Source organism: Mixophyes fleayi, chromosome 2 (assembly GCF_038048845.1).
Source record: "Mixophyes fleayi isolate aMixFle1 chromosome 2, aMixFle1.hap1, whole genome shotgun sequence".
Classification (NCBI taxonomy): Eukaryota; Metazoa; Chordata; class Amphibia; order Anura; family Limnodynastidae; genus Mixophyes; species Mixophyes fleayi.
In genome coordinates this window covers 124,572,490-124,644,578 of record NC_134403.1, presented here as the reverse complement: position 1 = coordinate 124,644,578, position 72,089 = coordinate 124,572,490, and positions in this window count along the sequence as shown.

Sequence of the window (72,089 nt, the reverse complement as noted above, 5' to 3'; positions counted from 1 at the left end):
ATTTAATCAATGAAGGAGCCAGCTATCCATAACATATCAGGATACATTTTCTTGTAAGATAAACAAGTGTTACAAGCTATCACAAACAAATCTGATAAATCATGAAGGAGCTGGTGAAAGCTTGAAGGGCCAAATGCGACCCTGTGGCAGTCTGTTGCCCATCACTGCACTAGATTGATTAGTGCTAATTTGCCATTTGTTGCTACGGGTTACTGTACATTTGTACTTTTGATCCTTGTAAAAAAATAAATAGTGATTTCATAAAGCCTACACCAGTAACAGGCAATGTGAAATAGCTGGAGGGCCGTATAGAGGAAGGAAGGAAGGAGTGCACTCCCTCCTCCAGGTATGCAGCAGAAGCTCCCTGCACAGTGCAGATGAGGTCACGTGATGTGGAAGTCGGCTGCCCACATTCTGATTAATTCAAAAGCAGCTGAGTGGGTGGTCGCAGGTGAAGATTTTTTCTGCCACCTATTGGCCACCACTGATCTACACACAAAAGTGTACATGTGAGTGCTGAACTCTGTAATTGCACATCACACTCCCACCACCACCAGCTTGCCTTTATCCAGCATGCAACCAGGTATTTTATATAAAAATTAGAATCATGCATACTATAAATCACCAAATAAAGACTCCTTGCTTCAGGCTTCTTAAGCAGTAGATGTTTTATTTGCAGCACAAAACAACACATCACAAACATAAAGAATCCACGGCTTCCTGACACACTAGCGTAGCCCAACATCCCTCACTATTGTCCGGCTGCTAATCAGCATCGAAAGCCCCGCCCACCAGAGCCCACAACACACACACACACACACAATCACACCCATCATGTTGTGCACCTGTGTGTGAACTCCTTTTTCCAGGTAACAGTAGGAACATTAACCCTCTCTGTACTTCTCCCTGCTGGACAGGTCCTATACTAATTACCTTTTTCACAATACATTTTTAGGAGGTATGGCTATATGTTTTTTCTGTATGGTAATATCAATGCAAACATTCATACAAATGCTGGACAGGATAACATACCATAATGACCCCCATACTATGCCCAGCAATAACCAGCATACCATGCTTAACTGTATACACCATTATATTTCTATCAATCATTCTCATACCAGGACCTACATATAATTCTCAGCAATAACTATTATTATTATAATTTATTTAGAAGGTACCACAAAGGATCCATAGCTCTGTCCAATTACAGCATACATAGTACATGACAGGTACAAAGTAGGGCCAATGAGCTGAAAGTGAAACGAGTTGCATAGTATGGGAGGAAGGATTGAGGAGGTAGGGCCAGACATACTGAAGGTGGTGAATAAGAGATCAGGTGGAAGCTGTTGGGCATTGGTGCGCAGGTGGATAAGAAGTATACCTAGTATACCCAAGCAGTTTATGGCTGCCAAGGCTTCCTACCAGTAGTGCTTCATACAAAAATGCTTTTATTTAATTTTAACACTTTATTTACCCAGCACCCACTCACCATTGGTGTTGGGAAGAGCCTCAGTTCTATAAGCAGTGCTATCAGCATGGGACTGTTTTTTTTTTCTAAAGGAGGGCACATTTTTGTTGTGGGCCCAATTCCTCTAGGGAATTTAGCCCTGTGTTGAACAGGCTTGGGCTGGGTCACATTATGACAAGAGGACCCACGCTGCGAGTTTCCTTGTTGCAGTGTGAACAGCCTAACCTGTCATAGCCTGGTGCTGATTCCAGCTTTACACTGTTCAACTCTCTGCACTATCAGCAACCTGTCCTGTTTATGAGCGCTGGTACTTAGATCACTTTGGGGAGGGGAAACTCACATTATTTATTTTGCTTTTTTTAACTCTACATTAAAACACTAAGCATCATCATCAACTTGATGGTGATGTCTGGTGTCTGTAGTATGCAGCCGCATCTTGATATGCTTCTTGATGTGGATGCAATTGACACATTATGCTGAGTTACAAGTATCATAAAATCCATGTAACACAGAATTGACATATATGGAGCTGCAGACCACTTGAGCCGCCTTATATATAAAAAAAAAAGATAATTTTTTTGCAACACCATAACTTGTATCAAGCTCAACAACAGGCCAATAATTAGAAGTTGCAGAGAATATTTTGGGTTGTGATTGTCTAGTTTCAGGAAGTACAGACACGGAGGGAAAATAGTTTTACAAATGTTTTTCTCAATATTGATACAAGTGTTAGAGGTCTAATTAGCAAGCATTTATTTTCCTTAAATTATTGCAGAAATGGCTCTTTCCACATGTTTAAGGCAAATATTAGTATTGAGGCTATTTAACAATAGGCTATAGATATAGCCTGATTTAGCTAAACTACAACCTCGGAGAATGGGCTCATGCTCAATGTGGCGATAGAGGAGCAGGAGGCACGTATGCCTGGGCACAAAGAAAAGGTATTCCAATGACCCAGTTAATGGCAAGAGCTATTGTGGAAAAGTGTGGAACATGTCAACTCTTGAATTTTAAAATTAAATTGGGGATGTTGGCTCTATATACAGAGGAGAAACAGCTGGACAAGTGTGAAAAATAGACTTCCTAGGACCACTACCAACAGGCAGAGGGGGAGTGAAATTCTGCTGTACTGCAGTAGACACTTAGGAGTTTTAGTTGACAAGCCCTCTACCAGTGCAGTTCAAGAAGCTGCAATCAAAATGCTGGAAGATCTGACAGTCCATGAAGTGCCCAAATAACCCAATCAATGGAACTCTTTTCACTGGTTGTACCACATTCCCTATTATCCTCATGCAGCAGGTTTAATTGAATGAATGGGCTCCTGAAGGACCAGATTAGAAAAAGAACATCCAGGGACAAACGCAGGATTTGTAGAGGGGGGTTTCCACACCATGCAGCCAGTGGGTGTGACAAACATACATGGGGACGTGGCTATAATATTAGACAGTGCTTAGCTGCTCTTCAACTCTTCCTATCCCCATAATATACATGGGCAATGCTGCATCCACTACTGTTAGGTGCACGCAGCTCTCCCTTTTAAAGCAGAGCCGTGTGAAGCGGGGGCAGGGTCCAGCTACCTCAATTATAAAGTGCCCCAGGCTTGGAGGGGGTTTCCAGGCACTAGGAACCATCCCCCCCCCCCCCCGACCCCCTCGGTTTGCCTATGACGCCCATGTACACTTTGAAGGGGTGGGGATAAGGTCCTTCAGGATGCAGAGTGTCTGTTAAATAAAAGGTCAGTTGAAGGAGACATATCACTGTTTGAAAGACTACTGACTCCTCAAAATCCTAGGCTTCCATACACTGTGATCATACGTGTCAAAGAAACATTTAGATGTCAGTTGTCAACATGCAATTTCACTGTATTCACCTTTCACACAAACGTATGGGGAAGATATACCTATAGGAGCGTGCAGAGATGCTGGGGTAGTTGTTTTGTTTTTTGCTACAGATATATTGCAGGTAGAGGACAGTGAGGTGCTGTATTTAATCCCCATGCCAAAAATAAAGAAAACACATGAATGGGAAGATGCTGCTAATAGTGGACACTTCTGCTGAAGTAGAAAAACTGGTAGTTTGCTTATGTGGGACAGAGGAAATATTGAATACCGTTGAGAATTGGAACTGATGAATTTTTTGGTGCCTCTCCAAATCATGTGACACAATGTCTACACCCACAGTGTTACTTGTGAAAATTTATGATGCCAAACACCCATAAAAGTAATGGTGGATTGTGTCAGGCCAAGCAAAATGGCCACTGAACTCCATTTTATTGTTCTTGCACTTTTATGTGTGTATTGTGAAATACTGAAGTAATTAAGGCAAGACCGGGGCATATCAGATAGGTGTTGTCCCAGTGCTTACAGTTCATATACAGAAAGTACTGGATAGTTCTGTGATGCAAGAGAATCTGTGGTTTAACCAAAGCTCTTGTTTTTGCTTCACTGCTAATGCACATGCGTGGAATAAGTGTTTGAAATTGTTTAATGCTCATAGCTGTACCAACAAAAGTTTTAAAATGTTTATATCTTATAGTCTATATGGACAAAAGTATTTGGCCACACCTGTTAATTATTGAATTGAGGTGTGTCAATCAGACCCGTTGCCAGAGGTGTATAAAACCAAGCACCTAGCCATGCAGTCTCCATTTGCAAACATTTGTGACACAAAATGGGTCGCCCTAAAGAGCTAAGAGACTACAAGCGTGGTACGGTGATAGGATGCCACCTTTGTAATAAGATGGTTCGTGTAATTTCATCCCTGCTGGATAATTCACGGTCAACTGTAAGTGATATTATTAGTGGAAGTGTTTAGAAACAACAGCAACTCAGTCACAAAACTGGAAGACCACATAAAATCACAGAGCGGGGTCAACGACTGCTAAGGCGCATGGTGCATAAAAGTCACCAATGCTCTGCTGATTCCATAGCTGTAGAGTTCCCAATTTCCACTGGCATTAATGTAAGCACAAAAACTGTGCATCGGGAGCTTAATGGAATGGGTTTCCATGGCCAAGCAGCTTCATGCATGTTTATCATCACCAAGACCAATGACAAGCATTAGATGGAGAGGTGTAAAGCACACTAACACTGGACTGTGGAGCAGTGGAAATGTGTTCTGTGGAGTGATGAATCACGCTTTTCTGTGTAGCAGTCAGATGAGCGAGTCTGGGTTTGGCGGATGCAGGGAGAATGTTACCTTCCTGACTGCATTATGCCAACAATGAAGTTTGGTGGAGGAGGGATAAAATTATGGGGCTGTTTTTCAGGGTTTGGGCTAGGCCTCTTATTTCCAGTGAAGGGCAAACTTAATGCTTCAGCATACCAAGTCATTTTGGACAATGCTTCCAAGTTTGTGGCAACAGTTTGGGGAAGGCCCTTTTTTTTTTTTTTTTTTTAAAAGTTTTATTTTTGAGAAAGTCAATAATGAGCATCAGTCCAAGACAAAATCTGTTACAATCAGGTTATACACATTCAGGGACTAATACAAACATTGTGTATCATAATGAGAATATTGAGATTGACCAAATTTTAGCTATAGGGATAGAAGAAGAAAGAAACAGAAAGGAGGCCAGTCTGAGAAAAGTGGGCAAGATAGATTAGGAGGCGGTGTGGCAGACCGCCAATAGAAGAGAAGAGAAAGAAAGCAGAGCAAGAAATAGAGAAGTGGGAGGAGGGGGGGAAAGGTAGCGGGTTGAGGAGGGATATCAAGTGGAGTGTTTTAAAGGAGTCATAGGGCAAAAGGAATTTGGATTTGAAAAAATGACATCCAAGGTTCCCAGACTTTATTAAATGATTTAGAGGTGTTGCGCAATATGCATGTCATAAACTCCATTTTGTATGAGTGCCAAACTCTATTAATAATTGTCTGCATAGTAGGCGCGGAGGGTTGTTTTCAATTAGTGGCAATTTGACATAGTGCTGCAGAAACTATGTGGCGGAACATTTTTGTTTGGTGTTTAGTTGCGGATGGAATTCCAAGTGGGAGAAGGAAAAATCTGGGAGAGACCGGGATGTCAATCTGCAGAATCTGAGATGCGAAGTTCCGTAGTTCCGACCAGAATGGGGCAATCTTGGGGCACTGCCACCAAATATGGAGGAAGGACCCTTCTGACGAGCATCCTCTCCAACATGAGCTGGATGAGTCCGGAAAGATTTTTTGTAATCTGGTCGGGACCAAATACCATCGATAAAGAAGCTTATAGGCATTTTCTTTCAGCTTCACACAGATTGAACTAGAGGCCGTGTTGGCTTTTATTTCATCCCAATCTTCCCCATCCAAGGGACCCCCCAGATCCTCCTCCCAGGCTCGTTCATGGGAATCCTGGGTGTCTGAGTCAGGGACTCTCAGCCCTCCATATAGCCGAGATATAAGGCCATTGGTAGAAGATCGCCGGAGGAAAAGTGACTCGGATGAGGTCAACGGCCTGATTCTTAAAGATGATTTAGTGGTGGAATGAAAGTTTCTTAGTTGTAGGTATTGAAAAAAAAAAGTGTTGGGAATATTGAATTTGGTTTTTATGTCTTCGAATGAAGGAAAAGAAGCGTCTGTAGTGATATTATTAAGATAGTAAACATCGTTCCTTTTCCAAAATTCAAAGGACGAGACTATTCGACCTGGTAGAAAATCTGGGTTATCAAAAAGAGGAACAATTGGACTAGGAGCCAGGGCAAGATTAAACTTAGTGTTTGCTTGGTCCCAGAGAGAGAGCGAATGCGATACAATTGGGTGATTAAGAGCGGACCGAGGACGTTTAGTGCGAGGGAGCCACAGGAGAGAGGAGGCGGAGGAAATACCCAGGCTCTCAGCTTCAATCGAGACCCAAACTCTGGAGGAGCCCGGGGAGTTCCATAAAATACACTGGGCAAGTTGTGCTGCCAAGAAATAGTTTTTAAAATTGGGGACTCCCAGACCGCCCTCCTGCGTCGACCTTTGAAGGACTAGGAGCCGAACTCTTGGACGTTTTCTACCCCATATGAATTGTGAAGTGTAGTGTTGCAAAAATTTGAATACATAAGGGGGGATGCGTATGGGAAGGGCTTGGAAGAGATATAGCAACCTGGGCAAAATGTTCATTTTAACTGAATTAATTCGTCCTATCCAGGAAATTACGTTTTTACTCCAGGATTCTAAATCAGAATTAATTTGGGATAGTAGTTTAGGATAGTTAGCTTGGAAAAGCTGACTATATTATTTAGTTATGTAGATACCTAAATATTTTATCTTTTTATGGTGCCATTTGAAGGGGAATTGTTGAGCGAGAGAAGATTTCATACTTTCTGTAAGATAGAAATCAAGAGATTCTGTTTTTTGTGGATTGATTTTGTATCCCGAGATGTAACTGTAGGTTTTGATGTCTGCGAGAAGGGGAGGAAGAAAAACAGCGGGATCCGAGAGAGTCAAAAGAACATTGTCAGCATATAATGATATTTTATGTTCGGATTTCCCTGTTTTAACTCCGCGTATCGCCCAGTTAGATCGGATTTTTGCCGCTAATGGTTCTATTAACAGGGCAAAGATTAAAGGGGATAGTGGGCATCCCTGCCGCGTCCCATTGGAAATTGAGAAGGGGGAAGAGGCGACTTCGTTGGCCACCACCGTTGCTCTAGGAGATTGATATAAAGCGAACAGGCCATCTAGAAACTTACCAGAGAAACCCATTGACCCCAAAACTCTAGACATAAAGGTCCAAGAGATGCGATCAAACGCTTTTTCGGCATCAAGTGCCATGATCAATGACGGTAATTTACCAGAGTGAATAGAATGTATGAGGTCAATAGCCCGTCTGGTGTTGTCTATAGCTTGGCGGCCTGGTATAAATCCAACCTGATCTGGGTGGATCAGAGAGGGGAGAAGAGTGTTCAAGCGGTTAGCTAAAATTTTGGCATAGATTTTGAGATCCACGTTTAGTAAGGATATAGGCCTATAACTGGGACAGGAGGTAGGATCTTTATCTGGTTTTGGTATAACAATGATAGTGGCCAAGGTCGTCGCCTCGTTAAAAGGTGAACCCATTAAGATATTGTTAAATAAATCTGTCATATGTGGGGCAAGGTCCCTGGCAAATTTCTTATAATATTGTGCCGTGAATCCATCTGGGCCTGGAGCCGATGATGATTTCATCATTGTTATAGCCGAGATTGTTTCTGTCTGGGTGATATCCGCGTTCAAGAAAGTGATATCAGTGTCTGAGAGATGTGGTAGTGAGAGAGATGACAGAAAAGATGTAATTTCTGTATCAAGAGATTCGACAGAGGATGAGGTCTCAGGGAGATTGTATAAAGTTTTGTAATAATCGTGGAATTCTTGAGCGATTTGCACCGGGTCATTTATAGAAGATTTTTTGAGTTTTGTAATCTGTCCTCGAGATTTTTTCTGTCGCAGTTTGTTAGCGAGCATAGAGTCGGCTTTGTCAGCCTTTTCGTAATATTGCTGATTTAATTTTTTGAGAGTATTCGCTGCTCTGCGAGAAAGAATTGCATTTAGCTGGCCTCTTACTGCAGAAATTTGTGCGAGTAATGTCGTGGATGGGTGGAGTTTATGTTGATCAAGAAGGGAGGTTAGTTCGGTCTCAAGGGAATTAATTTCTTGAGATGCTATGGGCTTCCCATAAAATGCCTGGGGCAATTTCCTCTGAAGTATTTAACTCAAAATATTCTTTGATTGCGTCCTTAATTTCTTAACGAGTCGATTGGGCCAACAAAAGGGAGTCGTCAAGACGCCAATGACGAGAACGTGGAGCTAATTTTATTAAATCAAAGGTGATGTGCACTCCGGCATGGTCTGTCCAGGTAAGCGGGGAGATTCCTGCGTCTAATATTGTTTGAGTGAGGGGATGAGAGACAAATATCATATCTATGCGGGAGTAACTACCGTGTGCGGCAGAGTAATGTGTAAAGTATTTTGCATCAGCGTTTTTCAGACGCCAGGTGTCATGTAGCGATAAATTGCGTATGCATTTTAATAAGGACTGGGAGTCTTTTACGGAAGAAGTAGATTTTTGGCTCCAAGAACCAGAGGACCTATCTAATGTAGGGTGTAAGATGGTGTTAAAATCTCCAGCAAGAATTATATGACCCTGTGCAAGGCGCCCAATACGACTAAACACATCTGAGAAAAAGGCGCTTTGACCCTGGTTTGGTGCATATAGAGAGATAAGAGTGACCTGTTCAGAGCGGAGTGTGCCTATCAAAATCAGGTAACGTCCCTCTGGGTCAGAATGTGATTTAGTTAGGAGGAAGGGAACTCTGTTGTGTATTAAAATAGCTACTCCACGCTTCTTGCAATCCGCAGAGGCAAAAAACGTTTGAGTATAAAGCTTACTTTGGAGACGAGTATGCTGTCCTGTGAGATAGGTCTCCTGGAGGAAAACTATATCGGCTCCCTCTCTCCTGCAAGCTCCCAAGACCACCGCACGTTTAGTAGGGGAGTTCAGGCCGTTGACATTAATCGAGAGCACCTTGAGCGCCATGGGTGTTGGAGATAGAGTACTTCCTATATAATATCAGCAAGAAATTTTTTAGAACATAAACAAATTGGGAACAAAAATAAGCATCAGTCCACTTGGTGATTTGAGAGAGGGAAGGGGAGCAAGGAAGGAAGCCACAGGTAAGAGAAAGAAGAGAGGAGAGATGAGAAGGAGGCCTAAATAGGCCATAACCCTCAGAGAGGAGAGCCCCTGATAGGGCTATCATAGAAATAACACAATGAAAAAAATACATTGCATTACTAGTAAGGGTGCTTGTGGGGGGTGGTGAATTTAGTGAGGTATTGGTTGGCCATACAAGGGGCCGTGAAAGATTGTCCAGCTCAGTTGGCTGGTGTAACTAGAACATTATTGTAGTGAGTAATTGACCAGAGGGAGGGGGGGGCGGTAAAAAAAAATAAAAAAAAAATAGAGAACGAAAATTTAGGAGAATAAAGGAGGGATGAAAAAGAGGAGAAACAAACAAAAACAACACAACAATACAATCTATGATGTACCGTCAAATCTGTAACAATGACAACAACATTACTAACTGGTGATGCCAAACCAGGGCACCAACAATACTGTTATGCCCTTGAATTCTAAATCCCATAAGGGGGTATAATCTGTAAACTGTAAATAACCTGGTGCATGTAACAAAAGGCAAATCAGTTATTAGGTGCCCTTGGTGGTTGCCCAGTAGCTGAACGAAAAAAGACAACAGTGTTCTTGTAACCTGAAAAGATACTAGGTAATCAGTGTGTGAGAACCTGAGTCCAGAATGAAGGAGGATGGATCCTATTAAAGGCCTTCAGAAGTTCGGTCAGTCTGGAGCCGCAGGAGATCGTGCAGGCCATCGTTCCACCGTTGTCCAGTCAGGAGGAGGTGCTGAATCAGATCTTGAGGGATTACTACGTGTTGTAGATGAGGTGGGGTCTGGAAGAATCTTGAGTTTAGCAAGGATTTCTTGCCCTTGAGGTAAGGATTTGGCATATAGGATAGAGTTCCCTGCAAACACTTGTAGCTGGAATGGAAATCCCCATCTATATCTGAAGTTGTGTTGACGGAGTATTCGCGTCACTGGCTGTAAATCTCTGCGTTTTTGGATAGTGGAAGGAGCCAGATCTTGAAATATCTGAAGTTGCATATCTTGGAAGTCGATCGTGTCTTTGGACCTAACTGCATTAAGAATTTTTCTTTCGTTTGGTAATAATGAAGACGTACGATGATGTCTCGCGGTCTATGATCAGCAGTTGGTTTAGCTCTGAGAGCTCGATGTGCACGATCCAGCAGAATTTCGCTGTCTAGAAGATCTGGAAGCAAATGTTTGAAAAGGCTAGAGAGGAAGTCAGGTATGGAAGAGGTGACAACCGACTCTGGAACATGACGGATCCTCAAATTGTTTCTCCGAGATCTATTCTCTTGGTCTTCTTGTTTCTCTTTCACCGAGTCCACCTCAGAGCGAAGCAGCGCTAGTTCTCGCTCAAAGGACGTTTGAGCTCGACACATATTATCCGTCTTTGATTCAAGACTGTCCGTTCTAGTGCCGAGAGCGGCAATTTCTGATTTGAATTCAACAATTGCTTTCTTAAGTTCCTGCTGGAAAGTAAGTTTAATGTCATGCGCTAGGTTAGTTATAGCTGCCTGAACTGTGGGATCTATGCCCTTGTCCAGCTGAGAGGTGGGACTCGGAGAGCGAGATTGATTAGATGGCGGTGAGGAAGTTGACACCTTCTTAGAAGCGGATGTGAATATAGGAGCTGTATTTCCTCCAGCGTGCTTCCTGTTTTTAGATGTCATTATGAATGCAAGTTCTTTTCAAAATTTTAGAATCTGCTGTTTTTCTTTTTTATGTATATTTTGTTCTTCTCAGGTCTCAGAGGAGGAGAAAAATAAAATTGGAGGGGGTAGAAAAGGGAGAAAGGACTCTGGTCATGTATGTAGAGATGGTTGAAGCATTCCGGTTAAATCATCTTGACCCCTCAGGCTCACGGGCTCATTGAAAATTTACATCAAATTTCTCGCTACTGTACAACAGTACATCAGTAAGTCATGGGTGCTGATAATATAGCAGGAAATATAATATGCAGATGTAATTTTTTCTAAGTAGCCACTGGGTGGCAGCAGAATCCCACAGTGTGAGTATGTGAACAATCTGATCTGTTCAATCGGATTGCTGACCCGAGCAGAGGTGGAGGTGAGCCACTTGGGAAAAGAAAATAAAGTACTCACTGTTCAATGAAGGGTTCAGGAGAACATGGGTGATCCAGTCATGCAGGACCTATTACTTTCTGCCCTGGAGGAGATCTCAGCACAGCAGATGCAGGGAGTCAAAGGGAGGAGACAGAAGGACAGCGCCGGGCCGTTCCGCTGAACACAGACCTCACTGCAGGTAACTTTCTGCAAGGGACCTCATCCAGGGTCACGAGAGCAGGCTCTTCAGGGCCAAGTCATGGGAGCAGACACCCTAGCAGCGGCTGGTAGTGATGGGCTGCCGTTCAAGCAGTGACTCTGCTGGCAGCGTCGGGTCTGATCAAGTGGAGCTGGGTAATTGTGTCCTGTCCTGTCACTGCAGGCTCCGCTCCGGTGGGTCAGCTTTTTTTTTTTATTTTATTATTTTTTTGGGGGAATGTTATATAGGGTATTTGAGAGCCCAGAGTGTCTCAGGGCAAACAGCCAGGGGTGCACGCTCCGTCCCCGCTGGGTTGGCGGGAAGACAGGCTGCAGCTCAGTCGCGGTGTTTTGGCTTGTCCAGAGGTCAGAGGGCTGAGATGACCCGTATGATGTTAGGGTTTCTTATATTCCACACTTTTGTGGCCGAATTTGAGCATTTATCGCTCAAAAAAGAGAGTTTTGGGGCAACGCTGTGTCGGAGCTGGTGTGGTGCACGTCCTACAGCTATGGCGTCCAGACCACGCCCCCCCGGGAAGGCCCTTTTTATTATGACTGTGCCCCAGTGCACAAAGCAAGGACTACAAAGACATGGTTTGATGAGTTTGATGTGGAAGAACTTGACTGGCCCACACAAAACCCTGATCTCAACCCCATCAAACACCTTTGGGATGAACTGGAATGGAGATTGTGAACCAGGCCTTCTCATCCAACATCAGTGCCTGACCTTTATATATGCTCTACAGAATGAATGGCCACAAATTCCAACAGAAACACTCTAACACCCTGGGGAAAGCCTTCCAAGAAGAGTGGAAGCAGTTACTGCTGCAAAAGGGGAACCAACTCCATATTAAAGTATATGTATTTGAGTATACATTCATTACAGTTCCTGCTGGTGTAATGGTCAAACGTCCGAATACTTTTGTCCATATAGTGTATGCTAGTGATATCCGATGATACCCTTAGTTTTCTATCTATAATGCTGGCTTGCCTCTTCCTGGACCCAGGTCTGCCAAGAGGAAATCAGGGCCCCAGTACAACAACTTCATGGGGCCCCCCTTATAGTTCAGCATGGTACAACATTTTGCTCCATCACTGCGCTCAAAGGTGACTGTGGGTTTGTTCATACGATTGGGGGCATGGCTATGAGGCGTGGCTAGCAGGTGAAAAACACTAGGCCAACCTACTACAGAAAAAAACCCTGCATTGTTGTGCACTTCTGTCTTTCAGGACATCTAGCATCATAGTGTAGTATATAAAATATAAAGAGTTAACAACCTTGGCCTGCCCCTTACATTGGTCAGAACAGTCACCAAAAATTGGGATTGTCCCACTAGGATCACAACATTTCACAGACTATCCTGCTCTCTCCTACCTGTTCTTGTCACTTTCACCACCTGTGGCTGCTGCTTTCTTTAGTTGTGGCTTGTCTGGGTCCTGGAATGTCAGGACCCTTTTCTGAAAGAAAAAATGGGTACATTTAGAAAATTCCAATCAGCCCCGGCCTTAAATCAATAGCACCCATGAGTAATTATTAGGCCTTCCTTCAGCCCCAACATTAAAATAATAGTATTTCCATTTAATAAATTAACCTATTTCCCTCCCTGCAAACAGCCGCAGCAATAAATTAATAGTATTTACATTTAATAAATATACCTATTTCCCGCAACGATCATTGCCATTAAATAATTCATAGGTACATTTAATAAAGAGATCTCATTCTCCCCAAAATCACCCCCACATTCAATCATTCAATAGCCCCCAAACCACTCCATCTGAAATTAATAGTCCTCACTATTAAATTGATCCACCATTGCCCCACAAAGAAAAATAGCACCCATTAATTAGCCACCAATTACCTCTCACACACTACATTTCCACAAGGCCCCTGTGCCATCACACACACATGACTGTGCCCCTTCGCCACTGCGCAGTCCCTCCTTATGATCACACTGCGTCCTTCATGCTGCTTTTCCCCCCTTCACCTGGCCCCCCTTCATCACACTGTGCCATGCTGCTTCCCCCTCCTTTTTCAATTACACTGTGCCATGCTGCCCCCCCCTCTTTTTCAATCACACTGTGCCATGCTGCACCCCCCTTTTTCAATTACACTGTGCCATGCTGCTCCCCCCCTTTTTTAATCACACTGTGCCATGCTGCTCCCCCCTTTTTCAATCACACTGTGCAATGCTGCTCCTCCCCCTTTTTCAATGACAATGTGCAATGTGGCTCCCCCCTTTCTTAATCACACTGTGCCATGCTGCCCCCCCCTTTTTCAATCACACTGTGCCATGCTGCTCCCTGCTCTTTTTCAATCACACTGTGCCATGCTGCTTCCCCCCTCTTTTTCAATCACACTGTGCCATGCTGCTCCCCCCCTTTTCAATCACACTGTGCCATGCTGCCCCCCCTTATTCAATCACACTGTGCCATGCTGCTTCCCCCCCTTTTCAATCACATTGTGCCATGCTTCCCTACTCTTATTCAATCACACTGTACCATGCTGCTTCCCCCCTTTTTCAATCACACTGTGCCATGCTGCTCCCCCCCTTTTCAATCACACTGTGCCATGCTTCCCCCTTCTTTTTCAATCACACTGTGCCATGCTGCTCCCCCCGTTTTTCAATCACACTGTGCTAATGCTTTCCCCTCCTTTTTCAATCACACTGAACCATGCTGCTTCCCCCCGTTTTCAATCACACTGTGCCATGCTTCCCCCTTCTTTTTCAATCACAATGTGCCATGCTGCCCCCCCTTTTTCAATCACACTGTGCCATGCTGCTCCCTGCTCTTTTTCAATCACACTGTGCCATGCTGCTCCCCCCCTTTTCAATCACACTGTGCCATGCTGCCCCCCCTTATTCAATCACACTGTGCCATGCTGCTTCCCCCCCTTTTCAATCACATTGTGCCATGCTTCCCTACTCTTATTCAATCACACTGTACCATGCTGCTTCCCCCCTTTTTCAATCACACTGTGCCATGCTGCTCCCCCCCTTTTCAATCACACTGTGCCATGCTTCCCCCTTCTTTTTCAATCACACTGTGCCATGCTGCTCCCCCCGTTTTTCAATCACACTGTGCAATGCTTTCCCCTCCTTTTTCAATCACACTGAACCATGCTGCTTCCCCCCGTTTTCAATCACACTGTGCCATGCTTCCCCCTTCTTTTTCAATCACACTGTGCCATGCTGCTCCCCCCGTTTTTCAATCACACTGTGCAATGCTTTCCCCTCCTTTTTCAATCACACTGAACCATGCTGCTTCCCCCCGTTTTCAATCACACTGTGCCATGCTTCCCCCTTCTTTTTCAATCACAATGTGCCATGCTGCTCCCCCCATTTTTCAATCACCCTGTGCAATGCTGCTTCCCCCCTTTTTTTTCAATCACACTGTGCCATGCTGCTCTCCCCATTTTTTCAATCACACTGTGCCATGCTGCTCCCACCCCCCTTTTTCAATCACATTGTGCCATGCTGCCCCCCCCCTCTTTATCAATCACACTGTGCCATGCTGCTCCCCCCCCTTCTTTTCAATCACACTGTGGCCTTTTCCTTCCACTCTCTTTTCAGGCACACTGTGACTTTCTACATCCCCTCTCTCTTCAATTACATTGTGCCTCCCCCCACCCCTATTTTCAATCACACTGTGCCTCCCCCACCCTCTTTTCAATCACACTGTGCCTTACCCCCCTACCCCTCTTTTCAATCACACTGTGCCTTTCCCCCTACCCCTCTTTTCAATCACATTGTGCCTTTCTCCACCCCTTTTCATTCACACTGTGCCTTTCTCCCCCTTCTTTTCAATCACACTGAGCCTCCCTCCCCCCTCTTTAAATCACACTGTGCCCCCTCTTTTCAATCACATTGTGCCTTTCTCCCATCTTCTTTTCAATCACACTGTGCCTCCTCCCTCTTTTTAGTCACAATGTGCCCCTCTCCAGCCCCCCTCTCCTGCCCCCCCTTATCAAACAAAATGTGCCTTTCAACCCTCTTTTAAATCACACTGTGCCCCCCCTCTTTTCAATCACACTGTGTCTTCCCCCCCTTTTCAATCACACTGTGCCTTCCCCTCCCTCTCTTTTCAATCACACTGTGCATTTCTCCCCCCCCTTCTTTTCAGTCACACTGTGCCTTTCTCCCCCCCTTTTCAATCACACTGTGCCTCCCCTCCTCTTTTCAATCAAACTGCCTTTCCCCCCCTCTTTTCAATCACACTGTACCCCCCCCCTCTTTTCAATCACACTGTGCCTCCCCCCTCTTTTCAATCACACTGTGCCTTCCCCCCCCTTTTCAATCACACTGTGCCTTCTCCTCCCCCTCTTTTCAATCACACTGTGCATTTCTCCCCCCCCTTCTTTTCAGTCACACTGTGCCTTTCTCCCCCCCTTTTCAATCACACTGTGCCTCCCCTCCTCTTTTAAATCAAACTGCCTTTCCCCCCCTCTTTTCAATGACACTGTACCCCCCCTCTTTTCAATGACACTGTACCCCCCCTCTTTTCAATCACTCTGTGCCTTGCTTCACCCCCCCCCCCCTTTCCTCATGGGTCCTCTCTGCGCTGCTCCTCACTGAATGTCGGGCGTGACTTGATGACGTCAAGTCGTCAGGTAATTTGTACCCCCCTCCCCTCTTTTCGGCCCTGCCTGGACCATCTGCAGCAATGTCAGTCTTCATATTACCTATCCAGTTCTTAGAGAACGGGGCCCTGGAAATTGTGGTTGATTGAACATAAGACTACTGTTGGAAGCCAATTATCATATTACTTTCGTTTTAACTTGTTGTGGTCACAAGTCTTTAACTCGTTGCAACCTGAATGAAACTGAGTTTCCACAGGAAGCTTCAATATTGCAAAGTATCACAGAGCTTTTTATCTGTGCAAAATACTAATTAACAAAATGGGGTTATCCCATACTTGCCTACTCTCCCTAATTCCTGGTAGGTCTCCCAGAAGAGCAGGTCATTCTCCCGCATTCATATGGGTTAGATGGCTGCTTCCTGTGCAAAAATGCTGTGATTATGTAATTAAGGGTCTAAAATTATGTGATTCACAATGCCCCGTATCCTTCCACATTACCACTTCACCTCACCTTCTAGGCAAGTATGGGTTATCTACTACTTTGACTGAGACATAATAAAAAACCCATAAGCCAATATATTTTAAATGTATTTTAAAAAAATGAAGTCACTTGAAATAAGGACCCCAATGTCCCTTTACTTTAGTGAGTTATATAAAAATGGTCAGTAAAACGAGAAATATATCAGGTGAAACAAATAAGATCAAATTAAGTCCAGATATAATAGTGCATGCTCTGTTCTGATCCTTTAATTATTGCAATACATACACATTTCATTGATAGCAAAAAATGTATAGTGATTGCACGAAACATTGGAGCATATGGACCACAAGATATAAATATGGCATATATTATTTGGAATACTTGGGACATAGGGTTTTCTGGGTATGTGGATTTTCAATCATTTTAAACACAATGTTGAAGATATACTAAATTATATTTAAATATTACCTAATCTTTCCTCACAGTGCTTCTAATATTCCATTCATTACATAGTTTATCAGTGCTCCTCACAGTAATTGTAGGAGAAACTGCTCAGTGATCTGCATGTATGACATCATTCATTAGCAGGACATATTTACTATGGTTTTTACTACTGTGACTTTCTGTTTAGGCATCTCATACCTGTCGCTCTCAGTAGTGCATACAAGCAGTGACAATGCCCGCTCTCCTCCATGCTATGAGTTGGTTTGTAAATAATCCCCAGCAGCAGGAGTTGTTTTTGAAGTATTATCAGTTGAGTTTGTGGAATGTTTACCCTAAACATTCTTTGCTGCCAGCAGAGGGAGTTCTAGGACAATAGTGTCTGGTAGCTAGGTTCTCTTTAATACATTTTCCCTGTTTCTCCAAGGAACATATATATGGATATATAATTCATACTTGCCAACTCTCCCGGAATGTTCGGGAGACTCCCGGATTCTGCATCTGCCCACTTCTTAGTGAAGTGGGCAGATGACGTAATTTTCTGAGCCCGCCCCCCCCATACGTCCACCTCCCCCCAACAGCTCCTAGACACCGACTGCCCTCAATTGGCAAGTAATATATAATTGTCTATATACTTTTAGAGCAAGAGAGAGTACATATTTTCTTCTGTTTTCCCATTATTTTATATGTTCATGCACATGGTTCCTAGAGATGGTCACTGACCCCCGTGTTTTGGTTTTGGATTCGGTTTTGGATCTGGATTACCGTCGTGTTTTGGTTTTGGTTTTGGTTTTGCAAAACCTCCATTGCGTGTTTTGGTTTTGGTTTTGGTTTTGTTTGGTTTTGTTTTGCTATTTTTTGGGAAAATCCATGTTTTTGGGCCTAAATTAACCCAATTTAGTGCTCCAACTGTTTTAGAGACAAGTAATCTAATTGTTGAGGTAATAAATCATCCCAAAAAACAGTTTAATTCTTCGTTGGTAGGCCTATTCTACACACAAAACAGATTGTCTTCCTCTCCATCTATGCATATTGGCAAGGCAGCCATCGTCTTTGAATGTATATTACACCCTACACTTATAGTTAAATATGTAAAGAAATGGAAAAAGCCAGTTTGGTTTCTGTCTCTCAAGGCCCCCCTCCACTTGTATAAAATACCAAAAAATTCAGCCATTATAGACTGTACAATATTAATTGACATGGAGAAAGCCAGTTTGGTTTCTGTCTCTCAAGGCCCCCCTCCACTTGTATAAAATACCCAAAAATTCAGCCATTATAGACTGTACAATATTAATTGACATGGAGAAAGCCAGTTTGGTTTCTGTCTCTCTAGGCCCCCCTCCACTTGTATAAAATACTAAAAAATTCAGCCATTATAGACTGTACAATATTAATTGACATGGAGAAAGCCAGTTTGGTTTCTGTCTCTCTAGGCCCCCCTCCACTTGTATAAAATACTAAAAAATTCAGCCATTATAGACTGTACAATATTAATTGACATGGAGAAAGCCAGTTTGGTTTCTGTCTCTCTAGGCCCCCCTCCACTTGTATAAAATACTAAAAAATTCAGCCATTATGAAAAATGGACAAAGCCAGTTTAGGGTCACTCTGTCTATGACACCCTACCCTTAAGGATAAATTGCCCTAACAGCAGCCTTTCAAGATGGTATGTGATATGGAAATGCCACAAGTCCCTTTCCTCTTTGGGGGTAGATTGCACCCTACACTTACATAGAAAGTTTTAAAAAGATGTTATCGGCATCATCTTCAGCTTCATCCTCACCCTCATCAGTGTTATCGTCATCATCACAGACTATCAATTCATCGCCGCTTGAATCCGCCATTAGAGAACAGTCAGTGCTTGCATGTCTTGGATGGTGAAGGCCTTCCTCGTGGAAGATGTAGTTCATTTTTATAAACATCATTTTCTCCACATTTTTGGGAAGTAACCTTCTACGGCGATCACTGACTAAGTTCCCTGCTGTGCTGAACACTCGTTCAGAGTACACACTGGAGGGTGGGCAGCTTAGGTATTGCAAAGCAAGTTTGTACATGGGTTTCCAAATAGCTTGCTTTTCTTCCCAGTAAGGAAAGGGACTGTCTGACATTTCCATATCAACTACCTCTTGAAAGTAATCCTCCACCATCCTTTGCATGTTTATACTCATATTGGATGGACTTATGGGCAAAGTGACACTTTTTTTTGAAAAATCCTTCAAACCAGCCCAGATGTTAAATTGTTCTCGTCTGCCCCCTGTGTCTTCCCTGCTTCTTTTTTGGAAATTTAATTTTTTACGAGCAACAGCTTGAGAAAGTGAAGGAGGACACGTCGTCAAGCCGAGGCCCAGTTCAGCGGCCAACTTGCTGAGCAATAGCTCCTTGCAAAAGTTCACATCTCGCTCATTTACAAGTAAAGACTCAATGTAGGTTTTAAACCTTGGATCAAGCACAGTGGCCAAAACGTACTGATCCGAGTTCAAGATCTTAATAACTCGAGGATCATTGTGAAGCGAATTAAGTACTTGATCGACAAGGCCAACATACTTTGCTGAATTGCTTGCTTTCAGCTCCTCCTTCATTTTCTCAAGCTGCTTTTCCAATAGTCTAATTAAAGGAATGACTTGGCTCAAACTAGCAGAGTCTGCACTGACCTCACATGTCACAACTTCAAATGGTTTCAGCACCTTGCACAGCACTGAAAGGATTCCCCACTGTGCAAGAGTGAAATACATCCCCCCTCCTTTCCCAATGTCATGACTTGTGCAATATGCTTGGATGGCTTTGCGCTGTTCCTCCATCCTCTGAAGCATGTACAGGGTGGAATTCCACCGAGTTACCACCTCTTGCTTAAGTTGGTGGCAGGGCAAGTTAAACTGCTCTTGGAGCTGCTGTAATCTCCTACATGCTGTGGCTGAATGCCTGAAATGGCCTGAAATTTTACGGGCCACCGAAAGCATCTCCTGCACCTCACGGTTGTTTCGTAGGAAGCTCTGCACCACCAAGTTGATGGTGTGAGCAAAACAGGGAATATGTTGGAAATCACCCAGCTGTAATGCTCGCACTATATTGTTGGCGTTATCTGAAATGACATACCCTGGGGAGAGTCCGAGTGGTATAAGCCATGCATCAATCACATCTCTCAGTTTGCGTAACAAATTGTCAGCCGTATGCCTGTTAGTGAAGCCGGTGATACAAAGAGTGGCCTGCCTGTGACAAATGTTACGTAGTGGTGTACATGCTGCTGCTGTTCCTGCTGGTGAAGGTGAATGACCAACCCAGTGGGCTGTCACAGTCATATAGTCTTTGGTTTGGCCACTTCCACTTGTCCACATATCTGTGGTTAAGTGAACAGTGGGCAGAATGGCATTTTTCAGCGCAATCTCTACATTTTTACACACTTTTTGGTATAGTTGTGGAATAGCTTTACGGGAGAAATGGTGTCGCGATGGAATTCTGTAACGCGGACACAAAACCTCAATTAACTGTGAAAAACCAGCTGCGTTTATGGTGGAGATTGGACGCAGATCTAACACTAACATTGCAGCCATGGCGTCTGTGATTCGCTTGGCGACTGGGTGACTGCTGTCATATTTGCTTCCCCTCGCAAAGGATTGTTTCACAGTTAATTGCTGAAATGTAGGACTGCTCATTTTATTCACCTGCCTCTGGGATGACGATTCACCCCCAGCAGCAGCAACAGCAGCAGCAGGACTAACGCTTTCTTCAGAGGAATCAATAATAGTGCCGGAGTCATCCAGCCTTAAGTGGGATGCCGGGCTAACTCCGAGCGCTACTGAGGATATTGATGAGGATGGTGTGGTGGGTGTATTTTGTGGCCGTCGGTATGTCGGTGAGCGGAGGGTCTTAGCTGATGAGGGAGTGCTTGTATTCTTTTGGGAAGAACTTTCAGCTTTTCCCAACACTTTGCCATGAACTCTCGTTAAATGGCGTAACATAGACGAGGTTCCAAGATGGTTAAGGTCCCTCCCTCGACTGACTGTGGCTTCACATACACTACAAATGGCTATACAATTGTTGTCTGGATTTGGGTAGAAATAATTCCACACATAAGAAGTGGATTTTTTTGTTTTATGCCCAGGCATGACAATGGCCTTTTTCTTGTCACGTGCCAGAACTGCTGCCACTGGTGCAGGACTTACACAAACAACCTCATCCTCATCAACATCCTCATTAGCGCCCTCGTCGCCTACACAAATCTCCCCCTCATCCTCTTCTAATTCCAAAGTGGCATCCTCAATTTGGGTATCACCGGCTACACTCGGGCTATTAAGGCACACATCAGCAGAATGCTCACGATTAGACATCCCACTGTTGGATGGACTCTCCACAGGGATTGTTGTCATTTGTGAATCAGAGCAAATATTCTCCTGTAATGCCTCACTGGTATCTTGCAGCTCAGCTTTGACGCGTAACAGTAGTTGTGCACCAATTGTAGGCTGGGTAACTTTTTGGGATCTGCCACTAATAGCCAAAGGTGAAGGCCTCATTCTCTCTTTGCCACTGCGTGTGTAGAATGGCATGCTTGCAATTTTTTTTTTATCGTCACTTAACTTTTGCTCAGTTACACTTCGTTTTCGCTTCAATACAGTAAATTTTTTTTTGGTTTTTGTTTTTTGCACTAATTTGAAAACACTCTGTTGTTTGACATCGCCTTGGCCAGATGACGTACTGGGAACACTAACATCAGGACTGGTGACAGAACCTGGTTGCTCATTTAGATCATATGTGGACTGCTTTGAATCCATTGCGTAGATACTGCTGACAGATATGACTTTTGACAGCCAGAAATATTAATGCACAATTAGGGAGGACACCCCAAAAACACTGAGGAGTGCTAAAATTTATTGAGTAGATACTGCTGACAGATATGACTTTTGACAGCCAGAAATATTAATGCACAATTAGAGAGGACACCCCAAAAACACTGAGGAGTGCTAACATTTATTGAGTAGATACTGCTGACAGATATGACTTTTGACAGCCAGAAATATTAATGCACAATTAGAGAGGACACCCCAAAAACACTGAGGAGTGCTAACATTTATTGAGTAGATACTGCTGACAGATATGACTTTTGACAGCCAGAAATATTAATGCACAATTAGGGAGGACACCCCAAAAACACAGAGGAGTGCTAAAATTTATTGAGTAGATACTGCTGACAGATATGACTTTTGACAGCCAGAAATATTAATGCACAATTAGAGAGGACACCCCAAAAACACTGAGGAGTGCTAAAATTTATTGAGTAGATACTGCTGACAGATATGACTTTTGACAGCCAGAAATATTAATGCACAATTAGAGAGGACACCCCAAAAACACTGAGGAGTGCTAACATTTATTGAGTAGATACTGCTGACAGATATGACTTTTGACAGCCAGAAATATTAATGCACAATTAGAGAGGACACCCCAAAAACACTGAGGAGTGCTAACATTTATTGAGTAGATACTGCTGACAGATATGACTTTTGACAGCCAGAAATATTAATGCACAATTAGGGAGGACACCCCAAAAACACAGAGGAGTGCTAAAATTTATTGAGTAGATACTGCTGACAGATATGACTTTTGACAGCCAGAAATATTAATGCACAATTAGAGAGGACACCCCAAAAACACTGAGGAGTGCTAACATTTATTGAGTAGATACTGCTGACAGATATGACTTTTGACAGCCAGAAATATTAATGCACAATTAGAGAGGACACCCCAAAAACACTGAGGAGTGCTTAAAATTATTGAGTAGATACTGCTGACAGATATGACTTTTGACAGCCAGAAATATTAATGCACAATTAGAGAGGACACCCCAAAAACACTGAGGAGTGCTAACATTTATTGAGTAGATACTGCTGACAGATATGACTTTTGACAGCCAGAAATATTAATGCACAATTATGGGGGACAACCCAAAAGCGCTGGGGAGTGCCAAATATGAAGAAAAAATAATAAACCTCTATCCTCCTCTCTGCACTAGCGATTTTGGTTAGAGCAATTGCAAGAACAATATTGTATTCTTTCTCTGTCCCTGCTCTAATTAGCCTATGACTACACCCTGCTCTCTCCCTCTGTCAAATGGCGATGGATTGCTGTGGAGGCGTGTATTTATAAAGTTGAAGTATCGCGAGAACCGAGTCCCGAGATCCGACGACGTCACAATGACGTTCGGCCTCGATTTGGATTCGGAATTGGCGGGAGAGTACCGAGCTGCTCAGCTCGGTACTCGGATACCCAAAGTTCGGGTGGGTTCGGTTCTCGGAGAACCGGACCCGCCCATCTCTAATGGTTCCTGACATGTTTCCTAGTTAATTTTGATTGAGATGGCTGATAATTTTTCTTGCAGTTTTGGTTGCTGTTTTTACATATTTTTGATTGCTTTTTTACATATACGGAAATGCTATTATTATCCATGTAATATTCAAGTTAACTTTGTAATATAATAAAAAAAAGTTAAATGAATGGATGTGCTTACATTTTATACATAAAACATCACATGAAAGTTCTTAGCATTAAATTCAGCATGATTTGCTCAAAATCAAATATCAATTTACACAACATTAGCAATACCAATAGAGAATCCTCAAACCTAAACTATTTACTGTACTAGAAATTTTGTTCACTGGATTGGTTCAGTAGGAAAACCACAAATGAGGTGGTAGTTCCCTACTTGTTCATTTTCTGAACATGCGCATTGCAAGAAACGCAAAGATACAGTACGCAAATGGGTATATGTCACACTGTGAATCCGGCCCTAAAACATACCAACTTTCTTTAGCTCTCTTTTTGGAGCCTGCCAGTGGAGGTGGGCGTGAGGGGGGCGGGGCGCCAAAATCACAGCATTTTGGCCCCGCCCCCTGTGATGTCATGACGCAAACTAGTCATTTGACAGCGGTGAAGTGAAGTGGGCAGAATTTGGGAGATTGCCACACTCAACCGGGAGTGCGGGAGACTCTCGCAAAATGCGGGAGTCTCCCGGACATTCCGGGAGAGTTAGCAAGTATGGCCTAAAAGCAGTAGAGAGTGAATACATGATTTAGAGAGTAGGAAGTTGTGTGTTAACTGACATAGATAGAGTAGAGTATAGATAGTGAGCAGCATCCGCAGAGACAGCAACTGCTAGAACTACAAAAGGAAAAACTTCACCTGCCAATGATTTAGCATCAGAGGAAATGAGCCAAAGTACTGAATTCTAATTGTTCAGGGGCCATAAATCATGAGCAGAAGTATAGAGACTATCAGAAAAGTGCTTTTCACTTATGATTCAGCTGATGCAGATAAGTGATATCACTTAAAGGCTCACACACAATAAATGTAACACTTAAGTCCTGGCCAGGTGAAAACCTCCACATTGTTCACACTAGCTGCTAAGTAACAACGGACCATTAGAGGCATTGAGAGACATTTGTGTGGGTGGACACAGAACACTATATTAAGAGTTGCTTTCCGTAAAACCACAGTTCAGTTAATAGTGGAGCTAAACTGTGATAACTGATAACTACTTCTGGGGGTAAATGTATCATTCTCTGTATTCTGCAAGTGGACAGAAATTGGCGACTTTGCAGTGAAAATTTAAAGCGGCAATGGCTTGCAAAAGTCGCTAATTTCCAGTGACTTGCAGAATACGGGGAATGATATATTTACCCCCTGGACTCAAAGAAGGCCTACTGTCCCATACTGAAAGTAGTGCATGTTGTTCAAGTACTGTAGAAGTAACTTAGTGTATATTTTATTGCTAATAATCAAGTCCATTTAGCTGCATATCAGCATCGCAAATGCAGTGTAAACAGTGATAATTGTTACGAGCAGCGGCGGTGCCCAGCCGCCGCAACTCACTCACCTGCGTCCCGGCCGTCGCTATGGCGACCGGGACGTCACTTCCGGCCCTGACCCGGCCGTTGCCGGGGCAACGAGAGGACGCTTCAGCGCTGCGTCCCGGCAATGAGAGGAAGCCGGGCGCAGCGCTCACCATATGTTCTAGCCTGTGGGCTAATTAATGCGACCTATTAATTATGCTGGGGGCTGTGTCTAATTCAGAGCTAGGCTCTGATTGGTGGCCACTGGTATTTAAGGCAATGAGGTCTGCTGCCTCATTGCCGGTTATAGCTCCTGTGTTCCAGTCTGCTAACCTGCTAGTTCCTGTCCTGTATCCTGATATCTCTATTTGACTCCCCGTGTATGACCCTTAGCTTTGATTTGGACCTTGCTCATGTTTCCTGTGACCCTGATCTTTGGCCTGTTTACCCGTTCTGCTATTTGCCTGTGACCCCTGACCTCAGCTTGTTCATCAATACTGTTGTCTGCTGCCGGCCCTTGACCTCTGCGTGGACCTGACTCCTCTTGCCTGGGTTCTCCCCAGCTGGTACGCACTTCACGACCCTCTGTCAGTCTGCGGCCCAGTCTGTCCCCACCATCAGGGGCTCCAGTGAACACCTGACTGGCAGAGTAGATTCCGGGTTTTGTTGTGCCGGCTGGAGGGGTTCCTAACATTCTAACCGGCCCACTCACGGAGACGAGGTTGGAATGGATGCAAGTGGATCCTCACCGTCTCCGGCACAAGCCCTAGCAGCCCATGTTGAGTCCTTATATCAGATGATCCAGGGATTGGCTGAGCGTCTGTCTGTTCAAGAAGAAGCCGCAAAAGTGTCACAACCCACTCCAAGTTCCGTCTGTGAACCTAAGATGAACTTGCCGGATCGCTTCTCTGGAAATAGGTCCCTGTTTCGGAATTTCAGGGAGAGCTGCAAGCTCTATTTCCGATTGAGACCCCGCTCCTCCGGGTCAGAGCATCAAAGAGTCGGGATTATCATTTCCCTTCTACAGGGTGACCCCCAGTCCTGGGCGTTTTCCTTGCCGCAGACCAGTCCTGCCATGCAGTCAGTAGACGCTTTCTTCGAGGCGCTAGGTCTACTATATGACGACCCGGACCGTATTGCCTCCACTGAAGCTCATCTACGGGCCTTGAAACAAGGCCGGCGCTCGGCAGAGGAATACTGCGCTGAATTCCGTAGATGGTCACCTGATAGTGGATGGAATGATCCTGCCTTGCGGAGACAGTTCCGTCTTGGCCTGTCGGAAAAGGTCAAAGACTCTTTGGTGCAGTACCCATCTCCTACCTCTCTGGAGGATCTGATGCACCTCTCCATTAAAATCGACAGGAGATTTAAAGAGCGGAAAATCGAAAAGGAGACATCATCACCTCTATCCGGCTTCATTCCTGTTCCCACGGATGGTGAGGAACCCATGCAATTGGGGGCGTATCGTCTCTCTCCCCTGAGGAAAGAGACAAGAGAAGATCACAGGGCTTATGTCTCTATTGCGGCACAAAAGGCCACTTCTCCCGTTCCTGCCCGAATAAGCCGGGAAAAGAGCATGCCTAGGGAACGAGGGGAAAGTTCACCTAGGTCTGCAGATTGTCTCCCCGAAAAACGCCGTATTGATCCCTGCACAGCTCATGTTCAGTGCTCGTTCAATGGACCTGTCCGCCTTCGTTGATAGTGGAGCTGCAGGCAACTTCCTGGACATCGGGTTCGCCCGCGCTGCTAAAATTCCGATGGTAAAACTCAAGTCCGCTATTACTGTCTGTGGCTTAGATGGAGGTCCGTTGCCTGGTGGCAAGATTTCCTGGGAGACCTCGCCACTACAATTAAAAATCGGAGCTCTCCATTCAGAGTCAATAACCTTCCTTCTTATCGATTGTTCATCAGTTCCCTTGATCTTGGGCCACCCATGGCTTCCCCGTCATAACCCTGTCATGGACTGGGTAAAAGGAGAAATTGTCCAGTGGAGCTCTTACTGTACACAGTCCTGCTTGTCACTGCCCCTGCGGGTGATTCAGTCTATTCCGGAGCAGCTTCCCTCACAATATCATGAGTTCTGGGATGTGTTCTCCAAGAAAGCTGCTGACACCTTACCACCTCACCGTGACTTTGACTGTGCCATCGAGCTTATTCCTGGTTCCAAGTTGCCTAAGGGTCGCCTGTACTCTCTCTCTGGTCCGGAGACCAAGTCCATGCAGGAATACATTGAAGAAAATCTGGAGAAGGGCTTTATCAGGCCATCTAAATCTCCCGTAGGAGCAGGATGCTTCTTTGTATCCAAAAAGGACGGAGGACTAAGACCCTGTATTGATTACCGGGGATTGAATCTTATTACAATCAAGAATACCTATCCCCTTCCGCTCATCTCCGTATTATTTGATCAGCTGAGAGGTGCTACTGTCTTCTCAAAAATCGATCTTCGGGGAGCGTATAACCTCATCCGTATCAAGGAGGGAGACAAGTGGAAGACGGCATTCAATACGCACTCTGGCCATTATGAATATTTGGTTATGCCGTTCGGTCTTAGCAATGCACCTGCAGTATTCCAGGACTTAATCAATGAGGTTCTTCGGGACTTTCTTGGTAGTTTCGTGGTCGTCTATTTAGATGATATCCTCATCTATTCCAGATCTCTGTCTGTACATCAGAATCACGTTAAACAAGTTCTACGAAGACTGCGAGAGAACCACCTTTACGCCAAACTAGAAAAGTGTGAGTTCGAGGTGCAGAAAGTATCCTTTTTAGGTTACATAATCTCTTCTGAGGGATTCTCCATGGATCCAACTAAGGTTCAGGCTATTCTAGATTGGGTGCAACCAAACAACCTTAAGGCGGTGCAGAGGTTTCTGGGCTTCTCCAATTATTATAGAAGGTTCATTCCAGGTTTTGCAGACATTGTGGCTCCCATTGTCGCCCTAACCCGTAAAGAAATGGATCCAACTAATTGGTCGCCTCAAGCAGTAGCCTCATTCGAAAGCCTGAAAAAAGCCTTTGTCTCCGCTCAGGTCCTTAGACACCCGGATCCAGCTAAATCATTTGTTCTTGAGGTCGACGCCTCTGACGTCGGTGCTGGGGCTATACTATCACAGAAGGACCCTCATACTAATCGTCTACACCCGTGTGCCTATTTCTCCTGTCAGTTCTCTTCAGCAGAAGCCAACTATGATGTCAGGAATAGGGAACTGTTGGCAATCAAATGGGCCTTCGAGGAGTGGCGACATTGGCTGGAGGGTGCTCCACATCAGATCTCTGTCATTACCGACCACAAGAACTTGCAATATATACAATTGGCCAAATGTCTAAATCCCAGACAGACCCGTTGGTCGTTATTCTTTACCCGGTTCAATTTCCTGATCACCTATCGACCGGGTTCCAAAAATGTCCGGGCAGATGCTCTGTCCAGAAGTTTCTTGGCACACCACGTTCCAGTTTCGAACCCAGAGCCTATTATTCCTCCTTCCATAATCCATGTTGGATTAACCCAAGATCTGAGTATCACACTTCAGAGATTCCAGAAATTAGCCCTTGATACTACTCCGGAGCAACGTCTTTTTGTTCTAGTCCATCTAAGGAAGGCGGTTCTTGCAGAGGCGCATAATAGTAGGTCTGCTGGACACCCTGGAGTTTATAAGACGCTGGAGAGCCTTTCCCGTACGGTCTGGTGGCCATCCTTGTCCGCTGACGTCAAAAGTCATGTCCTCTCATGTGAAATTTGTGCCAGGAACAAAGTCCCCAGGACTCGCCCGGTGGGTCAATTGCTTCCATTGCCCATTCCTGCAAAACCTTGGACATATTTGTCCATGGATTTTATTGTTGATTTGCCACCTTCTACAGGACATAATGCTATTTGGGTTGTGGTGGACCGTTTCAGTAAAATGGCACATTTCATCCCATTAACCAGGCTTCCTACAGCTCGAGATCTGGACATTCTCTTCATACAACATGTTTTCCGGCTCCATGGACTTCCTTCCGATATTGTTTCTGATCGTGGTTCACAATTCATAGCACAATTCTGGAAATCCTTCTGCACCCTCCTCGGAATCCGGATCAGTCTGTCATCTGCATACCACCCTCAGTCTAACGGGCAAACTGAAAGGGTTAACCAAGCACTTGAACAGTTCCTCCGATGTTATTCCTCAGAATTCCATGACAACTGGTCCTCTTTGCTGCCTTGGGCAGAGTTTGCCTACAATAACTCATCTCACTCATCTACTCAAACTTCCCCGTTCTACTGTAACTTCGGTTTCCATCCCAGGTCTAATTCTCTGTACTCTCTCAAATCTGCTGGTATTCCGGAGATTCATTCCACAGCTGCTGATCTGAAAGTAATTTGGGGGAAAGTTCAGTCCTCCTTGAAAAAATCCTCATTGTCGGCCAAAAATTTTTCGGATCGCCACCGTACCACCTGCCCATTCAAAGTGGGCCAGAAAGTATGGCTATCAACTAGAAATCTTAGGCTCAGACAGCCTTGTAAAAAACTAGGGCCTAAATTTATTGGGCTGTTCATGATTACCAAACAGATCAATCCGGTAGCTTTTAGATTGAAGATTCCTAGCTGTCACGGGCACTAGGAGTCTTTACCCAGGGATCACCAGGTGGTAGGCTTACCAGAGCAATGTAGGTGGTAATAGGGTACTCTGGTAGCAGGGTGATCACGGAACAGTAAATAGCAGATGATGAGATGCTCAGGAAAGTCTATGACTAGCAACACTGGTAATATGGAGGTAATAGTACACGAGGAACTGTATGGACAAGGACACGTGAAGGTAGTCAGTGGTCTGCGATAGCAAGTTGTACCACTGCTATAGTGAGGAGGAATGTCCAACAGAAACGAGGAGGTGATGAGAGTCAGCGGTCTGCGGATAGCAAGTTGTACCGCTGTCTGGGTGAAGGAATGGAATCCAAGTGGAGGTATCCGGGGAGTCAGTGGTCTGCGATAGCAAGTTGCACCACTGCTATGTGAGAGGATACTGGAACAGGTGATACTGGAAACAGGAATCAGTGGTCTGCTACTAGCAAGTTGTACCACTGAATATATATGTGAGGAGGTGCACGGGGAGAGACTGCAACACAGGGTAAACACGGCACCTTAACACGATCCACAGTAATATGCACAATATAGATATGTATATATGAATGACTGAACAGCACTGCAAATATGAAAAGTCTCTTGAAGTAATCCGGCACAAGATAGTACAGTCAATGATGGTAATAGTCTCAGCGGATAGTAAACTCCAGAGGAGAACAAAGTCAGTCCAACAAGGTATGCAATACACCAGCACAGTCAATGAGAAGTATACATACCGTGGTTCATAAGCAGGCAGTCAGACAGGAGTGCAGCGATACCTGAGCGGCAGGAGGCCGGCAGGATGAGAAGTCCCTGGATAGATGAAGCAGAGGTCTAGTAGGTGCAGCGCACAGGTAAGTAAACCAACAGGGACACGAATCCACAGGAATCGGTAGAACGCGGACTGGACTCTTGGAGGACCCAGGAGAATGGTGATGATCTAGCAGCAGGATAGCGGATGAGACAGGAATCCAATGCTGACAGGCGGGTAGAGACCAGCGGAACACAGGAAGGCGTGGAGAGCGGATCAGCAGTAGATGGACGATTAGCGCTGGCAGCAGCAGCAGGACTCTGCGGATCCCCGGAGGTAACCAGTAGCAACCAGCGGGTGCAAATAGCGATGGAACATGGGTGAGCAGAGTAGACCAGGAGCTGTTGATCGCGGAGAGTAGCGGATGGCAATAATAGCAGCAGTCTCGAGGAAACACGGGAGAGATGAGATGAAGACTGTAGCGCACAGAGGTAGCGGATAGGAATCAGCTCACAGTCACGATGTTGAAACACAGACGAGTTGCAAGCTGGAGTCTGTAGTGCACGGAGGCAGCGGGTAGGACTCAGCTAACAGTCACGATGTTGAAACACAGACGAGTTGTACGCTGGAGACTGTAGTGCACAGAGGCAGCGGATAGAGATCAGCTAACAGTCACGATGTTGGAACACAGACGAGTTGCAAGCTGGAGGCTGTAGTGCACGGAGGCAGCGGATAGGAATCAGCTCACAGTCTTGATGATGAACAGGTGAGTAGATGTGGAGAGTGGCTGAAGTGCACGGAGGCAGAGGATAGGAATCAGCTCACAGACTTGATGATGAACAGGTGAGTAGATGTGGAGAATGGCTGAAGTGCACGGAGGCAGCGGATAGGAATCAGCAAACAGTCACAATGATATGAGATAGAGTTGAAGTGGCTTAGAAGACTGTAGTGCACGGAGGCAGCGGATAGGAATCAGCTAACAGTCACGATGATACAATTGATGGTAGAAGTGGTATGGGAACCACAGTAGTAGAAGTGGTTTGGAAACCACAGAGGTAGAAGTGGTTTGGAAACCACAGGAATCAGCAGCGCTGAACAAACGAGGAAACACCTTCAGAGACTCATGGGGAATGAGACTCCAAGATCAGGCAACGTGGTGTTGACCACAGGTGCTTAATATAGGGAGTGTTGCCTGATCTGCCAATTAAGTTAAAGGGACATACACTGAAGGGTAGGAAAGGGCTGCGCATGCGCAGACCCTCAGGATGGAGGACGGCCACGGTTCCTAAATGTCCGGGAAGAGGCACTCACGGTCCGGTGAGTGACACTAGCTCACTAAAAATTCCGAACACATTTCATTGTTCAATGTTGAAGCCGGTATTGTATCCTAGCCAATCCTCAACGGTGCCTGGGGGAAGTTCGAGTAAGCCACTAAGATATGTGGTTCAAAGGATTTTAGATTCCAAAAAAGTGCAAGGACAGGTGCACTTCCTGGTGCAGTGGAGGAACCGCGGGTTAGAAGAGCGATCTTGGGTTCCGCGAAGACAACTCCATGCCCCTAAACAATTGAAGGAATTCTTCAGGAGGTTCCCAAGAAAACCTGGATGTCGGGGTCCCTCGACCCCTCCTCAAGGGGGGGGTACTGTTACGAGCCGCGGCGGTGCCCAGCCGCCGCGACTCACTCACCTGCGTCCCGGCCGTCGCTATGGCGACCGGGACGTCACTTCCGGCCCTGACCCGGCCGTTGCCGGGGCAACAAGAGGACGCTTCAGCGCTGCGTCCCGGCAATGAGAGGAAGCCGGGCGCAGCGCTCACCATATGTTCTAGCCTGTGGGCTAATTAATGCGACCTATTAATTATGCTGGGGGCTGTGTCTAATTCAGAGCTAGGCTCTGATTGGTGGCCACTGGTATTTAAGGCAATGAGGTCTGCTGCCTCATTGCCGGTTATAGCTCCTGTGTTCCAGTCTGCTAACCTGCTAGTTCCTGTCCTGTATCCTGATATCTCTATTTGACTCCCCGTGTATGACCCTTGGCTTTGATTTGGACCTTGCTCGTGTTTCCTGTGACCCTGATCTTTGGCCTGTTTACCCGTTCTGCTATTTGCCTGTGACCCCTGACCTCAGCTTGTTCATCGATACTGTTGTCTGCTGCCAGCCCTTGACCTCTGCGTGGACCTGACTCCTCTTGCCTGGGTTCTCCCCAGCTGGTACGCACTTCACGACCCTCTGTCAGTCTGCGGCCCAGTCTGTCCCCACCATCAGGGGCTCCAGTGAACACCTGACTGGCAGAGTAGATTCCGGGTTGTGTTGTGCCGGCTGAAGGGGTTCCTAACAATAATATAGAGGTTTCCTTTAATAATTATTTGCCATTTTTGCTGTGATCATTTTTTATATTTCATACCTACCTCATACTTGCCAACTCTCCCGGAATGTCCGGGAGACTCCCGCATTTCGCGTGAGTCTCCCGGACTCCCGGGAGAGTGTGGCAATCTCCCTGATCTGCCCACTTCCTAGTGAAGTGGGCAGAATTCGGTTCAAACGCTGCGATTCACCGGGAATCGCGGTGTTTGGCCCCGCCCCCACTGTAAAGTGCCGAGATTTGCGTCATTACGTCACGGGGGCAGGGCTAAATGGCGCAGTTTTTCGGGGCCCCGCCCCCTACACGCCCACCTACCCCTGGCAGCTCCCGGAATAAAAATATCAAGTGTTGGCAAGTATGACCTACCTTTATGCGATTACATTTGGATGTATAAGTAACTCAGTGATGTCTTTAGGTTTTTGTGTCTACTGGTGATGATATTATTTACATCAGGCAGGAAGGTGATCCTCTGCACTTACCTTTAGCAATATATTTGTGAGAGCAGGGTGCAAGGCTTCTTAAAATTAAAGGTTAATCACACTTGGCATCCCCTCTTTCTAGTACTATGTATATACTGTACCTGTGTTATATTATGTTATATGTATTTATTGCAGACAGTTCCTAAATGTCGACAGGTGTGTTCTGCAGGTACTGACTGACAATGTGCCATGTCCACTAAGGGAGATATTATCACTGGCACCCAGACCGTTAGCACCGACTGTGTGCACAGAACTTTGTGGGACTTCCCTCACTAGTGGGTGACCATGTTGTACCAGAAGTGCCGATCGATTTAAAGTCTGAAATTACCTGACAAGACTGTAATGGGTGTAATTTCCTTGTGTGGCTCAAGATGCCCAGGAATCAGGGTGACAAGTTTCTTTAGTCTCATAATGAGGCAAAAAATTTCTCCATTACCAACTGCACACAAAGTACCTCTGGCAGTACTTCTGCAATAGAAGTGGTGAGTAAAGATACCCCTGGGTATACATTCAGCAAGCCCTCACTACCCAATTTCTCAAATATGCTGCATAATAGCTGGTCTGTCTGTCTTGTTACAATCTCTGGAGTGCTAACTTACCCATTTTACTTTGTAACTCTGCAGAAACAGTCACACACAGCTTGGGCCTTGTAAGTATTTCACATACGAAAGGTTTCACAATGCAACAATCCTTAGAACATCTCCATGCAACCCCACTCATTTCTGTGTTGTGTATGCAGCTGATTTCATCTATGGATTAACCCATGTATGGCCAAGCGGACATGCCTTGTGGGCAATGACATTTATCAACTTATCTTCATCATCAACATCACCATTTATTTATATAGCGCCACTAATTCTGCAGCGCTGTACAGAGAACTCACTCAGATCAGTCCCCGCCCCATTGGAGCTTACAGTCTAAATTCCTTAACACACACACAGACACAGACAGACAGACTAGGGTCAATTTTGATAGCAGCCAATTAACCTACAAGTTTGTTTTTGGAGTGTGGGAGGAAACCGGAGCACCTGGAGAAAACCCACGCAAACATGGGGAGAACATACAAACTCCTCACAGATAAGGCCAGGGTCGGGAATTGAACTCATGACCCCAGTGGTGTGAGGCAGGAGTGCTAACCACTAAGCCACCGTTCTGACCAACTTATAACTTTCTTTGTTAGCTTGAGTCAAGCCACTCTCATAAGTATAATGTCTCATAGAGGGTAAATGTCTACCTTGACAGATCCCAACAGCTTCTTCAAAAAGTAGGACAAACAACAGCCTGCTTAGGTGGTCTCCTAAGGCCCCAGCCACTCAACGAGCCCTGAGTTGTAACCATAAGAGAAGCATCACCTGGTGTCCAGCACTTCATTCCTTTGTACAAAATATTATATTAACATTTCAGTCTGAGCTCTGACATCTATAAGTGAATTCCGGAAAGATGTTGCGGAAATTGGACTCTGGAGACTAAATTGGATGAGTTCAGCCACTCTTTACCTGAGTCTCAAAGAAATCTTGTTTCAAGAAGAAATAACTTCCATTAAAGAAAAGAATGTGGACATAGAAAACAGAACTATATTAATAATATCCTTCTGTGACATATCCTTGAAACTGTGGATGTCAATTCTATCTAATTTTTCCTCTTGGCCTCTTTAACATGGCTTACAGAGCACTAAGGCTCAGGGCTATCTCAGGTCAATCTCCTTGAGATATAGTCTTGTGAATGCACTTCTATAAAATTAAGGATGGAAGTATGCTTTGCTTGAGAAACCAACATTCTGTTGTATATTCTAACATGGACATCCAAATGACTGAGCCCCATCCACAATTCAAAAATGAAGAGAGCTGACAGATGTCACTAAAACCTTGAAGCAACATAGATACAAATAAAGATGATGCTTTTCATTACATTTACAGGTGTTCAATGAAACTCAATGAGACAATATTTGCAAATACCCTGAGTAAGGTGCAGCTATCCTGGAGTAGCTGGGACTAGGCAAAATCTCATCTTCTTCTCCCCCATAACCTGCATACCATGTTTCCCCATGAAAAAAGTCTTCATCCACTGAGTGGGAAAAGTCTAATGTTTGCTATATCACTGATAAGTGCTCCACACAATCCTGAAATGACCATAGACACTGGACGTTATGTTTTCATATTTTTTTTTGCATTATGTACCTCTGCAAGAACCTGCCCAATGACTTACCAGTTCTTTGTGTATCCAAGCTCCCAAGTTACAACAACATCTCATAATTTGAACTGTGTCGATTAAATGACATTACTTCTCCTAAGAGTACTGTGAATGTACGTGTATATCCGGGGGCATTTGCAGGGTCTTCCGAGTATTGTTGCATTTTAAAGCTGTTTTGCAATCACCCTGTCTGGGCCTATATATCACCATACATACCCCAGTGTTGTCTAGTGTTAATCCACACTGCTATGCTAAGCTAATTTGCTTGAGTTAGGCTTTTTGATACTCCAGTATTCAAATCATTTAGAGATGTTGAAAATGAAAACTAAGGGCCTGATTCATTAAGGATCTTAACTTGAGAAACTTCTTATTTCAGTCTCCTGGACAAAACCATGTTACAATGCAAGGGGTGCAAATTAGGATTTTGTTTTGCACATAAGTTAAATACTGACTGTCTTTTCATGTAGCACACAAATATCAACTTTAAATTTCAGTGTACAAATAAGCTATCAAGTATTTGTGTGCTATATGAAAAAAACCAGTCAGTATTTAACTTATGTGCAAAACAAAATCCTAATTTGCACCCCTTGCATTGTAACATGGTTTTGAAATGAAAGATTAGTAGGCTCCCAATTACTATAAAAAAATCATCATCCAAATTGATATCACTAGAACCCAACAACAAATCCATAAATGATAATTAACAGTCAATGTCAAGTTCAGCCACTGACTATTATGAGGCCACCATGTGAATATATAATAAGCGGTGGTAGTCATTTTATCGGCACTGTTTAGCACAACGAAAAAATACAGAAGACTGTCAGATCGACAAGCTGAAAATATGGACTTACCATATCACTGACAGGCACGCTTTCCGGCAGGTTTATTTCACTCCAGACCTAAAATGCGACTCGTACAAATAACTAAAGTAAGAAATGATGTCACTTTTAATGGCCCTGCTTTTAAAGTGACAATGGCTGGACCCACCGTCTGTATATTGTAATCCAGGCGGTGTCACAAATTCTCAATTGGAATGAGATCGGGACTTGGCCATTGTAGAACCCACGCCAGTGTTGCTTGGGATCGGTGTCCTGTTGAAAGCTGAACTTTCTCCCACACTTTGGTTTTCTAGTAGACTGAAGCAGGCTGTCTTGCAGTATCTCCTTGTATTTTACACCATTCATCCATCCTTCAATATTAACAAGATGCCCAGTCCCTGCTGAAAATTAACTTTAAGCACCTACTGATTCTCAATAAAAGTATTTTAACTTTCTACGGTGATTGAATACTTTTGCAAGTAACTGTATATGAAGCATTGATTTATTAATAAATTAAAGAAAGCCATCATGTACTTAACAGGGCAACAGTTCAAGTCTTTAAGGTAGGGTATAACACTATAATGAAAATAAAAAAAATGTTCAAAAGTGAATCAATCTTGAGTGAATAAAACTGATGTCTCATTTATAAAAATATCCTTTTTTTTAGCTTAATGACGTGATTAAGCCCCCCCCCCCACATATCCAATGCCGCAAATTCCGGCATTTTTTAGGATCTGGGAGGGTTTGGACTCAAAATTCCGGGAGAGTAGGCAAGTATGCTCTAATATACTGTCTAGAAATCAATCAGACAGGAGACTTGTCATTGGTGGTGGTCACACAAAGATGACCTCTCTAAGTACACTGGATTCATGGGGTTAAATCATACTTGCCAACCTTTAAAAAGAGAATTCCGGGAGATCCCAGGCAGGGGGCGTGGTTGGAGGGCGGGAGGGTGTGGGGCACGGTGAATCATGTCATTTTGGCCCCACCCCGTGACAAAAACGTCATTTTGTTGTGGGACCAAATAGACGCGATGTGCCGCAAATTGCATCATTTTGCGAAGTAAATTCCAGTATGCGGGATACTTGGTCTCTGGGGAGTTCGGGAGACCTACCCGGATCTCGGGAGTCTCCCGGACATTCCATGAGAGTTGGCAAGTATGGGTTAAATTTACATGAAACACATATTGGGTGCCCCAGTGTGATGTCAGTCCTTCTTTTATTGTTCAGTGCAAATCCAGCACTTTCAATGAAGACTTTAAATAAATTGCTGTCTGAAGAAAGTGACTTCAAAGCGTCGGGAATCGCATAGTAAATATAGCCCCAACCGTTAGAAACTCTAAGCCAAACATCGCTTCACATAATTTGTTAATATCTCAAAAGTTTATGTGACAGTATCTTCATGCCTGACTGATTTTTTTAAGGTTTTTTCCATCTAGTTAACACTTTGTCTACATATTCACTAGACAAACCAGAGATAAAACATGCTCAAATCAGCTTGCATCCAGTATATATAAAAAAAAACAAGTGTTCCTCATTGATAACTATTTTGAAGTCCGCTTAGACTGTTTTCAGATTCCTACGAACACAGTAAACTGGGACTGATAGGTATGATGGAGATAAGGCATTTTATACTTACATTTGGCCAATACATGACCATACCATCACTTTTGATGGTATGAAGTTAGCACTTATACCCTATTGCCTAGACACTTTGGCCAGAGATTTCATTTGAATTTTACCCTCTTCTGTTCACATCATATAAGCAATGTGGCCTAAACATGTTTCTTTTTCCTCTGTAAAATCGCCCAAATATATTATTTTTTTATCTGAAACTAGCAATAAAAGTCTTATGCATGCCATCATAATGTCATGTCCTTACTACTGCATTCTCTTTTTTGCTTTACTTACTTCACATTTTTTTCATCTTCTCCTCTGCAGTCCATCCTAACCTTAGCATTTCAGATAATGTTCCTCTCTCCAAAATGTCTACAAGTTCACACTTTAGTTTAAAGTATACCATTACCCTGATGTGCTGGGGCATGAAGAGCCCCCTGAGAAACTAATGGTAGGGGCTCACATCGTTGCATGTGCAGCACTGTGGAGGGGGTGCGACCAGCTGTGCAGGGCGAGATTAGTACTTAGCAACCGTTCTTAGGCTGTAATGTTACACTTACATTACAGGCAGCTATACGTCAAGTTTTTAAAGAACATAATTTCATTCTGTTTTTTATATGGACACAGAATTACTGTGGATGCATGTTCAACCATACAGTAATTTTATATCCAGCATTAAGTTTAAAAAAATTACTTGTCAATATCAGTAAAACAAAATCTGCCATAACAGCAACTGGCATGGCATACTGGGACATGTGGTTGATGTGTCTACACTTCCGGAAAGTACGCATTGTTATTAGGGATGTGCACCGGCAACTTTTGAGGTCTCGTGTTTTGTGTTTTGGATCCGGATTTTCGCGATGTTTTGGGTTCGGATTTGTTTCGCAAAACACCTACCGAAAGGTTTTGGTTCGGATTTAAGGTTTTGGATTCGGATTTTTTTTGAAAAAAAACTAAAAAGTGTAAAAATCAAGTTTTTGGGCTTATTTTCACTCCTACGCTATTATTAACCTCAATAACATTCAATAACAATCATTTCCACTAATGTAAAGGCTATTCTGAACACCTCACACCTCACAATATTTTTTTTTTTTTGTACAAAACGTTGCAACGAGGTATCTTTCTGGACTGCGTAGAGGAGTGTTCCCCACAATATAATTAAAAACCCATCAACTGGTCTGAATTACACCCAAAAATAGTATCTGGACTGCGTAGAGTAGTGGGCACTGGGCACCACAATAAAATATATAGAAAACCTTCAACAGGTCTGAATTACACCCAAAAATAGTATCTGGACTGTGTAGAGTAGTGGGCACTGGGCACCACAATAAAAAATATATAGAAAACCTTCAACAGGTCTAAATTACACCCAAAAATAGTATCTGGACTGCGTAGAGGACTGGCCACTGGCCACCACAATATAATATATAGAAAACCTTCAACAGGTCTGCATTACACCCAAAAATAGTATCTGGACTGCGTAGAGTAGTGGGCACTGGGCACCACAATAAAAAATATATAGAAAACCTTCAACAGGTCTGCATTACACCCAAAAATAGTATCTGGACTGCGTAGAGTAGTGGGCACTGGGCACCACAATATAATATATAGAAAACCTTCAACAGGTCTGCATTACACCCAAAAATAGTATCTGGGTCTGCGTAGAGTAGTGGGCACTGGGCACCACAATAAAAAATATATAGAAAACCTTCAACAGGTCTGCATTACACCCAAAAATAGTATCTGGACTGCGTAGAGGACTGGCCACTGGCCACCACAATATAATATATAGAAAACCTTCAACAGGTCTGCATTACACCCAAAAATAGTATCTGGACTGCGTAGAGTAGTGGGCACTGGGCACCACAATAAAAATATATAGAAAACCTTCAACAGGTCTGCATTACACCCAAAAATAGTATCTGGACTGCGTAGAGGACTGGCCACTGGCCACCACAATATAATATATAGAAAACCTTCAACAGGTCTGCATTACACCCAAAAATAGTATCTGGACTGCGTAGAGTAGTGGGCACTGGGCACCACAATAAAAAATATATAGAAAACCTTCAACAGGTCTGCATTACACCCAAAAATAGTATCTGGACTGCGTAGAGGACTGGCCACTGGCCACCACAATATAATATATAGAAAACCTTTAACAGGTCTGAATTACACCCAAAAATAGTATCTGGACTGCGTAGAGGACTGGCCACTGGCCACCACAATATAATATATAGAAAACCTTCAACAGGTCTGCATTACACTGCACATACGGCTGCTCCTCCATCCTCTCCATCATATACATGTTGAAGTTTCAGCGTGTCAAAACCTCTTGTTTTTGATAATGACAGTGCATTTTGAATATTTTTCGATTTGCCCCACAACACTGAATGTACTTTATCTATGATACGCATCTATCTTTCTTGACTGCGTAGTGTGGTGGCCCCGGTACACAATTTGGTACCGAGGCCACAATATAATTAAAAAACCCTCCACGGGTCAGAATTCCACCAAAAAAGGGTATGGACTGCGTAGTGTGGTGTGCCCGGAACACAATTTTTTACAGCGCCAACAATATAATTTAAAAATTGGGCATCAACTGTCACCGTTGTTTAATATCTGATACACCTAAATATGGACTGCACAGTGGAGTGGCCCCGGTAGTAAATTTGGTGCCGGGGCCACAATACCTCCTCCAACTTCCAAGTGTAGTGTTTATAAAGACAGACAGCGTCAAAGTGTGTTATTTGTTGACTTTCTTAACCCTAAAATTGTCCCTGTTGCAAATATTCGTGCAATGGAGAGTTACTTTTTCATTGAAAGACTCAAGCTTTCAAGTGTAGTGTTTATAAAATATAAACAACAATACAGTAGTTCTAGAGCATGTCAATCCCTCTTGTTTTCAATTATGACAGGACATTTTACTTTTGGTTTAATTTCCTGAATTTGTTTAAATTTGGTTTTACTTTTTGAACATGGCAAACGACTGTTGATTGGTCATATAATGCAAAAAAAAAAGTTCCAAGATAGAATTGTCCTTGGGCCCTCCCACCCACCCTTATGTTGTTGACATGCACACTTTAACAAACCAATCATTTCAGCGACAGGGCCTACCAAACAACTTTGGCTGAAATGATTGGTTTGTTTGGGCCCCCACACCAATAAAACAATTCATCTCTCCCTGTACAAACTAAACAGGCTCTACTGAGGAAAGATGTCGTCCTCATCCTCAACCTCAGATTCCTCTCCCCCTACAGTGTGTACTTCCTCCTCCTCACACATTATCAATTCGTCCCCGCTGGACTCCACAACCACAGGTCCCTCTGTACTGTCTGGAGGGCAGTGCTGTACTTCATTGAGGAATTGATTATTCATTTTTATAAACATCATTTTTTCAACGTTGTGAGGAAGCAACCTCCTTCGCCGCTCACTGACCAGGTTCCCAGCTGCACTAAAAACTCTTTCCGAGTACACACTGGAGGGGGGACAACTCAGTTAAAAAATAGAGCCAGTTTGTACAGGGGCTTCCAAACTGCCTTTTGGAGTTCTACCACGTCACTACCTCTAGTTAATTTAGATTGCAAGGCTTGTAAATATAAATACTTTGAAGATTAAAAAAAGCAGGCTGCACAGACTGTGGAGCTAGAAAGTGTAATTAAATGGACCACGTTACTTTGGTGGCTATCTATGCTCCGCCCTACACTTGTAGTTGAATATAAATAAAGCAGCCTGCATAGACTGTATAACTAGAAATACAAATATACAAAGAAATGGACAAAGACAGTTTGGTATCTGTCTGCATCAGATCCCCTCTCCACTAGGAGTAAAACAGAAAACTATTCAGCCGTTATATAATCTAGAATATAAATAGAAATTGAGAAAGGCAATTTGGTATCTGTCTGCATCATAATCATCAACATCCTCCTCAGCGCCAGCTACATCAATATCCTCCTCCCGGTGTACAACATTCACACCTTCGTTAGCCAAATCTGTAACTGGACTGTGGGTGATCCTTCCAGCATATGCAGAGGGCGTGCTCCAAATGCTGGATGGAGTCACCTCTTCCCGTACAGTGATGGGAAGGTCAGGGTTCACAACCAACAACACCCTTGGACTCGCCTTGGGGATTTGTGATGTCATCTGTTTAGAAGGCAGAGTTCTTTGCTGTTTTGTTGTTGTTGCTGACAGCATAACTCTCTTAAATTTTTTGTAGGGGGGGGGAGGAGGAGGGCTTAGATCCTTGGGTGAAGCTGGACCACTAGTCATGAACACGGGCCAGGGCCTAAGCCGTTCCTTTCCACTACGTGTCGTAAATGGCATATTGCCAACTTTACGTTTCTCCTCAGCTGATTTTAAGTTTCTCTTTTTGCTATTTTTTGAGAACTTGGGCTTTTTGGATTTTACATGCCCTGTACTAGGAGATTGGGCATCGGGCTTGCCAGACGACGTTGATGGCATTTCATCGTCTATGTCATGACTAGTGGCAGCAGCTTCAGCATTAGGAGGAAGTGGGTCTTGATCTTTCCCTACTTTATCCTGCAAATTTTGGTTTTCCATTATATGTAGCACAAGAGAGCGTACCCCTAAGCCACACACACTCGGCAAAGCCTTTAAAAATTATATGCGGCACAGGAGAGTAGCACTGGACTTATACTGCTGAATCAGTGAACTTTGTAATAGCAGTACCACTGGACTTATACACTGCTGAATCAGTGAACTTTGTAATAGCAGTACCACTGGACTTATACTGCTGAATCAGTGAACTTTGTAATAGCAGTACCACTGGACTTATACTGCTGAATCAGTGAACTTGGTAATATTGCAGTACCAATGGGTTTATACTGCAGGATTGGTTTTGCAAATTTTGTTGTAATTAATTTTTTTTTTAATTATTTTTTTGTATTTTTTTTTATAACTTTTTTTTTATTTTTTAAAAACTTGGGAATAATGGGGAAATAACTATGCCCTTAGAAGCACAGAGCACAGGACACAGCACCACTGGACTGAACAGGACACAGCACAGGACCCAGCAGCACCACTGAACTCAAAATTGACAGAGCACAGTACACAGCACCACTGGACTGATACTGCAGAATGTGTGAACTTTGTAATATTGCAGTACCACTGGACTTTTACTGCTGAATGTGTGAACTTAGTAATATTGCAGTACCAATGGACTTATACTGCTGAATTGTATTTGCAAATTTGGTTATAATTATTTTTTTTTTAAAAAAAAAAAATATTTTTATTTTTTTTATAACTTTTTTTTCATTTTTTAAAAACTTGGGAATAATGGGAAAATAACTATGCCCTTAGAAGCACAGAGCACAGGACACAGCACCACTGGACTGAACAGGACACAGCACAGGACCCTGCAGCACTACTAAACTCAGCAGGACAGAGCACAGGACATAGCACCACTGGACTGATACTGCAGAATGTGTGAACTTTGTAATATTGCAGTACCACTGGACTTTTACTGCTGAATGTATGAACTTGGTAATATTGCAGTACCAATGGGCTTATACTGCAGGATTGGTTGTGCAAATTTTGTTGTAATTAAAAAAAAATTAAATTCGTTTTTTGTATTTTTTTAAATAACTTTTTTTTATTTTTTTAAACACTTGGGAATATTGGGGAAATAACTATGCCCTTAGAGAAGCACAGAGCACAGGACACAGCACCACTGGACTGAACAGGACACAGCACAGGACCCAGCAGCACCACTGAACTCAGAAGGACAGAGCACAGGACACAGCACCACTGGACTGAGCACAGCACAGCACAGCACAGCACTGCACAGCACAGAACTGAACAGCACGAGATATAGCAGGACAGAGGACCACCTAACACACCCTCCCTCTACCCTGATCAATGCCCGAGTGAAGATGGCGGCGACTAGCGGGGAATTTATAGGATCCGAGTATCGCGAGATCCGTCAACGGGATTATGAGTCATAGCCTCGGTATCAGATTTGAATTTGGCGCCAATACCCGGATCTGTCTCGGATCCGACTCGGATCGGCAACGTTCGGGTGGGCTCGGATTTCAGAAATCCGAGTGCGCTCATCTCTAATTGTTATACAGAGTGTGTTTCCACCCTTATTCAAATCATAACTTATATTAAGAAACATTTGTATTTGAATACGGGGGAACTACGCAAAAGTTGAATACTATTTTTAAACATGGAAATTATACCAATTTGCATTCCTACTTGAATCAGGCCCTATGTGTGCAGTACACTCATTAGTCTTCATCTCTTTCAGATTCTGCGGCTGGCGGTAGAGTAGACATGTACAATTTATTTTGATCCGTGGGCCGCCTTTGGTTATTGTACTCATTTGGAGGAGCCACAATGAAACTTAACTTGCTTAAACATGTAAAATCCATAGAATTTACTATAGAAAAAAGGGAGCCTCTCTGTTCGTATGCCATACCTCTCAATATTACCACCACAAGCCGGTGATGCACCACTAGAGGGGACCAAACCATTCAGTGTGGTAGGTGTGGTTACATAACATAGAGAGCGAGCCATGCCCTCCACTGTAATATACTTGGCACCACTTATCTTGGTAGAAACAAATCCCAACCTCCACCTCTGTAATAACTTGCCGATTCACCCTGTAGGAACACATCCCCTATAACACACCTCCCCTTCCCCAGCAACACATTCTCTCCCCAATCGTCCCTTGTAACCCATTACCCACCTAACCACTGTGGTACCATGTTCTCCATCATAGATCTCCCTCTATCCATCCTGCTTCCAGCAGGCTGCATGATGTGCACCAGTTTAGCGGGTAGGCTCCTGTATCCTGATTGGCCAATCGCGCCTGACTTGCTATCATTAATCATATTCCCAATAAAATAATTCTACTTACCTTTAAAGCGATTCATTAAGGTGCACCTTTTTACATGTCATCCCTTATATCTTTGTAAACTCCCAAATTTCTCATTTTCTCCTAAAAAAAATTACCTCCTTTTTTACTTTATCCACTTCCCAAGTCATACCTTAAATCATCATCTCTGCTTCTTACCTCTGAAATGCTAACAATGTTTTACCTGCATCAAACTCTGACAACCAACAATCACTGCATATGGCAGTTTCCAAGCAGACTCCAATGACTACTTTAATATTTGTCTGATAACGCTTAGCCTTGCAGTAGCCCCACACGCTTTTCTCACCAACAGCTACAATTGTTATTATAGTACCTTATATATCAATTTTTCTCCTCAACTTTTAGATTGCAAGCTTATCTGGGTACCGTCAACTTTACATTCTTTTTCATGTACTTGTACTTAATTTGTTTACATTATGATCCCCTCAATGTACAGCGCTGAGTAATATTCCACTGCTTTATAAATAAACAGTAATAATAATGGAGGTTGTGTTATTGGAGGAATGAGGAAATTTGTAAAGTATACTGTTTGTAATGGAGTGGGAGGTGTGATCAAAAGTTTTGAGAATTAGTTTTCAAAAAGTTTGCTGCTTCTGTGTTTTTAGACCTTTTTGTCAGATGTTGCTATGGTATACTGAAGTAAAAATACTGAAGTAAAATTACAAGCATTTCATAAGTGTCAAAGGCTTTTATTGACAATTACATTAAGTTTATGCAAAGAGTCAATATTTGCAGTGATGACTCTTCTTTTTGAAGACCTCTACAATTCACCCTGGCATGCTGTCAATCAACTTCTGGGCCACATACTGACTGATGGCCGCCCATTCTTGCCTAATCAATGCTTGGAGTTTTTGTGGGTTTTCGTTTGTCCACCCGCCTCTTGAAGGTTGACCACAAGTTCTCAATGGTCTGGGGAGTTTCCTGGCCATGGACCATGGAAATTTCGATGTTTTGATCCCCGAGCCACTTAGTTATCATGTTTGCCTTATGGCAAGGTGCTCCATCATGCTGGAAAAGGCATTGTTCGTCACTTGCCTATGAAGCCCTTTTTGTGAAAAGCAATGATTACTGCACATGTTTCCTGACAGATAACCATGGTTAACAAAGGAAGAACAGCAAAAAAGCTGGATTGTTTGTGCACAGCAAAAGTGGAATAACAGAAGTGAGCAAATGTGTTTAAAGTTTAAAGGAAAACATTTTCTGCTCTTCAAAGAAATCAAGTGTTTTCATGGACTGAGTTTTGTTAATTGCTACAAAGCAGTGTGTGAATCTGCAAGACACAAGTTGTGTGTGCTCTGGGCCTGTGCAAAATCAAACAGCAAGGAAAGTTCAAATAGAAATTTATTGAGACATATGCTGGGTGCAGTGGCGAGTACCTGTAATCCCAGCTTCATTGGGAGGCTGAGGCTGTTGCATCACTTGAGTTATGTGAGGAAGGTGAGATGCTACTGGCGGAAAAGAAGTTGATTGAGGAAGATGCAAAAAGTTGGAGGGCCCGAACACAGCAGCTTATTGAAGAGGTTGGAGAGTTGAAAACTGATATTGCAAGGGCAAATGCAGAACAGAATACAAGTCAATGTCAGAGTGCAAAAGAAGAAGCTGAAAAGCTGAGGAAGGAAAATGAAAATCTGCAGAAAGAACTTGATGCCAAAGTCGCAGATATACAAGAGAAAATTAAGACTATAACCCAGGTTGGAAATGTTGAAAAGTGATACAAGACTCAGTATGAAGAATTAAAGGTTCAATATGATAAGCTGATTACTGAGGCCTTCTCCGATCAGACAGCGCAGTCCGAAGGTCGAGCTTCTCAGAAGGAAGTACAAGTGTTAAATGTTTTTTGTGCCCAGGCCTATACAAGATATCAGCACTGGAAAGCCAACAAAGATCTATGGATGAAAAAGAAAGTGAAATGAAATCTCAAAAAGTACAAGTCTCAAAAATTTTGGCAGAATTCTCCAAAGTTCAAAAACACCTTCAGTATGTTACTAAAGCTTTTCAAGACAATGTAAAACAGGTTAACAAGGTTTTGCATGAAATAATTAGCAGAATACAAACGGTTAAGGATAACTGGGAGAGTTGTGACCATAACTCTGAGACACTTTCCACTCGGATTTCAGAAAAAGAAAACAAACCAAGGGATCTGGAATTATCCAAGATTTTACTTCAACTCACGAGAACTTAGGAATGTTCTTCAAAAGCTGCCGCAGACCGAGAATGTTACCTACCAGCCTCTGCAGCAGTTGAAGGGGCCAAAGAGTCAGTCACATCAGGAAGCTGAGTTCCTGTCCTCATCTTTTGCTCCGCTAAAAGTGATGCAGAGCAAGGATGTTGAAGCAAAAACAGTGTTGAGTACACCCCGCCAGCCTTTAGTTTCACAACCGCGACCTCCAGTAGACTCTGGTAAAACTGTTTCAGGGGAAAAGGGTGCTGGGCGGTGGAATGAACTGAAATATACAGAGACTGTAGGCTCAGAACCTAAAGATTGGACAGTTATGCCAAGAAGGTTCCAGACTCGTAAGAACAATGGTAGGAATGTGATTGTCACTCACTGGACCGTGAGTGCCTCTGCGCTGGTGCGTGGCTCCCTAACCTTCCTGCTGGCACCTATCCTGAACCGCGGCCGTCCGCCATCCTAATGGTCTGCGCATGCGCAGCTCCCAAGAACTCTTGTGACTGTTGCTTTTAATCCAAATTGGTTAATCAGGCAACTCCCTATTTAAGGCACCTGTGTGCATTACCTCATGGCCTGATCTTGGAGTCTCATTCCCTGTGAGTCTCTGAAGGTGTTCCCTGTGTTCTACTAGTGTCTTCAGTTTCCTGCTGATTCCTGATCTACTCATCGCTGGTTTCCATACCCGATACTATCTCCTGTGTACTACTAGTGTCTTCAGTTCCTTTGGATTCCCTGTGCTACTCATCGCTGGTTTCCATACCTGCTACAGTCTCCTGTTGCCTGCTTGTGTCCTCAGCTGGACTCTGATTACCGGATCTACTCACCTGTGGTTCCTACACTCGTCTCTGCCGTCCAGCGTCTCTGCAGCTCCTACATCTCCCTGTGGACAGACTGTTCTACTGAATAGCGGTATGCCTATCTGTTATTGACTTTCTACCTTTACTCTGCATATCCGCTAGGACAAGTTTCCACGCTCAACAGCGGTATCCATACCCGCTATAGACTGTTATTGTTACGCTGCATACCTGTTAACTGTGATTGACTATCCATTATTGGCCTGCATATCTGTGCTGAGCAAGTCTCTACCAAGCAGCGCCACACATACCGTTATATAGACTTTGTTGGATACGCTGCATACCTATTGGGATCAAGTTCCTCTGTCCTCTCAGTGTCTGCATCCTATTATCTTTGTATGCTTCCACTCATCAACACTTGTACACATCCTCACCTATTAAGCAGTGGTACAACTTGCTATACGCAGACCACTGACTTCCCCGCTACCTACCTGCACCTGGACAAGTCTTCTCACCATAAGCAGTGGTACAACTTGCTATACGCAGACCACTGACTTCCCCGCTACCTACCTGCACCTGGACAAGTCTCTTCACCATAAGCAGTGGTACAACTTGCTGTACGCAGACCACTGACTTCCCTGCTTCCTCCCTGCATATACTCACGTCCATCCTGATCTCCGTGTTCAAATCTACCTTTCCACTATATCAGCTAGTCGCTGATTCATTGACCTAAGATTGCTGCAAGTCACTGACTTTCCTATTATTTATTGGCATTCTCTCTCCATCTGCTGTGATATATGTTCCGCTAGTCACCCTGCTACCAGTGGACCGTTGTGTGAACTTCACTACACTGGTAAGCCCAGTCATCTGGTGAAATCCTGGGCAAGACTCCTAGTGCCCGTGACAGTAAGATCAGGCCATGACAGACCCAGGATCGGAACCAACAGCTATAGAGATGCTGCAGTATCTGGTCACCCATATCGAACAACAAGATGTTTGCCAACAACAGTTGTTGCAATTTTGTCAGGCTTTAGCCTCCCAAGGAACCCCTGTGCAAAATGTAGCAGCAACCGTTGATCTTCCAGTATCTCCATCTCCTTCCCCAGTGCCATCCCAGGTGTCCATCGCTTCCACGCTACACCTGCCTACTCCTTCTAAATATGATGGAGATCCCAAAACCTGTAGGGGCTTTCTTAATCAATGCTCCGTTCATTTTGAACTTCAACCTCATAACTTCTCTACTCATCGTTCCAAAGTGGCCTACCTCATCTCTTTGTTTTCCGGACAGGCTCTCGCATGGGCCTCCCCTCTGTGGGAAAGAAATGACCCTTTATTGCAAGAAAGTGCCTTGTTTATTTCTACGTTTCGAAGTATTTTTGATGAACCTAGCCGTGTTATCTCTGCAGCTTCCAGTATCCTCGGACTACGCCAAGGATCTCGGACTGTGGCTCAGTATGTCATTCAATTTCGGATACTTGCCTCTGAACTTCAGTGGAACACTGAGGCACTGATCGCCGCCTTCTGGCAGGGGCTTTCCGATAAAATTAAAGACGCACTGACCTCTCAAGAGTTACCCTCCTCCTTGGAAGATTTGATTTCCCTTTGCCATCGTGTAGACATGAGATTTCGTGAGAGAGATTCCGAGAGAATAACTTCCTGCAAAGCGCCTCTTCGCTCAGTATCTCAAGTTCGTCATTCTCCACCTCCAGTAGAACCTATAGCGCTAGGTCGCTCTAAACTAACATCTGAGGAGAGAGAACGAAGAGTGAAAAATAGACTCTGTATCTATTGCGCTGACTCTACTCACATACTGAACTCATGTCCTAGGAAGTCGGGAAATGGCAGGCCCTAACCAGTTCTGGAGAGGTAAGGTTAGGGTCCCTGGAGTCCTCTCCATGTTCTACGAATGTGAAAGTTTGTTCTTTTGATGTCACCGTTTCCTTTGCTACCAAATCCTTTGTCTCTCAAGCACTTATAGATTCTGGAGTTGCTGGAAATTTTATCTCTAGTTCCCTAGTGAATCAATGGTCTTTACCAGTGATTTCCTTAAAGGTTCCCATTGCCGTTACTGCTATTGATGGATCACGTATAATTAATGGTTTCATTACTCAAAGTACGTCTCCACTGACTCTTCAAATTGGAGCCTTACACAAAGAAAAAATTTCTTTTGTGATTCTTCCTGTTACTACCAGTCCCATCGTACTAGGCCTTCCATGGCTTCAACTTCATTCCCCTCAGATTGACTGGAACACTCCTCAAGTCACTTCCTGGGGTCCCGAATGTCGTCATTGTTGTCTCTCTCAAGTTGTTCCACTCAAAATACAGCAGTCGTCCATTTCACCATGTCCACCGGGCCTCCCTCCTCAGTATGCTTCCTTTGCGGATGTGTTCGATAAGGTTCAGTCAGAACGCCTTCCTCCTCATCGGCATGAGATTGTCCGATCGACTTACAACCTGGCAAGAGTCCTCCTAGGGGCCGTGTGTATCCACTTTCATTACCTGAGACTCAAGCAACATCTGAGTATATTAAGGAGAACCTCCAGCGAGGATTTATCCGACCTTCTACCTCTCCCGCTGGAGCGGGGTTCTTTTTCGTAAAGAAGAAAGATGGATCATTATGTCCCTGTATAGATTTTCGTGGACTCAATGCCATTACCATCAAAAATAGGTACCCTATTCCGTTAATTGCTGAACTTTTCGATCGCATTAAGGGAGCCCGGATCTTTACCAAGTTGAATCTTCGAGGTGCCTATAATTTAATCTGGATCAAGTCCGGAGACGAATGGAAGACAGCTTTTAACACCAGGGATGGCCATTATGAATATCTTGTTATGCCCTTCGGGTTGTGTAACGCCCCTGCTGTCTTCCAGGGTTTCGTGAATGAGATCTTCCGGGACTTGCTGTATGTCTGTGTCGTCGTCTATCTGGACGACATATTAATTTTTTCCCAGGATCTGCCCACTCATCATCAACATGTGGCAGAGGTCCTTTCCAGACTCCGAAGAAATTCTTTATTCTGCAAACTAGAGAAATGTTAATTCGAGTTATCCCAGATTCCATTCCTGGGATACATTGTGTCCAGAGTCGGTCTTAAGATGAATCCCGAAAAGGTGAACGCTGTATTACGTTGGCCCCAGCCAACTACTCTCCGAGCAATCCAACGCTTTTTAGGATTTGCGAACTATTACAGACGCTTCATTCAAGGTTTTTCGTCCATTGCCTCTCCTATAGTAGCCCTGACCCACAAGGGGGCTAACACTAAACAATGGTCCTCCGAGGCCCTTCAAGCTTTCCAGTCTCTCAAAGAGTCCTTCTCTTCCGCTCCTGTTCTTCGAAAGCCTGATGTGACACTTCTTTTCTTCCTAGAGGTAGACGCCTCTAATGTTGGCTTAGGGGCCATATTATCCCAAAGATCGGAGCAACAAAAATTCCATCGTTGTGCCTTTTATTCCCGATTTGTCTTTTACCCGCGGAGAGGAATTATACCATCGGTGACAAGGAGTTGTTGGCCATAAAAGCAGCATTAGAGGAGTGGAGATATCTGCTGGAGGGAGCTCGTCATCCTGTGACCATTTTTACGGACCACAAAAACCTGTCATATCTGCAGACAGCCCAATGCTTGAATCCCCGTCAAGCAAGATGGTCTCTTTTCTTTTCCTGTTTTGAGCTGATTATAACCTTCAAACCAGCTTCCAAGAATAAAAAAGCAGACGCCCTGTCTCGGGCGTTCGTGACGTCCTCAGACGTTGAAGATGGTCCTAACCATTCTATTTTAGACCCCAAATGTGTGACTCTGGCCACTTCATCCACCAAGGTGCTACCATTTGGGAGAACCCTCGTGCCTCCATCTCTACGGAGGAAAATATTGTCCTGGTATCATTCCTCACGTTTTTCTGGACATTCCGGTGAATGCAAGACCCTAGAAGTCCTTTCTCGAAGCTACTGGTGGCCTTCTATGAGGAAAGATGTCAAAGACTTTGTGGTCGCTTGTGAGCTGTGTTCCCAGTTTAAAACCCCCCACAGAACACCAGCGGGATTACTACAACCACTACCCATTCCTTCCAAACCTTGGACCCATATTAGTATGGACTTTGTCACCGATCTTCCTCGAAGTAAAAAGTGTAATACCATCTGGGTAGTGGTGGATCGATTTTCGAAAATGGCACATTTCGTTCCTTTGACCGATTTACCTTCTTCATCTACTCTGGCTGATCATTTCATCAAAGAGATTTTCCGAATTCATGGATGTCCTTCTGAGATTGTTTCGGATAGGGGAGTGCAATTAGTTTCGAGATTCTGGCGAGCCCTTTGTAAGACCTTGGGTATTCGGTTATCACTCTCATCTTCCTACCATCCTCAATCAAACGGACAGACCGAGAGAGTCAATCAAGATCTTGAAACTTTCATTAGGATGTTCTCCTCAGCCAACCAAGACAACTGGGTAGATTTACTCCCATGGGCTGAATTCGCCCATAACAACATATATCACGAGTCATCTTCAAGAAGTCCATTCTTTGTGGTTTACGGTCACCATCCGTCTTTCCCGGAATTTCCTGCCCTCCCTCCCACCCAAGTTCCTGCTGTGGAGACTGTTTGTCAGACCTTCAAAGATATCTGGTCTCAGGTCAAAACCTGTTTAAAAAAGACATCTGCCAGATACAAGTCCTTTGCGGATAAAAAGAGGCGGGCTATTCCACCACTAAAGATTGGAGATCGTGTATGGCTTTCTACCAAAAATATTCGCTTGAAGGTTCCATCTATGAAGTTTGCTCCTCGTTTCATTGGTCCATATAGGATCATTCAAGTGATAAATCCAGTCTGCTTCAAACTTCTACTACCCAAGAACCTTCGTATCTCCAACGCCTTCCATGTGTCATTACTCAAGCCTCTTATCATCCACCGTTTCTCTGTTCCTCCTTCAGCACCTCGGCCAGTTCAAGTTCATCAAGAGGAGGAGTTTGAGATCACTCATATATTAGACGCAAAAATTTCGCGAGGAGTTCTTCGTTTCCTTGTGCACTGGAAGGGCTTTGGCCCAGAGGAGCATTCCTGGATCCAGGCTGATGATCTCAACGCCCCAGCTCTCCTGAAAAAATTCTATTCCCAGAATCCGGGCAAACCCCGGCTCCATGTGTTCTGTGCCCACCTTTAAAAGGAGGGGTACTGTTACTCACCGGACCGTGAGTGCCTCTGCGCTGGTGCGTGGCTCCCTAGCCTTCCTGCCGGCACCTATCCTGAACCGCGGCCGTCCGCCATCCTAATGGTCTGCACATGCGCAGCTCCCAAGAACTCTTGTGACTGTTGCTTTTAATCCAAATTGGTTAATCAGGCAACTCCCTATTTAAGGCACCTGTGTGCATTACCTCATGGCCTGATCTTGGAGTCTCATTCCCTGTGAGTCTCTGAAGGTGTTCCCTGTGTTCTACTAGTGTCTTCAGTTTCCTGCTGATTCCTGATCTACTCATCGCTGGTTTCCATACCCGATACTATCTCCTGTGTACTACTAGTGTCTTCAGTTCCTCTGGATTCCCTGTGCTACTCATCGCTGGTTTCCATACCTGCTACAGTCTCCTGTTGCCTGCTTGTGTCCTCAGCTGGACTCTGATTACCGGATCTACTCACCTGTGGTTCCTACACTCGTCTCTGCCGTCCAGCGTCTCTGCAGTTCCTACATCTCCCTGTGGACAGACTGTTCTACTGAATAGCGGTATGCCTATCTGTTATTGACTTTCTACCTTTACTCTGCATATCCGCTAGGACAAGTTTCCACGCTCAACAGCGGTATCCATACCCGCTATAGACTGTTATTGTTACGCTGCATACCTGTTTGGAATTAACCGTACTACTCAGTCGTTATATGCATAACTGTGATTGACTATCCATTATTGGCCTGCATATCTGTGCTGAGCAAGTCTCTACCAAGCAGTGCCACACATACCGTTATATAGACTTTGTTGGATACGCTGCATACCTATTGGGATCAAGTTTCTCTGTCCTCTCAGTGTCTGCATCCTATTATGTTTGTATGCTTCCACTCATCAACACTTGTACACATCCTCACCTATTAAGCAGTGGTACAACTTGCTATACGCAGACCACTGACTTCCCCGCTACCTACCTGCACCTGGACAAGTCTTCTCACCATAAGCAGTGGTACAACTTGCTATACGCAGACCACTGACTTCCCCGCTACCTACCTGCACCTGGACAAGTCTCTTCACCATAAGCAGTGGTACAACTTGCTGTACGCAGACCACTGACTTCCCTGCTACCTCCCTGCATCTACTCACGTCCATCCTGATCTCCGTGTTCAAATCTACCTTTCCACTATATCAGCTAGTCGCTGATTCATTGACCTAAGATTGCTGCAAGTCACTGACTTTCCTATTATTTATTGGCATTCTCTCTCCATCTGCTGTGATATATGTTCCGCTAGTCACCCTGCTACCAGTGGACCGTTGTGTGAACTTCACTACACTGGTAAGCCCAGTCATCTGGTGAAATCCTGGGCAAGACTCCTAGTGCCCGTGACAGTGATTACCTGTTACCTGATTAGGCCACATTACTGTTAATTGTTCATATGCCTTTGAGTTTGTGCAATGTCATAATGCTTGTGCATTCTGCCCTGAGTATCAGTGCCATGTTTCCATGCCTCATTTTAAAAGTTTGCTTGTGCAACTACCCTTTGTTAAGGCATACATGCCAGCAACAAGGAAGGCAGAACGGACCTATCATAAGTGGTTTATGAAGCCGGGGAAAGCTACCGCAGCTATGGGAGATACCCCAGTAACCATTGTTCCTTTGGGTATGAAGGGACCCGTAGCCAGTGCCCATCCCGTCCTCAGCTTGAGTCATTGGTGAGAGATGGAGGTGTGTTTAGGGGTTACAAGTGTTCCACCCGTGGGTTGAAACAGGAGAGGGGGATATGTGACAGAGTCACTGGTTTGAATAGCAGGTATCCATGTCCCAGGCTGTCTGACTTACATGCTTTTCCCAGGGAGATTGATTTGTATAGGAAGGATATTTCAAAAGAGTGTTTGGCTTCAGGAAAAACTTGTAAGAATCCCTGGTGTTTAGTATGGAGAGAAGAGGGTGGGCTCCATACAAAGGCCCAGTCTGGGTGTTCTGGTCTGCAGCCTCACAGCAGACTAATTAGGACCTGCTAAAATTTTGCAGCTCTGCTTCAATCTGGCTGTCAGACCTGGGGAGGAGGTTAGTTGCCTTATGAGAGACACTGCTGTGGTGAGCAATAATACATGTTTGATTTGTGTTTGGGACATAAAGCCCTTCACGCTTGTGAGAGTGTCTACGTAAAAAGTGTAGTGAGTGCCGGACAGGCATGGTTTTTATTTATGTTTTGTTTATTTGAATGTGCTAATAGGTCAGTTACACTGAAAATAATGGACTTATATGACTTTATTGCTGCTGTTTGCTGCTATCAACCCCAGGAGATGGTGCCTATTCCCATCACACTGTCACACCACGTATATAGGGATTCCCTTGCATACAGATCAATAGCCACAAAATAGACCAAATAGACATGCCACTTGAAATTTCAATAGTTCAAAGAACCAGAAAAAATAGGAGATAGAGGTAGAAAAGATGGTGCTAATAATAATAATGGGGGTCTCCTTCACCTGTTTGGTGTATTTTGAGACATTCTGTGTGCATGTTAGGGAATTTAGATTGTAAGCTCCAATGGGGCAGGGACTGATGTGAGTGAGTTCTCTATACAGCGCTGCGGAATTAGTGGTGCTATATAAATAGCTGCTGATGATGATGATATTGCATGTGTATTCAAGGGAATCACTATATACGTGGTGATGTCATAATCAATTGAAACATGCTAAACCGGCGGTTCCCAAAGTGTGCGCCGTGGCTCCCTGGGGTGTCGCGGCGCTGTCACAGGGGTGCCGCGATCACTCTCCAAAAAAAAAAGAAAAAACAAACCAAAAAAAAACGTACCCATCCAGCGCCGGATCCTTGCCCTCACTGACTGCCGGGCTTGACGTCATCACGTCCGACAGCGTCAGTTAACAGCGGCAGCAGAGAGGACAGAAGACAGCGAAATATGAAGAATGAAGGTGAGTAATGGAACGGAGAGTGAAGGGGGACAGAGAGAGAGAGAGACACGCTGAAGGGGGGGGGGGTAGAGAGAGACACGCTGAAGGAGGGGGGACACAGAGAGAGAGAGACACGCTGAAGGAGGGGGGGCACAGAGAGAGAGACACGCTGAAGGAGGGGGGGAACAGAGAGAGAGACATGCTGAAGGAGGGACACAGAAAGAGAGAGACACGTTGAAGGAGGGACACAGAGAGAGAGAGACACGCTGAAGGAGGGGGACAGAGAGAGAGAGACACGCTGAAGGAGGGGGACAGAAAGAGAGAGACACGCTGAAGGAGGGGGACAGAGAGAGAGAGGGACATGCTGAAGGAGGAGACAGAGAGAGAGAAAGAGACACGCTGAAGGAGGGGAACAGAGAGAGAGGGATACACGCTGAAGGAGGGGGACAGAGAGAGAGAGAGAGACGCTGAAGGAGAGGGACAGAGAGAGAGAGAGACACTGAAGGAGAGGGACAGAGAGAGAGAGAGACGCTGAAGGAGAGGGACAGAAAGAGAGAGAGACACTGAAGGAGGGGGACAGAGAGAGAGAGAGACACGCTGAAGGAGGGGGACAGAGAGAGAGACACACACACGCTGAAAGAGGAGGAGCCCCATCCTAAGTTAACTACCTCCCCATCCACTTATTTCCAACCACCTCCATTGTGTTTGTTTGTCCTCTGTCCTCTATTATGTTAGGTCTCACAAGCAGGGCCCTCTCTTCCCCCTGTACCGTCTTTTCCTCATGGAAAGGTTTCTTTACATTCTGCTCTGTATCTTCTGACATAAGTGCTATTTTCTCATGTCACATCCTGATGCAACTGTTTGTTTTCTTATGCCTATATGTATATGTATGATGTAACTGGTATGCTTATATTGTCTGTATTGCTAACTGTACGGCACTGTGCAGGGGAGGGCTGGCAGATTTTAGCACAGGGGGCAAGACTCGACTCTGCAGTCTATTTTAAAGGAAAGAAATGCAGGTGGTCCCAGCGACTAAGCACAAGGTAGCCCTCTATGAAAACAGCCTGAGGGGCAGGTGCCCCCCGGTCCTGCCGTGCCATAGCGCCATGGAATCTGTGGCACCTTACAAATAAACGATGATGATGATTATTATAGCACAGTATGCAGGGAAGTTTTGAGAGGCAAAGTCTATGTTTTTAACTATATTTTTTTCAATGCTTGCATGTACAAGCCTAAAGGTCATTTACAAAATTGCGAATGTGCAGCCCAAATGCTTTTCCTGACGTCAGATGGCTAGTTTGATGCAAATGCAGCCATATATTCACAGAAGCTCATTGATTTGCCAAGATGAGGCATCTGAGGCTCACATCTTTTCATTTGCAGCTCTGGGGGATCTGGGTGTTTCTTGCCTGAATGTGCCTATTTATGCACGCACATTCAGTAACGAGATTTTGTTTTTCAGCACAAGATTATTTAGAATTTCGACAAGAGTGCGTTTAGGTGGATTGCCACAGAGCATTTTCCTCCCTGCAAAAGCACTTGAGTGTTACAGGTATGAAGATGAAGTAATTAAGTCTCTGATTATACTTTTAATAGGATGCCATTTGTCCCTTCTAGGTGAACTTTATATGGGAAAGCTATAGACCAATGTAATAAACAGTGATTGGCTGGGTTGCATTTTTCCTTTAAAATATTCCTAATATGCTGCTGAGTCAAGTCTTGCCCCTTGGGCTAAAATTTGCCAGCCCTCCCCTGGTACTAAAAACATTCAGACTCATGTAATAAAGATGGTCCCCATTTTAACACACATATTTGTATTCTAAATACATAGAAATAGTCAAATTTGATGTGGTTGTCCAATGGTCTGGAGTTTAGAAGGATAAATTAATGTTGTTTTTTTTATGTTCTCATTGTGTCGAACTTGATAATGGGGCCCAGCAGTGTATTCGTTTTGTGTACTTTAATGACACTGGGGTGTATATTACCTAAATCACCAGTGCATGACAATTACTTCAAGAGTGGATATTAGATACATAACAGTAAGTGCCATAAGGTATGTTTTCCATTTAACAAAGGTCAGCATATTAGTGCAATATAATTACACTTAAATGGCCATACAAGCTTTGTATAAACTGCTTAGATATACTTTAAGCAGCTTTTAAATGCCAAATGTAATTTACAATATTTGATACTCTTCTGGATGGGTTGGTCAATTAGCTAACCTAGAACCATATGGCTTTTAGATCAGTTTAATCTTTTACATTTGTAAGATGCATAATGCTACTAGATGACAGAAGGTATAAACAACAATTAGTGATCCAGCATATCCTATAGCTGAAGCCACTAATTAGTACGTTCAGTCAAAGCTCTTTGTAGTAGAGGATCTTTGCCAGCATTCTTCACTATTATCTCATTCTTGCTTCACTGACATCAAAACAACAGACGTTACATTGCTGACAAAAGTGTCATTCCACTTTCTGTATAGTACATTATGTTAGCAATACATTCAAAGCATAATTCACTTTATTTTTTTATCAATAGTAAGGAGCTGTATAGAAATTCACAATATAATGAAGAATAAAATAGCAGGGTATCCAAGTTATTGAAATAGTTCAGCCTATGAATGCAAAGCATCACGTAGCACTCTCACATAAATAGACTTGGATAACATGTACTAATAATAATAGGTGGTTTTTGGTGAAAGCTTGTTTAGTGCATAATCTATTTCCTCTAGTTGAGAGGATAATATTAATTCTTACAATTTTGCAATCATTTAAAGCAGGCAATGCCAGGGTTGTACCAATTCACCGAATTCATCTCAATTAATATAATCCTCAAATGCCCCTTTGTTTTTAACAGTAGGAATAGGTAATCAAGCTTGTCACTGCCTTCATCAAGTATGGGGCCATGTTTTATCCAAAAAGATATTTAACACAACAATAGATATTGTATGCAGAGTGAAGTAGCAAACACAATACAAGTGTATTAAAAGGTAAAATCAGAAAGTGTATTTATACATTGTCAGGAGTAGGCAGGGCTGGACTGGCCATCTGGCACTTCTGGCAAATTCCAGAAGGGCCGATGGCAGTATGGGCCGGTCCGGCTCCCTGTGATACCCCTGTGTGCAGCCGTCATGACGTGTGACGTCATGACGGCTCTGTGCGCCGGCCCGGCTCCCGCGTAGGACGAGCTGCAGTGGAGACAGCTGTCAGTGTTGAGGTAAGTGTAGAGACTATGTGTGCAGGGAGGGGGGGAGACAAACGGAATATGTGTGCAGGGAGGGGGCGGGAGACAAACGGAATATGTGTGCAGGGAGGGGGGGAGACAAACGGAATATGTGTGCAGGGAGGGGGGAGGGAGACAAACGGAATATGTGTGGAGAGGGGGAGACAAACGGAATATGTGTGCAGGGAGGGGGGGAGACAAACGGAATATGTGTGCAGGGAGGGGGGGGAGACAAACGGAATATGTGTGCAGGGAGGGGGGGAGACAAACGGAATATGTGTGCACGGGGGGAGAGGGGCAGTAAATGTCTTCGGGGGGAGGGGCAATAAATGTCTGCAGGGGGATGGGGGGTGAGTGCAAATGTCTGCAGGGGGGGTGTGAGTGAAAATGTCTGCAGGGGGAAGGGGGGGGTGAGTGAAAATGTCTGCAGGGGGAAGGGGGGGTGAGTGAAAATGTCTGCAGGGGAAGAGGGGGTGATTGAAAATGTCTGCAGGGGGAAGAGGGGGTGATTGAAAATGTCTGCAGGGGGAAGAGGGGGTGATTGAAAATGTCTGCAAGGGGAGGGCAATGGCTGTAGGAGGGGGAAAATAAAATGGCCAATGTGTGTGGGGACAGTATATGACTATAATTTGTGTGGGGGACAGTTTATGACTATAATGTGAGCTATTAAGTGAATGTGGGGCTGTTTGGGGAAAATGAGGTCTAATTATTAAATGTGATTATGAATTATTTAATGCCTGGGATGTTTGTGGGAAATGGTTATTTTTATTAAACATAAATGCTATTTAATTTCTTGCTGAGGTTGTTTGGAGGGAGGGAAATAGATTTATTTATTAAATGGGAATACTATTATTTTAATGTTGGGGCTGGAGTGAGGCCTAATTTTATAACGTTGGTGCTATATTGAGTTAACATCGGTCCTGTTTGGAGTTTTCTAACTTTCATGTACCCATTTATTTTTTTTTAAAATAGGGCCCCCAACATTCCAGGATCCAGACAAGCAGCAACTGATCTAAAGACACCAGCAGCCACAAGTGGTGACAATGACAAGACAGGTAAGAGAGACCAGGACAGTCTGCCAACTGTCCTGAATTTGGTGGGTGACTGTCCCACTTTGTCAGGATTTGGTCTGACTGCAAGGACAGTTGGGAGGTATGTCCTACTTCACATTGTACTGCTTGTGAAGGCAGAACTGTGTGCACCTAATAGTAGTGCTCACAGTATTGCCTATGTATTTGTTGAAAATGTGTCTAATAACCATATTTCATCATAGGAGCCCCCTGTCTTAAGTGCCTAGGGCCCCCTGAGACTAAGTCCAGATCTGGTTAGCAGGAGAGAGTGGATAGCTACTCCCAGTCCCTGGATAGGACACAGCCTGCAGAGCAAGCCGAGGAGCTCTAAGTCTCATGAGATTTATTAATCTTGTGAGACTAAGAGTTTCCCTGCTAACTCTACAGTAAGTTCCCATCCTGAGGGATGTCAGCAGCATCAAAAGCATAGATGTACAGTGCACTGGGGGTGTTGTAATGTGCTTCTGGGGTGGAGGGGTGGCATGATAGGGAGGGCCTGATAAATGTAATGTTTTATTATAATGTATGTAATGTATGTATCAATGCCCCATCTTGACCACGCCCCCAACATAATGTGGCCACGCCCTTAGCGGCACTCAGTTTTTTTCATGCTCATCAACAGAGATGGGCCTGTATGCTTGAAATGCCAGGGCTGATTTTTAGTCCCAGTCCGGCCCTGGGAGTAGGTATTACTGATCACTGAGGAGGACAAATGGCAAAGAGTGTTTAGGACACAAAAACTTGGGAAGGAAACAAGTAAGTGAGAGAAAAACTTGGGTGATGCTCAGGACCGGACTGGGACTAAAAATCAGCCCTGGCGTTTAAAAGCACATAGGCCCACCTCTGTTCCAGATTAATAATAATTACAGTACATTTTGCAAAGCTCCTTGTTATATGGTGTCCCGTGAGATGATATTGTATTACGTGCAGCTTTACTCTCTATTTGCAGCATAGGGTGCACCAATATCAGATAATGGTATGCACAGGACTGGCAAGAGAAATTTGGGGCTGGCGTACAGTGAAATTTTGCCCTCCCCCACCCCCACAGGTGCACAGGAAGAAAGATGTATACCGACGCGCAGCGGCGTCGGTGAAGGGGTGTGGTCGCATAATGTTGGGGGTGTGGTCAATATGTGGCGTGGCATAACATATTGGGGGAGACTCAATTGCTGGCGATGAGATACACGGGTATCGCGCAGCGCACATTGCTGGCAATTACGGTAGAAATCTCTGCTTATTTTTCCTTAAGAGGAAAAATAAACAGTGATTTCTGTCAAATTTCAGCCGCAAAGTGTCTCGCGGATGTTCACTTTGCAGCTAATTGAATTCCCCCATTATGTATTAAAATGGTGTTGCTCTCACCTACCGGTTATTGCAGCTTTCACAACCTGGTACTGGATTCTTGCATAGATTCTGGAATGTTGGGACCTGTTGGAAAATGTATATATGGAAAACCGAGCAATAAGTGAACATCGTACATGACACAGATCACACAGTATAAAATACATACATTATAATAAAATATTACATTTATCACTAGCTACATAACGCCACCCCTCAGACATATCACGCCACATCCTGCATCACGCTACCCCCTGCCACATCACCCATCACACCATAACACCCCCCCCAGACAAATCACACCATGCAGACAAATCAGGCTACCACCTAGTCACATTATCATGCCACCCCCAAGGCACATTATCATGCCACACAAGACATATTATAACCCCCGAGACACATTATGACACCCCCCAGCCTGCTGTACTTACCTATGCAGCTGACATCAGAGTAAAACAGAACACCTTGCAGAGTGAGCAGGTAAGCTCTTAGTCTCGTGAGATTTGGAGCTCCAGGCCTGCTCTGCAGGGTGCTGGACAGTATATGATGACATACGCTGTCACCACACACTGTCCGTGGACAGCTCCCCCCAGAGTTGGATTAAGGCTTTGGGGGGCCTGGGGCACTTAAGACAGGGGGCACTATGGTCTAAAATTAAGAGCATAGTATCATAATTCACAAAAGAGAGAGTTACTAACTAATACACAATGTAGAAAAAATGTACCATTCAGTCGCTTATCAAAAATTATTAAAATCAGAATTTTGAGGTTCAGGTTCAGTTAAGTGGCATCAATATTATTATTTATTATCATAGATTTCTAAGGCACCACAGTGCTCCACATAGCCATACAGTAGGGAAAATAGTACATTCATAAAACAGGGACATACTAGGTAGACTAAATAAATGAAATGACTTGAAAACAAAGGATATGGAGGACCCTGCTCATTAGAGAGAAACAAGAGGAGCGAGTGTTGTTCAGAGTGGAGATTATGACAGTTGTAAGGGTGCATTAGTGTGAATAGTGTTTTCAAGGATAAGGTCACCTCTAAAAAAAAAAAGATGGGCTTTCAGAGAGTGTCTAAAGATTTGAAGACTGTGGAAAAGCTGGTTTCGGCGTAGTAGGGAATTCCATAAGTGGGTAGCAGCACAAGAGAAGCCTTGTAGGCGGGAATGAGAGGTGGCATTGGACATGGTTGCACAGGGGAAAAATAGATGCTGAGGAATGGTAGAAGAAGGTGAGGAGATACATGTGATAATAGGGGCAAAGACAGACCGACACACAAAGGGGGAAAAGGAAAGGACGGACACCAACAATGTGAAGACAAAGAGACACAAACACAAAGGGTGTAGAGGTGGGGTTAGAGGGTGCACATTGTATGTATACAATAAGGCCGTGCACTGTCTATATATGGCTGTCTATATATGGCTGTCTATATATGGCATTGTGCGATCCTTTGGGCAGAGGAATGGAGGTGGTCCTGCTGGTGCCACCTATGTGGTCACCCTGACTGACTGTGCCTTGAGCAGTTAGTGTGTTTTACAGAACTGACAGAGCCCCAGAAACAAAAACATACATATAGCAGCCCTGGGTGGTAGTGCAGCTCTAAAACCAACATTGTAAGAATATCACTAACCATAGCTTACAAACAACCCTGACGGATTATACAGATCATATACAGCTTTAAATACTGGAGACCAATAACTTCATAATAATCAATATCAATAACAAGTTTATTCTGACTTATAAAGTAAAGCAAAATAGATATAACTGTGAATTTTAATATCTCAATATATCAGTTAAGTTCAGTGCTAAATAACCATTATAAAAATGAGCTAATCAGTTACTTCTATTCCTTAGTGTTTGCTCATATATAAAAAGAATGCCATTTCCAGATGGTTTTTGTGCAGTATATTACAGTCCTCTTTTTTTTAAGTTACCTTCATCATCATCATCATCATCAATTTATATAGCGCCCCTGATTCCGCAGTGCTGTACAGAGAACTCATTCACATCAGTCCCTGCCCCATTGGAGCTTACAGTCTAAATTCCCTAACACAGATAGACAGAGAGACTAAGGACAAGTTTTTGAGAGCAGCCAATTAACCTACCAGTACGTTTTTGGAGTGTGGGAGGAAACCGGAGCACCCGGAGGAAACACACGCAAACACGGGGAGAACATACAAACTCCACACACATAAGGTCATGGTCAGGAATTGAACTCATGACCTCAGTGCTGTGAGGCAGAAGTGCCTACCACTGAGCCACCGTGCTGCCCTGATCATGATGATCATAAGAACAATCCAAAGCTGAAATTGCAAAGTTCAGGGAGACATGCCCCAATTTTATGAACGAATAAAAATAATACACAATGTTTCAGAGATACAAACCTTCAACATGCTTTATCCCACTGGTGTACCCCTCAAGATGTAGTAATAAACAAGAGAATAGTAATCCCACATGCAGTTAGTGGACCTTTACTGTACCCACCAAACGCTGCTAAACACACAGTGACAAATACATAACCTTTATTAACTGTATTCCACAGAATTTCCCCTTTCTTTACCAATGGAATGCATGATGGAGTTTGTGTGTGTGACTGTACTGTGTGTGTCATGCAGAGAGAGCGGTTACTTACCACACCAATAAAAGTTACTCCTTTGCATAGCAGATGCTATCAACTGATGCAATTGGCACAACTAATTGTATTATTACTTTCATAGGCTTGTCTTCTGATTTTAGCTCCCTTTTGTTTGCATTAGCAATGTTCCACTTGCTACAGTTCAGGCATAATAATATAGCAAAGTTGTCAAATTATTAACTCTACCTTATCTGTTGTATGCTCCAGGCTTCCTCCTTCAGACACTGCAGGCGGACCTCAGCAGCATATAGTTCCACTTTCACCCTGCCATGTACTTGGCACTGGAACGCCGGCTCCTTCACTTTTTAAAATGGGTGCCAAGTTCCTGAACCGTGCCCCCTGTAACTCCCCCCAGACACCCTCCCCCCCCCCCCCCCACTCGTGGGTGTACGTGCGATCGCGGGTGCGCCACCTGCTGGAGAAAAAAAAAGGGTTGGTTTTCTGTTTGTTTTTTTAAACACTGCTTGCCCTGGCCCATTAAGCCATCGGCCCTTCTGGCATTTGCCAGAAGTGCCAGATGGTCAGTCCGACCCTGGTGATGCTTGAAGGGAGTTGCAAAAATTATAGGGACTATGGTTTAAACAGAGTGGTTGTTTCTGTATTTTTACCACAAATATTCATTTCTGCATGGCAAACTAACTTATCAATGGCCAGCATACTATGGCAGAAAAGACCATATATGGATGGTAATGCAAAAAAAGAAAATGTTTGGTATCCATAGCACAAAGCGCATGCACTGTGAGATAGTGAACACTTGGCATGTGTGATATGGCAAATAGAGATATGTTTAGTGTGCCGTGCATAGACTGACACACAGTACTACAAAAGAGTTAACACTGAGTTCTCACAATATGGCAAAAGATACCCACAATACCCCCAATTCTCGCCATGTACACTTCTATGCCCAGGCAAATATCTCCATGTAATGAATATAGAACCCAGTGCAACATAGCCAAATAGTAATATCACTATGCTGTATACCAAGTAATATGCAAAATATGTGATCTCTTTTGGCAAATAATAAGCCCAGCAACATCTAATATATCAAGTAACATGCACATAATATAAATTGCCAAACAAGATGTAATATGCCAAGTAATATGTATAGCATCTGGTGGCTGGAAAACAGCAGGGCCCCCAATCTGGGGGCTAGAGAAGAGCAGCACTCCCAATCTGAGGGCTAGAGAAGAGCAGCACTCCCAATCTGAGGGCTAGAGAAGAGCAGCACTCCCAATCTGAGGGCTGGAGAAGAGCAGGACTCCCAATCTGAGGGCTAGAGAAGAGCAGCACTACCAATCTGAGGGCTCGAGAAGAGCAGGACTCCCAATCTGAGGGCTAGAGAAGAGCAGGACTCCCAATCTGAGGGCTAGAGAAGAGCAGGACTCCCAATCTAAAGGCTAGAGAAGAGAGACTAAAAAAGGTCCGTAATCTTGTTGCTAGTATAGAGAACAAACGCCCAATCCAATCTGTAGTCAGTAAGCGGCTGAGCAAGGATGGTATTCGCATGCGCAGCAAAGCTCTGGCAGGGTGACTAGAGATGATACATTAACATTACATTTATATGCAACAGGTACACTAAACTCTATCAGACAATTATTTTTATTATCTATCTTTCACTAAACAGACAACAGCTAATTGTTAATTGTTTTTTGCAATTTTAGTTAATGGCCCTACTGTCCAGTTCACCAGGCAAGTAAGGTCACGTGTCCCATGACTTTTATAGGATACCTGCAGGTGAAGCAGATTAACTGTCCATTCAAATGATAGAGTAGTAAGAAAATTGAATATTTAGTCCATCCTCGCACCATCTGTTGATATTTCCGTCAGTGCAGTAGAACGTGCCTCTGTTAGAGACCTCCCTGGGAACGCTGATAATCACATGTATTGTTTAGTGGTACACGGTGGAGAAGATATGAGTGGACACAGCTTGCAGAATTTGCTCACGGCCAATAAAAATCTTTAGCGAGAGTTATGTGCTGTGCAAATGTTGGGGATGGTCAATGAGGTACAGGTTAAGGAAGGGCCGATAGGTTCTGCAAGGTATTTTATACGTGTGAAATATGATGCGTACGCAATGGCGTACTGTGATAAGTGGGTCAAGATGATGAATGAATGTATGAAACCCTTTTCTTCGGTTGGTAATTTAGATCCAGAGTTATTAAGTGCTGTTAGAGATAAAATCTGTTTGATTAAGTTATTAAAACTGAGAATTAAAAACAACGACTGTTTAAAACTGTGGCAACAGGAAGGGAACACGTGGCAGAGTAGTGCGTGCATAGCGGAAGGAAGTGTTGCGAAGAGAAGGGAGCGCAAGCACGTCCCCGCCGCCATATCTGGACAGGAGGAAAAGTACAGCCGATACCAAAAATTCTAGAAATATAAAAAGGCATTTATATTCTATATTGAGTAATTTTAAAGGTAACATTTCTGAAGAAGATGATGAACCCAGTGTTATTTCAGTCATTGCCCATGCAATTAACATGCAAGAGGTGCCATGCAGACAAGGAAAGGGAGCGGTCCCACCAGCAGGGGCAGCGACTGAAATTGGTAAGAACAGTGTAGAAACTAGAGATGGTCACTGACCCCCGTGTTTTGGTTTTGGATTCGGTTTTGGATCTGGATTACCGTCGTGTTTTGGTTTTGGTTTTGGTTTTGCAAAACCGCCAATGCGTGTTTTGGTTTTGGTTTTGTTTGGTTTTGTTTTGCAATTTGTTATAAAAATTACATTTATTGGTGCTAAAATAACATAATTTAGGTATCATTTTGTAGCTACATTATTATTAACCTCAGTAACACTAATTTCCAGTCATTTTTTATTCAATTTTGAACACCTCCTATGTCACAATATGATTTTCATACACTTGAAAAGAAAAATTGCTGCAGTTCTTGCCAGTGATAACAAAAAGGCCATTGTCATGCCTGGGCATAAGACCAAAAATCCACCTCTTAAGTGTGGAATTATTTTTACACGAATCCTGGCAAGAGTTGTCTATCCATTTGTAACATTTTGAAAGCCACACTCAGTAGAGGTAGGGACCTTAACCATCTGGGATCCTCATCCATGTTTCGTCATTTTTCAGCGAGTTATTGGCAAACTGTTGGGAAAATCAGAAACTTTGGTTAAAAAAAAATTAACAACAAGCATTCCAGCATAATCTACCTCCCTTCTCTCATCTACATCCCAGCACCTGCAATCTTCCCCCCCAACAATTGGCAAGTAAACAATCCTCTGCAAGAGGAAGCAAGAATGAAACCTGTCACCCAGTCGCAAAGCGGATCACAGACGCCCTGGGTACTATGCTAGCGTTAGATCTGTGTCCAATGTCCACTATTAATACAGTTGGTTTAAGACATTTAATTGAGGTGTTATGTCCCTGTTAGCAAATGTCATCACTATACCATTTTACTAGAAAAGCTTATTCTCTCCTGTACCGGAAAGTTCCTAAAAATGTCATTATTGGGTGACAAAATGGTATTCTACCCACTGTACACTTAACCACAGATATGTGTACAAGCGGAACTGGGCAAACAAAAGATTATATGACTGTGAAAGCCGACTGGGTTGGTCTTTCGCCTTCCCCAGCATGGACAGCAGCAGCATGTACCCAGGTACATCACATTTTTGAGAAGTAGGCTACTCTGTGTATCAGCAGCTTCACTAAGAGGCATACAGCTGACAAACTGTTCCAAAAACTAAGGGATGTCATTGAAAGATGGCTAATCCTGCTTGGAGTCTCCTAAGGATATGTCATTTCTGATTACGACCCCAATATTGGTCCAGCATTACAGCGGGGCTGAATTCCATCACATTTCCTGTTTTGCACACACTATCAACTTGGTGTTACAGAACTTTTGAAAAATGACATGCAGGAGATGCTGTTTGTGTCCATAAACATTTAGGGTCAATTTGTGGTTTCTGCAACAGCATGTAGGAGAATACAGCAGCTGCAAGAAGACTAGCATTTGAGGGGAATATACTTTAGTCCAGCGAAGTAGTTACCTGTGAAGAAAGTGCAGACACGGTTAGCTTGAGTCAAGTGATTGCCTTAATAATAGATTTTGAAAAGGTGCTACATAAAATTATAGTGTGCAATAAAACAAAGTAAATGTGCTAACTATATTTTAATTGTAGATGAAATACTTAATTTTCTTTGCAAGGATCCCAGACTTATCAACATCTTGTTGGGACGTCTTCTCCTTCAGTTTCTCTGGCAACTGCTTGTAGTAAAAGAAATTGCTTTCCCAAGACACCCAGTGGTGATGCAGATGAGTCCGCTAAACATTTTGATATTTGCTGTGCTGTAAAAGAATTGCCCAAAAACCGTGACAGCTCTGCCCTAAAATCAACTAGTCATTCCCTTTGGAAGGCTATTATCAGCAATTACATCATACTACACAGACTTCTATGATATTGGGATATTGGGATGAATTAGTATTGTTGGAGGAAGATTATCACTAAACCCTGCCACCTCTCCAGTTTCGCAATGAGCTATGGTACAATAAAATGTAACTGCAGATTTAGACCAAGACTGTCAGCCCTATTATTTTTATTTCAGCAATTACAATTAGCAATGGAGCAATGGAGCTCTTCTCTTTGGGTGTTACCTATATAACGCAGCACAATTTGCCTGCAAATTCTACAGACAAGCCTGCTTGTCTTCCTCTCCATCAATGACTCTTAGCAATTGAGCACTCGTCTTTGGGTGTATATTACACCCAAACATTATTAGTGAAAATTATGAAAAATACAGTTTAATCCCTGATAGGCCCTCCACCATCCTTTGCATGTTAATAGTAGGATTGGTTGGAATTATGGTCAAGGTCACACATTTTTTTGACAAATCCTTCAAACCAGCCCAGATGTCAAACTGTTGTGGTCTGCCCCCTGCGTCATCCCTGCTTGTGTTTGGAAAGTGCATATTGGTGCCAGAACCTCACATGTCAGAACTGCTCCCACTGGTGCCACACTGCTGCAGGACTTACACAATCAACCGCATCCTCATCGTCGGATACCCAAATCTCCCCCACATCCTCTTCTAAAGACAAAGTGTCATCCTCACTTGGTGTATCACCGGCTACACTCGGGCTGTTCAGGCACACATCAGCAGAACTGCTGAAAGGGCCCTTCTTTATGGGTAGACTAACAGAATGCTCACGATTAGACATCCCACTGTTGGATGGACTCTCCACAGGGATTGTTGTCATTTGTGAATCAGAGCAAATATTCTCCTGTAATGCCTCACTGTTATCTTGCAGCTCGGCTTTGACACGTAACAGTAGTTGTGCACCAATTGTAGGCTGGGTAACTTTTTGGGATCTGCCACTAATAGCCAAAGGTGAAGGCCTCATTCTCTCTTTGCCACTGCGTGTGTAGAATGGCATGCTTGCAATTTTTTTTTTATCGTCACTTAACTTTTGCTCAGTTACACTTCTTTTTCGCTTCAATACAGTAAATTTTTTTTTGGTTTTTGTTTTTTGCACTAATTTGAAAACACTCTGTTGTTTGACATCGCCTTGGCCAGATGACGTACTGGGAACACTAACATCAGGACTGGTGACAGAACCTGGTTGCTCATTTAGATCATATGTGGACTGCTTTGAATCCATTCTGAGCGCAAACCACTGGGGAGTGCTAAAAATTATTTAGTAGATACTGCTGACAGATATGACTTTTGACAGCCAGAAATATTAATGCACAATTAGGGAGGACACCCCAAAAACACTGAGGAGTGCTAAAAATTATTTAGTAGATACTGCTGACAGATATGACTTTTGACAGCCAGAAATATTAATGCACAATTAGGGAGGACACCCCAAAAACACTGAGGAGTGCTAAAAATTATTTAGTAGATACTGCTGACAGATATGACTTTTGACAGCCAGAAATATTAATGCACAATTAGGGAGGACACCCCAAAAACACTGAGGAGTGCTAAAAATTATTTAGTAGATACTGCTGACAGATATGACTTTTGACAGCCAGAAATATTAATGCACAATTAGGGAGGACACCCCAAAAACACTGAGGAGTGCTAAAAATTATTTAGTAGATACTGCTGACAGATATGACTTTTGACAGCCAGAAATATTAATGCACAATTAGGGAGGACACCCCAAAAACACTGAGGAGTGCTAAAAATTATTTAGTAGATACTGCTGACAGATATGACTTTTGACAGCCAGAAATATTAATGCACAATTAGGGAGGACACCCCAAAAACACTGAGGAGTGCTAAAAATTATTTAGTAGATACTGCTGACAGATATGACTTTTGACAGCCAGAAATATTAATGCACAATTAGGGAGGACACCCCAAAAACACTGAGGAGTGCTAAAAATTATTTAGTAGATACTGCTGACAGATATGACTTTTGACAGCCAGAAATATTAATGCACAATTAGGGAGGACACCCCAAAAACACTGAGGAGTGCTAAAAATTATTTAGTAGATACTGCTGACAGATATGACTTTTGACAGCCAGAAATATTAATGCACAATTAGGGAGGACACCCCAAAAACACTGAGGAGTGCTAAAAATTATTTAGTAGATACTGCTGACAGATATGACTTTTGACAGCCAGAAATATTAATGCACAATTAGGGAGGACACCCCAAAAACACTGAGGAGTGCTAAAAATTATTTAGTAGATACTGCTGACAGATATGACTTTTGACAGCCAGAAATATTAATGCACAATTAGGGAGGACACCCCAAAAACACTGAGGAGTGCTAAAAATTATTTAGTAGATACTGCTGACAGATATGACTTTTGACAGCCAGAAATATTAATGCACAATTATGGGGGACACCCCAAAAGCGCTGGGGAGTGCCAAATATGAAGAAAAAATAATAAACCTCTATCCTCCTCTCTGCACTAGCGATTTTGGTTAGAGCAATTGCAAGAACAATATTGTATTCTCTGTCCCTGCTCTAATTAGCCTATGACTACACCCTGCTCTCTCCCTCTGTCAAATGGCGATGGATTGCTGTGGAGGCGTGTATTTATAAAGTTGAAGTATCGCGAGAACCGAGTCCCGAGATCCGACAACGTCACAATGACGTTCGGCCTCGATTTGGATTCGGAATGGGCGGGAGAGTACCGAGCTGCTCAGCTCGGTACTCGGATACCCAAAGTTCCGGTGGGTTCGGTTCTCGGAGAACCGGACCCGCCCATCTCTAGTAGAAACCAATAGGCGGGGGGGATATTCATTATTCTGAAACAGTAATTCCAGAAATTAGTCCAGAATGTAGTGATTTGATAGGCTTACATCCAGTCCGTACAATAGCAGTTTCCAATGGGAAAGCAGACAAAGATGGTGTAGTTCCTATAAAACATGTAGCAATACATTGTCCATTGACTAGATCTGAGCTGCATTCAATTATGTCTGATTTCCCAGATCCTAGGAAAGAAATTTGTTAAAGATTTAGGCAATGCTCATGAACCAACCAATAAAGATTGGCGAGTGGTGTTGAGGGCCTGTCTTCCTCTCAATACTGATATACCAAAGTTTATTAAGGATTGTATATTGGAAGAAGATAAGTCTTTAACAGATGATGATAATCAGGAAAATATTAAACATATAATCTCACAGTTGGCCATATACTTTCCAGTAGTAGTGAACTGGAGCAAAATTTCCGCTATCAAACAAAAGGAATAGTGAAAATGCATCAGATTATTTTGCCAGAGCTCTGACAGCAATGTCAGCGATGTGTATCACAGGGAGATAGCTGTAACAGTACTATTGAATGGTCTCAGAAAAAATCTAAAGACCAGGGTACAAACCTCTTTACTTAAATGGAGGGGAATCACGGTAGATGCTCTTAGGGAGTCTGCTGTGGAGCATGACAAAAATATAAGTAAGACGAAAGAGGCACAAAGTGATAGGCTAATGATGGTAAGTATCCAGGCATTAGAAGGACTACATACACAACCACAGACTCATAACACAAATTATAGGCGGCATACATCAGTGAAGTGTTTTAATTGCCTTAAAGAGGGACACATAAGGAAGTACTGTAGAGAAGGAAGATCGGGGAAACCTAAGCGGGAATCACATAGATACCCACAAAAAAGGCATACCCAAGTTTGAGAGGGTTCCCAACAGTTGCCCGCTCACATCATAGCAGCAAATGCTTTGCCAATACTAGCGGTTAGGTCATACCTGTATCCTACAACCAGTTAGGTTAACTGAGAATCTTAGGAAAGAACCCATAGTGACAGTTGATATATCTGGTGTAACACAAATTTTTCTTGTAGATACAGGGGCAGCAAGGTCAGTGATAACTTCTCCTTTAAGTCTACAGGTTGCTAATAAAACTGTTCCAGCTATGGGAGTAACGGGGAAAGTGCTACATTACCCTTTGACTAAACCCACCGAAGTTACTATCGGGCCTCTGCACACCAAGCATTCATTTCTCTTGGCAGCAGCG